Consider the following 69,807-nt stretch of genomic DNA (forward strand, 5'->3'; position numbering starts at 1 on the left):
CTGTGATTTCCTGATTTATTGTGCCTGTTTGTTTATCATCTGTCTCCCCGACCAGGACCCAAGTGCTCGGGGAATTTGTTACTTGGTTTGCTTTCAGATGCCAGGTGCCTAGACTTATGCCTGGCCCACAGTAGGTGCTCAAGAACTCTTAGCTGAGTAAGTGGGAGGGGGCCTCTCAAAGGACTGGAGACCCCAGGGGACTCCCCCCAGGCTTTGCACAGTGAGGGCTCCCCATCGACCCCGGTCCCTTTGGGGGATCCAGGGCTACCCACCAGGGGCCAGACCAGGCCAGCTGTGCACCTGTCCCATGCAGACACCTGTGAGGCCTCTCCCTGAGGTAGCCTCATGGGTGCTCTTGTGTGTGAGGGTGTCAGTGCGGGCAGGCGGCTCCCCTGCAGGGCGGCATGCATATAGGGTTTAGAGCCTGGAGGGTAATGTGGGGCCCCCCTGCCCTTGCCAGGGGTAGGAGTGCCATGGTCAAGGACTGAGCAACCCCTCCTTCGTGGGGACACGAACCCAGGCTCTCTCTCACGCCCCACCCTTGTTTCAGTGGTCTGTCCCGGCACTGGAGAATTAGCCAAGTAGAAGCCCCCCTGCCACCTTCCCCCCAAGTCCAAAATTTGGGGAAGATAAAAATTGCAATAAATACATGCCCAGGCTAAAAATAGCCAGGGCCTCTCCCTCAGAGGCTAAAAATACCCGGTAGGCCAGGCAGCCAGGTGGGTGCTCCTGTCCAGGATCGGGGACATGGTGCAGACAGGTGAGGGGCCCAGGGCAGGGTCTCCCAGCTGTGGCGTTCCTGACGTTGGGGCCGTGTCATTCTTGGCAGGGGGAGTGACCTGTGCATCATAGGACTTTTTAGCATCCCTAGCCTCAACCCTCTAGATACCAGGACCCTGCCCCCCACCCCCCGCCAGTTGTGACACCTAAAAATGTCTCCAGACAGCCTGGGAAAAGGAGCAAAATTGTGCGCCCTCCCAGGTGAATAGCACTGCTCTAGATCAGGGGTTGGTAGAGTCCCTCTGTGAAGACCCAGACAACAAGTATTGGAGGCTTTGGCGGGCTTACTAGTCTTCTTCTCCCTCTTCTTCTTAACCCTTTGAAAGTGGCAAAACCATTTTTAGTCCATTGGCTGCGGGCAGTGTCCAGGCCATAGGTGCCCCACTCCCACCCTGGAGCACCACCCCGCTCCCGCCCCATTGCCCCTGGTGGTGGAGGTCAGGGCATCCTTGGATGCACCCCCATCGGCAGAGGGACAGCCCCACTGGGGGCATGTCTGGTGCTGTCTGTCCCTTTCACCTCCCTGCCCTCACCTCCTCCCACTCCCCTGTGCTCGCTCCCTCACTGGTTCTCAAACATGCAGGCCCTGGCCAGCCCCAGGGCCTTTGCAGAAGTCTTCTCCTCCCTGGGCACCTCTGTGGCTCCTCCCTCAGCTTCCCAGAGCTTTGCTGATGTGTCCAGCCTTTCCCCATCACCGTATTTAAGATTGCATGACACACCCCCACACACATACACACACACACACAACGCTAGTACCTCACGGGATTGACCTCTTTAGTGTTTGTTCTTTGTGTCTGGCTCGTGCATGGCTGTCTCTCCAGCACCTAGATCAGCACCTGGTACACAGTATGTGCTCTAAAAGAGACGCGTAGGATTGCTGGATATCACTTCTAAGCCCCATAACCACTGCTGGGAGACTTTCAACCCGTTTCCCTGGGGAAGAGACAGAATGCAGGGGAGGGAGGTGGGGGCCGTGTCACACAGCCTACAGTGGGCACAGCTGGGATTTGAACCTAGGGCCCTGAGACCCAGGGCCTCTTTCCTCTTGCCCTGCGGAGCACCGTTTCCCCATCCCTCTGGTCTCTGCCCCTTCACTGCTAGTCTGGTGGTAGCAGAGGGCCCCAGAGCCTTCTTCCATGCACTCTGCCTCAGGCCCTGGCTCCCATGACTGTTTTCAGCACTGCTCTGCATGCCTGGAGTGAGTGCGAGGCTTGTGGCCAGTCAGGGAACACCTTGGGGTGGAAATGGACCACAGGCCACCATGGTACCAACCCACTGTGGCGAGAAGCATCAGAGAGGTGCCCGGTTGGCCTGCAAGTCAGGGAGAGCTTCCTGGTGGAGGGGGCTTCCCAGCTAAGATCTGGAGGGGAAAGAGGGATAAAGTGGAGTAGAGGGAGAGTTTGTGAGAGGGAGGGGCCTGCCCTGAGGTCAGAAAGAAGGGGGTGGCTCGCGGGGGAAGGAAAGACATTTCCTGGCCAGGTGGGGAGAGAGGACGCCGGTCTTGGGGGCCGAAGGACTGTTTGTGGGTTTGCGTTTCTACTTGTCCATGGGGCTGGGGAGGCCTGTGAAGGGATCAAGGCCCATGAGACATGGCTGGAATGTTTAGCATGCGCTCCCTCTGGCTTGCTTTGTAGGAGAGAACTTCAGAGGGCGGGTGGGTGGGGCAGGGGAGGGTAGTGGAGAGGCCAGTGTGGGTAGGAGGCCGCCACAGCTGTCAAGGTGAAGGCCCAGGTGGAGGCCTTGAGACATTAGAGATGGACCCGTGTGGGGCTTTCAAGACAGAGTTGACATGATTTAGTAGATGATCGGTTGAAAGGGGAGGGTGAGGGGGAAACTGCAGGTTTCTGGTTCTGACAGCAGTGTGGAGCTGGAGAAACAAAGAGGGAGGGGGTGGGGAACACCCTCTGCTCTCAGCAACACCCCTCCTCACATACACAGTCTGATCTCCCCTTGCCAGCAGGAGTCTGTGAGTACCCGAGTCAGGGCACGTCTTGTCCCCACTCAGAACCTCCACGGCTCCCACCTCACTCCCACAGGCCCTGCTCGCCCTGCCCTGTAAACCCGCCCTCACCTCTTCCCTCTCTCCCCTCACTCACTGGGCCAAAGCCACACTCCAGCACATTCCTGCCTCAGGGCCTTTGCATATGCTGTTCCCACTGCCTGGATACCCTTTCTCCAGTACCTAGATGGCTCCCCTCCTTGAGACCTTTGCTAAAATGTTACCCGCTTGACCAGGTGTTCCCTGACCACCCCATCTACATTTGCACCCACGCATACCCCCTCCACTCTCTCTCTCCCCTACAAGCCTATTTTCCTCCAAAGCACTTGTGACCAGGTGGGAGCTAGGTAACTATCCACTGAATGGACAACCTCTTCTATGGGTCTGTTTCATCTTTGTTCATTAAACAAATTAACAAGAACCCTCTCCTTGCCCAGGGCTGGGCATGCAACAGAGAGCCAGGCCAACCCACGATGGAACTTTCCCTGGTGGGATAGACTTTCAACTGCAGAGCCCAAGTCCCATTAGGGGAGTAAAATGTGGAGCCCCAGTGTGCCGCTAGTGTGGGTACAGGAGGGACCAACACAGTCCTGGCAGGCAGAGCCTTTTGGAGGAAGAAGGGACAGAGGGCAGGAGTCCTCTGGGTATGTGAGAGAGAGATGTGGAGGGTGAGGTTAGGCCAGAGCAGAGAAGGTGATGAGAAGGTAGCAGGAGACCAGGGCCTGAAATGCCATGTTGAGGCCTCTGAGGCAATAGGGAGCCATGGAGGACTGTAGGCAGGGAGGGACGTGACTGGGTTTTCATTTTGCAAAGATCACTCTGGCTGCAGGGTAGAGATCGGAAGTGGTGGGAGTAGCAGATAGATGGGGGAGACCAGGGAGGAGGCATCCAGGGAGAAGGGGAGGTTTTGATGGTCCCACCCCCTGCAGTCCAGCGCCACTTGGCAGCCAGAGTGACCTTTTTAAAATTTACAAGACAGGGGCTTCCCTGGTGGCGCATTGGTTGAGAGTCCGCCTGCCGATGCAGGGGACGTGGGTTCGTGCCCCGGTCCGGGAGGATCCCACATGCCGCGGAGCAGCTGGGCCCGTGAGCCATGGCCGCTGAGCCTGCGCATCCAGAGCCTGTGCTCCGCAGCGGGAGAGGCCACAACTGTGAGAGGCCCGCGTACCGCAAAAAAAAAAAAAAAAAAAAAAAAAAAAATTTACAAGACAGACAAACCCCACCCTGTGGCGCCAACATCTAGTGGGAGAGAGATAATAAGCAAATAAGTAAAACGCGTGGCTGGCATGCTAGCGATGAGTGCCATGTAGAAATAAAGCCAGAGCAGGATGCAAGAGTGCTGGAGCCAACAGGGCCTCCCAGAGCCAGCAGCGTTTGTGTAAAGACCTGAAGGAAGCAGGGGAGAAGCTATATGCAGCTATCTGGGGAGGAGGGACCGGCCAGTGCAAAGGCCCTGAGAGGGGACTGTGCCTGGTGTTAGTGAGTGAGGGGGAAAGTGTAAAGAGGTGAGGGTAGGGAGGGGACAGGGCAGAGTGTGCAGGGGCTTGTGGTCCGAGGAAGGGCTTTGGCTTTTGCTCTGAGTGCGGTGGGAGCCATGGACGGTTCTGAGCAGAGGAGGGATGTGCCCAGACTCGGGTGCTCACAGGCGCCCTCTGGTGGCTCTATGTGGAACAGACTGGGCAGCAAGGGTGGAGAGCTGGGAGAGACAGGGGAGGAGGCGACAGGGCTGGACCAGGGAGGGGACCAAGGAGTCAGGAGAAAGTGAGCAGATTCTGAAGAAGGAGACGAAAGGAGCTGCTGTAGGGATGAGAGGAGAAGAGGAGTCTGTATGGTTCTTGAGCGCCTGGGAGGACTGGGCTGCCCTCTGCTGAGATACGGGTAGATGAGGGGGTGGAGCTGAGGGTTTGGTGGGGACCCTGCCCTCCCTGAGCCCACAGCCCACTTCCTGAAGGAGGTTATGTGCAGACACTCTCTGGGCACTTGCTCCGTCTCTGTGAGGGAAGTCTGTTAGTCCCAGAGTAGGGATAGGGAAATGGGCTCAGAGAGGCCAAGAGCCTGGCCCAAGATCACACAGCAGATTGACACCCAGGAGTCAAGTCCTTGGACCTATCCCAGGGCCTGCTAGTTACCCACTCTGCCATGCCCGAGGGTTTCCTGGAGGAGGTGGGCCTGTGGAGCTGGGCTCTCGGGCTGCTGGGTTTGGGGAAGACTCAAGGCTGCTGGGGATGGAGCAAGAGGCAGGAAGCTTGTGTTGAGGGGCCCGGAACCCTGCTGTTGGTGCGCGCGCCGCCCCCCCGCGCCCCCGCATTCAGACTCCCACCCACTCAAGCACTGCGCGTTGCCATGGCAACCTCACTCGAGGGCAAGCTAGCAGCGCCTCCCGTCCTCCAGCAGCTTGTTCTCCTCCTATCACCCACCCTCCCCTGCCCCATCCCAGGGCACCTGAGGACAGAGCCTGGGCCGTGTCACCCAGCTCTGGGACCCCTCTGCACCCTCCCCTTGACTTGAAACTGATGTGGGGCTCAGGCAAACCCGGAGGCAGGTGTGGGACCAGTGGGTGGTCCACGTGACCTGGGGGTCCGACACACCTGGGGCTCAGAGGGTGGTGGGCCCTGTTTCCCATGGGTTAAATTGGGGTCACTCACGCCCTCTGAGGCTCGAGGTGGGGACAGACACAGGTGGGGGCTCACCTGACCCCTGTGTGCATGTCCACTTGTGAGGATGCTTACACAGATGCAGTGGGGGCCTAGAGGAGGGAGCTTTCGAGGGCCCCCAGTTCTCCCCGTGCTCAGCCTGGGGTTCAAAGACCCCTTGCCAGTCACGTGCCCCGGGATCTCACTTTCCTCTTGTGTAAAATGTGGGTATACACCCCCCACCCCCTTACTAAGTTCTTCTGAGGATTAAAGGAGATACAGGCATGCAGTGCTCAGAATGGGGCACAGAGGTGTCAGCCACTGCCCCTGGCATCGTGGGTGGTTCTGGCAAACTGGAGATCCCAGCTGGGTCCCCACACCTTGTAGTTGAAAGGCTCCCCTGAAGTTGTGTGGTTCAGGGCCCTGCCCCCATCTCTGCCTCAACTCCCCCACCATGTGCCCTGACACCCTGTGCGAGTTTGCTAGGGCTGCTGTGACAACATACCCCAGACTGGGCTCTGACAACAGAAATTTATTATCTCCCAGTTCTAGAGGCCCAGAGTCCAAGATCAAACTGTCAGCAGGGTTGGTTTCTTCCTCTCCCCTGGCTTTTGGTGGTTTGCCAGCAATCCCTGGCTTGTAGAAGCATCACCCCAATCTCTGCCTCTGTCTTCACGTGACGTTCTCCTTGGTGGGGGGTGGGGGGTGTCTGTGTCCAAATATCTCCTTTTTATAAGGACACCAGTCTGATTGAATTAGGGTCCACCCTAATGACCTCATTCATTTTAACTTGACTACCTCTTTATCTCCAAAGAAGATCCCATTCTGAGGTGCTAGGGGATAGGATGCCAGTGTATCTTTTTAGGGGGGGAACACAATTCCATTCATCCCAAGGCCTCAGGGGTAGTCAGGCCTGGGCCTCCCAGGTGGTTCCCACCTATCCACGTCTGACCTCACTGCCTCGCTTAGGTGAGCACCAGGCAGCAGGCAAAACTCCCCAGGGCCGAGTGGGCATGCAGTCAGGCCAGGACGAGAGGGAACAGAAGCTGCAGTACCTAGTTCCCCCTGCTGCAGCCCTGAGGTGTGGACAGTTCTGGGGGTGCCTGGGGCTTCCTGGAGGAGCTGCTCTAGGGAAGGGGCTTCAGGGAGCAGCAGGCAGCCCATGGGGAACACTTTCTGTGCCCCTGAGGCAATGGTGCCCAGCCTGTGTGGGCCAGGCCTGGGTCCCAGGTCACAGGGCAGATGCCCCGTCCAGCTGCCCCCACCACCATCCTTGTGTTCATCTGGTCAATATTTGTTTGAGGACCTACTGCACGTCTAGGCACCAAGGGACGGCCTCCGGAGCTTCCATTCTCCGGGGGCTACAAAGGAAATCCATGGGCGGACAAGTCAAATCACACAGCAGTGACGTGATTGGTGGAGATGGTGATGACAGTTTGGCCCAGGACACTCTGTACTCACTCTACACCAGGCATGGCCCTGTGTGTTTCACGGGTATGAATTCATCTTGTCGTGCAGCTACCCTATGAGGTAGCCCCATTTTACCGAGAGGAAGATGGAGACGTGGGAGGTTATGGGATGGTGGGGACGGGACAGACGGGCACTGAACGCAAGGTGCTATGGTGTGGGGTGGCGGAGGCCCACCCACATCTCTGAGGAGGGGACATGAGCTGAGATCGAAGGGACACAGGCCAAGACTGCACGGTGGGAAGCAGCGTGGCTGGAGCAGCGGGAAAGGGGCAAGAGCCAGGTGTGCGCGACCTCGTGGGATGTGCAGTGGGAACCTTGGCAGGGGTTTAAGCAGGGGAACAGTGTGTCGAGATTTTTTATTTTTTATTTTTATTTTTTTGCCGTGCCGAGCGGCTCGTGGGATCTTAGTTCCTCGAACCCGGGCCCTCAGCAGTGAAAGCACTGAGTCCTAACCACTGGACCACCAGGGCATTCCCGATGTCTTTAAAAAGTCCCTCTGTGGAAACAACCTAAGTGTCCATCAATGATGAATGGATAGGGAATTGCCTGGCGGGCCAGGTTAGGACTGCTTGCTTTCACTGCCGAGGGCATGGGTTCAATCCCTGGTCAGGAAACTAAGATCCCGCAAGCTGCCCGGCGTGGCCAAAACAAAAACCAAAAACTTTGACATCTACACACTACTACATATAAAATAGATAACTAATAAGGACCCTGTATGACACAGGGAACTCTACCCAATACTCTGTAATGGCCCATATGGGAAAAGAATCTAAAAAAGAGTGGATACAGGTATAAATGATTCACTTTGCTGTACACCTGAAATTAACACAACATTGTAAATCAACTATACTCCAATAAAAAATTTTTAGGACTTCCCTGGTGGTGCAGTGGTTAAGAATCCACCTGCCAATGCAGGGGACACGGGTCCGATCCCTGGTCCAGGAAGTTCCCACATTGCCGTGGAGCAACTAAGCCTGTGCACCACAGCTACTGAAGCCCATGGCACCTGGAGCCCATGCTCTATAACAAGAGAAGCCACCGCAGTGAGAAGCACGTGCACTGGAACTAGAGAAAGCCTGTGCGCAGCAACGAAGACCCAACGCAGCCCCCCCAAATTTTTTTTTTAACTTTTTTTTTTTAAATGATGAATGGGTAAACAAAATGTGGTCCGGCTGTACAGTGGAATATTACTCAGCCAGAAAGAGGAATAACTGACACAGGCTACAACACAAGTGAACCTCAAAAACATTTTGCTGAGTGAAAGAAGTCACACACAGAAGGCCACAGGTTGTATTGGGATTAGCCAAAAAGTCCATTCGGATTTTTCCGTAACTTCTTATGGAAAAACCCAACTGAACTTTTTGGCCAACATGATATGACTCCGTGCATATGAGATGCCCAGAACAGGCAAATGCGTAGAGACAGAAAGCAGATGAGTGGTCGCCAGGGCCTGAGGGGAGAGGGGAGAGGGAGTTCTTGATTAACAGGAACCAAGTTTCCGTTTGGGGTGATACAAACGTTTTGGAAATAGATCGCAGTGGTTGTGGCACAGCATTGAGAATGCAGTTAATGTCACTGAATTCTATACTTAAAAATGGTTAAGTGACAAGTTTTATGTAGTGGCGGGTGAGGGGAGGCGGGGGGAGCCTGGGCTGCGGGAATGAGAGGGGCTGGAGGGCTGCTGGGAAGAGGTCAGGGCCGTTTGGTGGAGATGGTGATGCCCAGGTCTGCAGGGGGGCTGCCGAGGATGGACAGGTGGACGCTGGGGTGTTCTGGAGATGCAGACCCAGGACTTACTCCTGAACTGGCTGTGGGGGTGAGGGAAAGAGGAACCCAAGATTTTGACTCCTAGGGTTTTGGCCCAAGGACCTGGGGTGGGGGGAACCAGGCACTGAATTGGGGGACTGTGTCCAGTGTGGTCAGACTCCAGATGCCTTGGAGACCCAGATGGAGGTGTAGACATGAGGAGAGAAGTAGGGCTGGGACTCAGTTGTGGCAGTCGTCACGGTACAGATGGTGTCTAAAACCATGAGGCTGGTTGGATCCCTGAGGCAGGGTGTGGATGGGCAAGAGGCCTGGGGTCCTGGGGTCCCGGGGTGCAGCCCGGGAGGAGGAGAGGAGCCGCCTGCTTCAGATGGATGCTCCCCGTGCCCTGACTCGCGCCGTGCTGTGACAGCACCCTCTGATGGGTCCCTGGCCGGTCTACTGTGTATGTAGACTGTTGTCCTTACCAGAACCCTGCAGATTCGAGGTTTCGAGGGAACTGGGGGCATGAGTGGGGAGGACCCGCTCAGGGTCACGGGGCATGAAATGGCAGGGTCGGGCTCCAGACCCACATTGGCCAGCTGCCTCTCTAGCATTAACCAGACGCTAACCAGTTTAACTCCCTAAGGGAGAGTCAGGGAGGGGAGCATCCATCAGCCTAGGGTCAGTCCCCCCCCAACCCCGCATCTGACCATGGCTGGAAGATGGGGTGCAGGAGAAATGAAGCGGTGAAGAATGCCCCCCGCCACCATGTAAAATTGTAAAGTGCTATGAAATGAACCAAAGCCCATCAAAGGCCGTATCTGGACAGGGTTGCAGGATAAGAGACAGTTGTGGGCTGAGGAAGTAGAGGGGGGAGTTTCCTGAAGGCTGGGCGCTGGGCAGGGTGCAGAGAGCTGCTGCGGGTCAGGGGCGGGGAACAGGGCTGCAAGGCTGCCCTGTGAAACTACCTTCCCATTTCCCATGAGACGAGACAGGCCTGGAGGGAGGGATGTCCTGCCCTATGAGCGAGCTGCCCTAATCTTTCTTGAGAACCCGTGCTGAGTCCCTGCCCTCAAGTTGCCCATGGTCCTAGTGGGGAAGGTAATTTATACAAGAATGTAATTTCAGGTGCCGTGAATTTAAAATGGGGCTAAGGAATTCCCTGGCGGTCCAGTGGTTAGGACTCCGTGCTTCCATTGCAGGGGGTAAGGATTCGATCCCTGGTTGGGGAACTAAGATCCTGCATGCGACGTAGCCAAAAAACAAACAAACAAAAATGGAGCTGAAGGATGGCAAACGAGGGGGCGGGAGTGGTTAGGGTGGTCAGGGTAGGTCACTCTTCTGGGGTGACCTTGAGGTTGAGCCCTGAATGGTGAAAAGCTCCAGCAGGCGTGTGGGGATGCTGGGAGAGCATTCCAGGCAGAGGAGCAGCCCAGGCAAGGGCTCGGGCTGGAAGGAAGCTGGAGCTTCTAGGAACGGGAAGTGGGTAGGCTAGAGAGCATGGTGTTGCTGGGTCACCAGTGGCCTCTAGGCCCTGATGAGGAACAGAGACCCCAGGGGAGGGCAGAGTGGGAGGTTAATACTTGATTTACATCATTAAATGGTCCCTTAGCACTGAGTGGAGGGCATGCGTGGAGGCAGGGAGGCTGGGAGGAGGAGGAAGCCAGGACAAGCATCCAGATGCAGCAGGATGGTGGCTTGGTCCTGGTGGTGGCACTGAGGGCCAGAAGTGGGCAGGTTGGTGAGATACTTCGGAGGCAGAGCCCGTGGGACTTGCTGATGGAGTTTATGAAGGGGAGGGGAGGGGAGGAGTCAGGAATTGAGGAGGATTCCTAGGTTTGGGTTCTGAGATTCATTCAACAGACATTCATTGCTGTGTGTCAGGCCTGTTCTAGAAGCAGGAGCAAAACAAAGCAATTCAATGATCCCTGCCCGTGCAGGGGCCCTTCCATAAAAGGGAGAAATAGTTACATTTGAACTAAGGCCCAAAGGGGGTGAGGGAGCAGAGGAAGAGGCCATGTGAATAAATGGTGGACAGAAGATACATGCAGAGGAAGTGACAAGTGCAAAGGCCCTGGGGCAGGAGCTGGTGTGATTGAGGAATAGCAGAAGTGGCTGGAGCAGAGGTGGGGACAGGGAGTTACCTGGACTGGCAGATAGGCTTTCATTTTGGGGGTGGGGGGAAACAGTAGTCAGGGTTCTTTTGAGAGATTCCAAACTGGAAATAAGGAATTTGGAAAGTATTGTCTGGTCGGTGGTGTCGAGACCATAGGACAGGCTGGGGTGACGGTGGGAGAGGACAGACCAGGGGTTTGCACACTGGAGGGCCGGTTAAAACACAGGTGCTGGGGAATTCCTTGTCGGTCCAGCGGTTAAGACTCTGTACTTCCACTTCAGGGGGCACGGGTTCGATCCCTGTTAGGGGAACTAAGGTCCCGCGTGCCGCGCCGGCACGGCCGAAAAACAAACAAACAAACAAAAAAGCATGGGGTGCTGACCCTCCTCAGAGAATGTGCATTTCTAGCAAGTTCCTGGCCAGGCTGGTGCCCCTGGGCTGGGGCCATATTGGAGAACCGGGGTGTAGATAAAGCAAAGGACTAAAAGTAAAGATCTGGGTGTCCAGTCTCGAGAGGATCCAGGGGAGACGGAGGCAGTGAGATGAGGAGAGGCCGTGAGGGAGAAGAAGTGGGTCAGAACCCGGCTCTGTGCCCTCAGAGCCGCTGTGCCTGAGGATGGGCAGACGGGGTGGGGTTGGGGAGAATTGCAGGGGTCGCCACACAACTTCCACCCCTCCTTCACCCTCCCTGGCCCCTCAGGAACTGCACTCACCCCTGACCCTGCCTGCTTGTCTCCAGCTTACCCTGAGGGTTCCCCCTGAGAGGAAAGAGGGGACTCAGTCATCCCTGGCTCCTGATCTGTGGCGCCAGCCAGCTGGATTCTAATTAGCTACCAGAGCCAGAGAAACGGGAAGCAGGGGATCAGGGGTGGGGACCTGGATTCCTGCCCAAGACCCAGAGGCTGCAAGCTGGGGCCTAGACGCCTGGGTCCCCCACCCTGGACGCTGTGCTGGGTGAGAAAGCTGGGGCGGGGGAGACAAACAGGCAGAGTCTTGATTTCGGGTCGGGGAAGAGGCTTCCAGAGGGCTTTCCTCCGTGATGGAGGGTCTGAGGCCTGCCTGGGTACAGGTGGGCCATTCATAGCTGTGACAGTCTGAAGCGTTGCCCCAGCCACCCGAGGGGGGCTGTCAGACCCCAGGAGGTGCTTCCAGGAGGTCCAAGATGCCCAGATGGGTGGGTCCACCTGTTGGGGTGGGAGTGGAGGGTGCAGTGTAAGCCAGAGGCCTTGGAGGGGGTCAGCCTCTGGCCCAAGGGTGCAGCTTCTGTCAGATACAGCTAACTCGAGCAGGTTACATCGCCCAGCCCCTCTTGGGGCTGCAGGATGGAAGCCCTCAGCCAGCAGCAGGAGGAGAGGGGACCGGCCCAAACACCCCTCCTACTAGGCCCGCTGGGGGTCGGCCGCTGCCCCCACCTCACTCTTCCTGTCCTCCCCAGACTGGTGGGCCAGGCCGTGGTACCCACCTGGTGATGCGGGGCGAGGCCGCCTGCACAGGCCACTGAGAGCCCCGAACGCGCCCCAGCCGCCACCATGGCCCGCCTGGCCGCCGTGCTCTGGAGTCTCTGCATCACTGCCGTCCTGGTCACCTCGGCCACCCAAGGTAGGTGCTGCTGGGGCTGGGGAGGGGCCTTGCCTCCAAAAGCCTGCTAGGAGGGCGGATAAAACAGTGAAATACCTCCCGACCACTCATTACAGTACCCGCTTCAGACCACTCAGAACCAGACCAGAGGAAGACTTGGTGATTATGCCCCCTAGCACCACCAAGGGGTCCCTGGATCGGCCCCTCACCTCCCAACCCAAAGCACCAGGGTCCATCCCACCAGGGGTCCTAGAGCCTGGGATTTGGGATGTGGCCTCGCAGGACCGGGACAGGCCTTCCTGGTGAGCTAATGCTCTTCTGTCTTGTGTGTGTCTCTCTCAGTGTGATTACATCTCCGAGGCTCTCGCTGGGAAGAAGGTTTAATTAAAGCATGCCCGCTGACGTTTATTTAAAAACAACTAATTACCCGGCTCGGCCCTATGCCGTTCCCGGGATCCTGCACACACCACAATTAGTGCCCCGAGCCTGCCTGCCCACCCTCACCGATTACTCAATTACAATCCCCACGGTGGGCCCAGGCAGGGGCAAGGGCAGGACGGGAAGAGAGGCAGCCAGAGGAGGCCCGCTAGCCTCGCCCTCGCCCTGGGTCTGCCCCCTGCCTGCCCCTCCCAGCCCTGTCTGGAGGGCACTCATGGTGGACCCTGCTCCCCAGTGCTCCCTCATACAGCCCCATTCTCCAGGGAGCCACAGAGGTGAAGGGGGCATTGTTCAGCCGTGCCACAGGGCCTTGGCACTGCTCCAGCCAGCCGGCACCCTCCCCTCCCCCAGCACCCGTGTTCTCTACCTATCCAGGTCCTGCCCCACAGCACCAGCTGGCCTGGGAGGGGCTGCTTCCACCCCCAGACCCATCCAAGCCAGCCCTCCACCCCCGGCCTCCTTCCCGGGCCCGGGAAGGGCTAAAATTAGCTGCGGAAGCAGATGATGCTAAAGGAACGCACGTAAAACTTGCCTGCGAGTGGGACTCAACTCACCCCAAAAAACTGCGAGGGCCTAGCTGTCAACCCTGTTGGGCTCCCAGGTGGCATTGGAGGCACTAGATTTTGAAAAATGGGCCCATTTGGCTCTGCTGCCATCATGCACTGGTGCCTTCTCTTCATCTACAAGTGACAGTCCCCACATTGGAGCCCAGGGCCACTCTGTGCATCCCCACTTCCCTCTGACACCCTGCAAGGCTTGGCTGGGACCAGTGTCCAAGAAGGTGGCTGCCCCAGCAGGCATGGACAGTACTGAGCCCACTCTGTCCAACAGAGACTAGCTGCCTTAATCATCTTAATGATAATAGTAATTAGTGGCTTGCCATCTCACTATGTACCATGTGCACTGCAACCCTCTGCATGGATATGTGAGATAGGCGTTATCAGCTCCTTACGGAAAGAAACGGGAGCACAGTGGTGGTCAGTGACTGGACGAGGCCAGCAGCCAGGGAGTGGCCAAGCCGGAATTTAAACCCCAGCCAGGGGCTTCCTTGGTGGCGCAGTGGTTAAGAATCCGCCTGCCAATGCAGGGGACAACGGGTTCGAGCCCTGGTCTGGGAAGATCCCACATGCCGCGGAGCAACTAAGCCCGTGTGCCACAACTACTGAGCCCGCGCTGTAGAGCCTGCGAGCCACAACTACTGAGCCCGTGTGCCACAGCTACTGAAGCCCACATGCCTAGAGCCCGTGCTCCACAACAAGAGAAGCCACCACAACGAGAAGCCTGCACACCACAACGAAGAGTAGCCCCCACTCACCGCAACTAGAGAAATCCCGTGCACAGCAACGAAGACCCAACACAGCCATAAATAAATAAATAAATAAATCTATACAAATAAATAAACAAACAAACAAACCCTGGCCATCTGGCTCCTGAGTCCCAGCTCTCAGTCTCCGAATGGCATGGGATGGAGACTGACGTGTGACAATGCAACCCCTCTGAGAGCAGGGCATGCCCATGGCAAGTTCTTTCATTGTCACGGCAACCCTGGGAGGTTTCCTAGGTGAAAGCAAGGAAGCCCCTCCCTGTGACGTCCTCACCGAGCACAGCACCATGCACGGCACCTCCTTCAAGAACATTTTCTAGCACAGAATCCTCCCAGTACAGCCCTGGGCTGTGGTGGCCCATTTTACAGATCCAGAAACTGAGGCCTGGTGAGGCTCCAGCAGTGGCTGTCCAAACTATAGTATACATCAGAATCACTGGTGGGTGTATCCATTCAAAGGCTCCTGGTTTCATCCCCGAGATTCTGATTCAGCAGGCCTAGGTCGGGGGGCCCAGATTCTACATTCTGAACATGATGTGGATGCTGCTGATTCTTGGGACACACCAGGAGAAGCCCTGGTCCAAAGGACACACCTGGCCTGTCAGCTGGGAAGTGGCAAAGCCAGACTCTGTGGTTTCTTCCAGAACATGAGCGCATTCCCTCTCGCACCGTCTCTGGACCTTGCATGGGGTGATGTGAAGTTAGGGAAGTGCACCACGCCACCCTTACCTCTGACACTAACTGCGAGTTTGGGGGTCCCCCAGACCACCCTCAGCTTTGATGATTTGCCTGAAGGATTCACAGAATTCAGAAACACCATCATACTCGTGGTTATAGTTTATTACAGCGAACAGATACAGATTAAAATCAGCCAAGAGGTGGGCTTCCCTGGTGGCACAGTGGTTGAGAGTCCGCCTGCCGATGCAGGGGGCACGGGTTCATGCCCCGGTCCAGGAGGATCCCACGTGCCGCAGAGCGGCTGGGCCCGTGAGCAACGGCTGCTGAGCCTGCACATCCGGAGCCTGTGCTCCGCAACGGGAGAGGCCACAACAGTGAGAGGCCCGTGTACCGCACACACACACACACAAAAATCAGCCAAGAGAAGCGGTGCATGGAGCAGCATCCAGGAAAGTTCCATGCACGGGGGTTCTGGTGGTCCACTCCCAGTGCAGTCATGGGCAGCAGGAACTCTCCTGGCAATGATAAGTGACAACACGCATGTTGTATAGCCAACCCAGGAAGCTCCCCTGAGCCTTGGTGTCCAGAGTCTTTACTGGGGCTCAGTCACGTAGACATGGCTGACCTCAGCCTCCAGCCCCTCCAGAGGTCAGCTGATACCGCATGACCCAAAGTGCCTACCTGAAACCACATTGTTAGTGTACTAGTTTGCTAGGGCTGCTGTGACAAAATACCACAGACTGGGAGACTTAAGCAATAGAAATGTATTCCCTCCCAGTTCTAGAGGCTAGACATCCAAGATCAAGGTGTCAGCAGGGTTGGTTCCTTCTGAAGGCCACAAGGGAAGGATCTGTTCCAGGCCCCTCTCCTTGGTTTGTAGATGGCCATCTTCTCCCTGTATCTCCACATCGTCTTCACTCTGTGTGTGCCTCTAGGTCCAAATTTCCTCTTTTTATAAGGACACCGTTCATATTGGATTAGGACCCAATAGGGCCCTATTAATGGCCCACCTTAATGACCTCATTTTAATCTGATTACCTCTGTAAAGAAGCTATTTCCAAATTCGACCACATTCTCAGGTACTGAGGGTTAGGGCTTGATTTCAGCATTTGAATTTGGGGAGGGGGAAGACCCAGTTCAACCCATAACAGTTAGCACAGGCTGCCTGGCATGGCTCAAGGCCCCCAGGTAAACAAAGACACTCTACTCAAGCAGGACACTTCAAGGGCTTAGAGGGCACCGCCCAGGAGCCAAGGCAAAGGCCAGACTCTCCTTGGGCCAGGTTAATGGCCTTACTACACAGGTGGGCACACTGAGAAGCCCATTTTACAGATGAATAAACCGAAGTTCATACAGTCCGCATCCCAATACAGTCTAGCTGGAGGTGGCGCCTCTTCGGCGGGGGTTTTCCCTCCCTTCCTGGGCCCTGGTGTGACTCCCTCCCCCTCCTCCCTGCAGGCCTGAGCCGGGCCGGGCTCCCGTTTGGGCTGATGCGCCGTGAGCTGGCATGTGAAGGCTACCCCATCGAGCTGCGGTGCCCGGGCAGCGACGTCATCATGGTGGAGAACGCCAACTATGGGCGCACAGATGACAAGATTTGCGACGCTGACCCTTTCCAGATGGAGAATGTGCAGTGCTATCTGCCAGACGCCTTCAAGATCATGTCCCAGAGGTGAGGGGCCCCACCCTGCGGGGCTCCTGGGAGATGGGGTGGCAGCAGTCCCTGGGGTCAGTAAGGTGCCTGTCCTCCATGCGCCCCCTGGCCAGCACATCCCGTTCACCTTTAGTCTTCCTTTTATGCATTCGACCCCTGTTTCCTGAGCAATTACTAGGGGCCGGGTCCCATGCAAACAGCAAATAAGACCCAGCCCATGCCCTGCCAGCCTGTCACCTCCCCAACCTGTACCCTCTGCCACAAGCCCGTTGCCTCCAGAAGCTCATCCCAAGATTAGTGGGGGCTTGGAGAGTAAAAACCATGGCAGGACAGAGTGAGATGTCATGGGAACTGACAGACAGCCCAGAGGTCTGGTCAGGCTTCCCTGAGGAGGTGATAGTTGAACACAGATGGCAGAAATGTACGTGCTTGTGAGTGTCTGAGAGAACGTGTGTGAGTGAGGGAGTGTGTAGACTGTTTATGTCTGTAAGTGTGTGAGTGTGGGGTGCATGTGTGCAAAGCTGCAGAAGCCTCTTTCACACTCACACCCGCACCACCTAGAGCTGGTCAGCTCTTCCTTCAAATTATACCCTGGGGCTTCCCTGGTGGCACGGTGGTTGAGAGTCCGCCTGCCGATGCAGGGGACACGGGTTCGTGCCCCGGTCCGGGAAGATCCCACATGCCACGGAGCAGCTGGGCCCGTGAGCCATGGCCGCTGGGCCTGCGTGTCCAGAGCCTGTGCTCCGCAATGGGAGAGGCCACAGCAGTGAGAGGCCCGCGTACCGCAAAATAAATAAATAAATAAATAAAATAAAAATTATACCCTGATGTGACCGCCACTTCCACCACCAAGCCCCCCAGGACTAGTACAGTATCTTCTGCCCCCCTCTCCTTGCCTGCTATAGTCTGTCCCCGCCCCCCCATAGCAGCCAGAGGGTGCTTGTGAGCACCTGAGCCAGGTCCTGCCCCTCCTCGGGTCACAGCTCTCCTTGGCTCCAACCTCACTCAGAGCAAAAGCCTAAGTCCTCCCCTGAGGCCCCCAAAGCCCTGCACGTTCTGCCCTGTCCTCTCCCGGCCCTCACCTCCTCCACACTCCTCCTCACTTGCTGGGCTTCAGTTACCTGGCCCACTCCTTACACCCATCAGGCATCTTCCACTAAGGGCTCCCTCAGGGCCTTTGCACTGGCTGTTCCCCCTGCCTGGAATGCTGTTCCCCAACACCCGCACGGCCCCTCCCTCTCCTTGCTCAGGGATTTTTTTTTTTTTTTTTTACCTAACTAACCTCTCAGCGAGGCCTGCCTGACCACCCTCTAAAATCACAGCAACCCGGCCCCCACCCCTGCCACTTCCCAGCCCCTTCCCTGTGTTCTCTCTCTCCTAGTCCTGACTTCCATCCACAGTCCCACTGGCTATTTTGCCTCTCTATCGTGTCTTTTTTATGTCTTCCCTCGCTAGGCTGTCAGCCCCACAGGGAAAGGGAGTTTTGTCTGTCACCACTGTGTCCACAGCCAGATACACCACAGGCGCTCACTGAATTTTTGCCAAATGCCTGAGAGAATGCAGGGTTCACTCCAGGATCCTGAGCATAAAACTGGAAAAGGGAAGGAGGCCTGGGGCCAGCTCTACAGCTCCTTGGGGATTCTAGAGTATGTCACTGGGTGGGGTCACTGAAAGCCTCCCGAGAGTTTTGGGCAGGGGACAGGCGTGATCAGGTGGGTGGGCCAGGCCAGAACCCCTTCATCCCCTCCCTCCCACTGTTTCTCTCTCAAACATCCATTCCGGGAATTCTCTGGCGGTCGGGTGGTTAGGACTCTGTTCTCTCACTGCTGAGGGTCTGGGTTCAATCCCTGGTCGGGAAACGAAGATCCCACAAGCTGCACAGAGCGGCAAAAGAAAAAAAAAAAAAAAAAAGGAAAAAATCAAACATCCATTCCCCTCCAGCAATCTTGTCCCTCTTCCCCGCTTCCCGTCTCCCGACACCCCTGCATGGACAGTCCCAGTCCAGCCTCTCTTTCCTCCTACCTCCTGCCTCCAAATTCTCCCTGCCCACTTCACTCAGCACCGGCCTCAGGGTCCGTGATGTTCTCTGCCATGTGCCCAAGTACCTAGCACAGCGACTGACCCAGTTCTGACGCTCGTGGGGTCTCAGTCCTAGATGGGGGGACACTGAGCAGGGTGGTCACTGGGGCTGAGGGATTGTGATGAGGCCACTGCTCCACTGTCTTCACACCTGGAGGCTCTTTATATTAGTTAGGGTCCAGCTCCACTACTCTGACGGAGACACCCCAGAATAAATATAGTGACCTGAACAAGATCAGAATTGGAAAGGCCCTCAGCACCCGCTTCTCTCTGTCTCAGCACTGCAACCCACCCACCCCCCCAGTCCTCCCCTCACCCCCACTCCCACCTCCTGGGCCAGAACTCAGTCACGGGCACTTCCAGCTGCACGGGAGGCTGGGACGTGCGGTCTCCAGCTGGAAGGCCAGCGTTTTTGTGTTTTTCTTTTTGTTTTCATCCTTAATGGAGGTGAAATCCACATAAGATAAAATTCCCATTTTAAAGTGAACAATTCAGTGGCATTAATTACATTCACAATATTGTGCAACCTCTGCCCCTGTCTAGTTCCAGAACATTTTCATCACCTCAAAAGGAAACTCTGTCGCCCTTAGCAGTCACTCCCCATTCCCTGCCCTCCCCCGAGTTCCTGGCAACCACTAATCTACTTTCTGTCTCTGAATTTGCCTGTTTTGGACATTTCATATAAATAGAACCGTGAAACACGTGGCTTCTGTGGCTGGCTTCTTTCACTGAACGTGATGTTTTCAAGGCTCGTCCACATTGGAGTGTGTATTAGAGCTTCCTTCCTTTTTATGGCTGAATAATATTCTACTGTATGGATGTACCATGTTTTGTTTATCCACTCATTTGTCGGTGGGTTGTCTCCACCTTTTGGTGATTGTGTAAATGATGCTGCTATGAACATTCGTATACAAGACTTTGTACAGGAATACACCTGCAGTGTTACAGCAAATGAAAGCACTTTGGGGAATATAACTAGTTCTTTGGGTCATAGGTAACTAAGTCTCTGTTTGACCTTATGAGGTCAGTGTTATATTTTTAAAGAAGGGGGTTGAGGTGGGTGGGTATAAGCAGATCCTCATTAGTTAAGCACTCATTGGTTAAGGGCAGGATTGAAGGGAAGACACGGGAGCCCCCTCTGCCCTGTCAGGAAGCACCCCCCCAAACCACTTTAACACACCCACAGTCAAGTCACTGTCCTGCCCAGCCAAGACTTGGCCTGCTCCAGGGAAACGGAGACCTTGACCGTGGGAACAGACAGCAAGAAACATCTTTTGTTGTCATTAAGTAGCCCTCCTGTTACATGGTAGCCAGCCTCCCGAGAAGTTGACAGGGACTCAGGTGTGTTCCCCATGGGGAACCAAGGATGGCTTCAGCGTGAGGTGAAGACTCCGCCCCTGTCCTGACTGCAGAGCCTCACAGCAGCACTGTCCAAAGGGTAGGACATGTCAAGAATGGTCTGAGGTGGACACAGGCAAGCACTGTGAGCATTTCATTAATAGCGTCTTTGCAAAGACACCACCTTGTGTGTATGGCTTCACATCTTACTCTTCTGTGAACAAAGGAGGGGCTTTATGGTCAATATAGGAAAAAAAACAACAACAAGGACATAATGGCACTGGTGACACTCAGGATGAAAGTGATGAAGCGTGGCTGGGGAAGCAGTTTATGGGGCCACCCCTCTGGCCCAGCCCTGAGCTTCATGCCGTGCCAGGGCTTAAAAATAGAAGAATCCTATCTGGTAGGAGAGAGCAGGCAGGAAACAGAAAACAATGCCCACACAAGGTCCCTGGCGTGGTCTCCACAATTCCTTCCCAATTTGGGGGTGTCCATTCCTCTCCTGATCCTGGCCCCACCCCACCCCCACCCCCCCGCAGTTCCAGGCCTGTCTTTTGCCAGCTCCCTGTCTCTCCTCTACAGGTGTAACAACCGCACCCAGTGCGTGGTGGTCGCTGGCTCCGACGCCTTTCCCGACCCCTGTCCCGGGACCTACAAGTACCTGGAGGTGCAGTACGACTGTGTCCCCTACAGTGAGTCATCTTGTTCCTCATGCGGACACGGGCCCTTCCCCCTTCCAGAAGCGAGTGAGGAGGAGACACCTTGAGCGCGGGCACACACACACACACACACACACACACACACACACACACGGCCAAGTCGGGGCCAGGCACACGGGGGACAGCTGGGCCTGCTCCCTCCCTCACACATTCTCTTCACCCAGACACCCTTGTCCACGCTGGTGCCTGCCCCATCCACACCCCCACGCTCACAGACTCTGTCCCCATCCACTGGGCACCTTCTCCAACTCTTGTTACCCTGGCCTGCTCACCCTGCTTCTTCGCATGCCCTTGGCTTATTTATACACTCCAAGGCCACACCCACATACTCCACTTGGCACACTTACATTCTCCTCTCCTCTCCCTGGACCTTGACCTTGCTGCCCTCTAATTCCTCCGCCTCCCTCCTCTTCTCTCACCCCTTCCCTTTGTGACCCCCTCTTACACACCTGCTCTTCCCTCTCACTCACCCCCCTTTCTCTGAGTTCCCTTTCCTTTCTCTTGTCCCCCTCACCCCTCACGTGCCCCCAGTCCTGCCCCTTCCCAGTCCTGGAAGCTGGACTCTGTACTCATACAGAGGCAGGCCACCCTCTGAGGCCTGGTGGCAGATCAGGGGTGAAGGGCTAGGGGCATCTTCCACAGATTCCTAACTCTTGGTTTGTTTGCCCGTTACCACAGTAGTACTTCCTGTCTGCAAAGGAAGTGCCACCATGTTGGACTGAGGGTGGCACCAGGAAGCCTGATCTGGGGAGCCAGCGGCCTGCCATTCTTGCACCTGGCCAAGGGGAGCAAACAATGACAGGGTCTCTCCTCCTCAGCACCCCACCCTTAACGTGTCCCTTCTTTCCAGCCCTTACTCTTCCCTCCCTTTCCCCCATCATCCATCCCCTCCCCTCCACCCCCAGCTTCATGTAGGCAACCTGGAGGTAGGGCCTCCGGGCAGAGGGGGGAGGAGGCAGGGCCACCAGGGTGTGTGAGTGTGGGGGGTAGGGGCGGGGGAGCAGGAGGCCCTGTGACTCTCCCTCCTCTCCCCTCCCACCCCAGCCTTCCCCTCCTCCCCCCAACCTTTGATTTCTCCTCGCAGGTGACTGCAGACGTGCTGGGGGAGACGGGACAGCTTATGTGCTTCCATAACCTTCTTCTTTTACTCCTCACCCTTTCCTTTCAGCGACCAAGGCCTCCAGCCACTGCCTGAGAGGGACGCCCATCTGATCCTTGAAGCCTCCCCACAGCACTGGGGACACTGCCCACCGCCATGGCTGGGGCAGCAGGGAAAGGGGGCAGGAGTTGGGGAGCGTAGCACAGTGGGGAAATCAGGCTGGGTTCGAGGCTCGGCCCCGGCCCTTGGGTTTTCCGGCTCTGAAACTTGAGCAAATGACTTAATTTCTTTGGGCCTCTGCAGAAGGAGGCGAAAGTCCAGGAGATCATGTGTGCAAAGCGCCTAAGCCAGGGCTGGCCACAGAGGCTTCTCCTGGTGACAGAGTGCTGGATGTAAACTCCTCCAGGGTAGAGGCCTCATCTTCACCCCCCAGCGCCCAGGCCCAAGCCTGGTTCAGGATGTGCTCAGTAATGGTTTGGGTGCCCTTTTGATCCAACTGAACCTATACCTTCCTCTTTAATGGCGGGAGGGGAATCAAACACCTTCCCTGAGGTGTTGCCCGGAGTACAGAGAACGTGGGTAAAAGCTCCTTGTGCACCCTCAGCCACAGGTGTGAAGGAAACGGTGCCTGCTTTTTTTTTTTTTTTTTTTTGCTGTACGTGGGCCTCTCACTGTTGTGGCCTCTCCCATTGCAGAGCACAGGCTCCGGATGCATAGGCTCAGCGGCCATGGCTCACGGGCCCAGCCGCTCCACGGCATGTGGGATCTTCCCAGACCGGGTCACGAACCCGTGTCCCCTGCATCGGCAGGCAGACTCTCAACCACTGTGCCACCAGGGAAGCCCCCCCAGTGCCTGCTTTTGATGGCCATGTGGCCTCAGCCGTGTTGCTTCACTTCACTGATCCTCTTTCCCCCTCTATAGACAGGGTTCTCGAAAGGCTGCCCGAGAGGTGCTTAGCACGGTTCCTGGCACATAGTAAGCGCTGGGCACGTGGTAGTTGTCGCTTTTCTTGTGACTCCTCATCATGATTTTTACCAATTATTATAATTGCTATTGGTAATCAAAAATAAAACTAACAACAGATGAGAAACCCAATTTCTCCTGAGGCAGGTAAGATAAAGGGCAGGAAAAAAAAAAAGAAAAAATCCCCTGATCCAAGTGGCATCCAAAGCAAGTGGATACCATGCAGGTAAAGGAGCAGGAAAAAAGTTAGAGGGTGTGGGGAGGGGAGGGGCTTAGAGACCTCCTGGAGCCAAACCTCCAAGTGTGGGTGGGAGGGCATGACCCTCAGAGATCAGGAGGGCTCAGGGGATGGGCAGCCCCCAGTCTGATGGGAGAGAGCTAGCCTGAGCCCTGGGAGAGGCAGGGGCACACACACATACACGCACTCGTAGTCACAGACATGAAGGATGTGTCTTGGGGGGCGGAGCTAACTCCCAGTCCCAGAAGAAGAGGGCTGGTGTTACAAGGGTGATGGAAGCCACGCCGCAGAACAGGGAAGCCAGGCACTCCCTTATCCCCCAAGGTTTCTCTGAGCACCTCCTGCGTACCAGGCCCTGGATGAGGCGCTGGGAAGGGAGCCAAACGCTACTCCTCCAGAGAGGTGGCAGGAGAGCGAGGCCCTGGTCAGAGGTTCCTAAGGGGTCAGGGACACAGAGCCTGGAGGGGGAGCGGCCTGGGCAGACATCTTGCCCTGGGCTTCAGAGGCTGGGGTGACCCCAGTGCTGGTCAGGGGTGGGTGCAGGGGCTACCGTGGGAAGGGAGCAGTGGGTGTGCGGGGCTCCCTGCCACACACACATACCGGACAGGCCCGACTAACACTGGATTTGCCTTGCAGCTGAGCACAGTCTAACCATGCCCCCTTCCTCCCCCAGGTGCCGCCTGCCCATCCCAACAGCGGGCTGGGGAGCTCCCGGCTCCTGGGCCCCCAGGGGGGAGCTGGGCAGAGAAACTGAGCCTCGGGCTTGCCCCGGGGGAGTGTGGGAGCGTGTCTGTGCCCCACCTGCTGTGCTGCCCCATCTGTGATGTCCCCCCACCCCAGCCTCTTCCCTCTCTGCCTCTGTCTCCCCCACCGGGCTCTTTGAGGCCCAGGGGGCTCTGCCTGTCTGCCTCTCCGTCATTCTGTGTCTGATGCTGCCACCCTCTCTCTGTGTTGGCTTGTTTGGGGTTCTGAGGATTTGGGGAAACTCAGCTGGACTCTTGCAAGGCCAGCACAGAAGGGGAAGGAGTCCAGTGTGTTCTCTCTCGTGGGGCTACCAGGCCCCAGGAGGCACTGAACCCCCTCCCCTGGGCCCCTGGTTCTAGCAGGAGGGCAACAGGCCGGGCTGAAGGGGATCTAAGTGGTTCCTTCACCACCCCCCACCATCCCTGCCTGGTGCCCCCCTAAGCGGAGCCGCCTCCCAGCTGGGGCTCCCCTCCCCAGTCCCCACTGCACTGAGGGTGCCCCTTCCCATCTGAGGGCTCTGTCCCCCTGCCTGCCTGTGCACCCCCCCTTCCCCCCCCCACCCCTCGTCTCTCTTGGTCTCTGTCCTCTCATGTGTCTCCCCTCCCTGTGACTGTCTCCCTGACACCCTCCCTGAAGGAAAGGACTTGGGGGCGGGGGCTGATGCTACCTTCGGGGTTGGGGAACCAGGAGTGAGGAAAGAAAGGAAAAGGGGGCGTGTTGCCAGAAAAGAAACGAAAGCAATTTAATCTTTTTTTTTTCTCTTTTTTTCTTGCACATTTTTTTTTTCAATTTGTTTTCTCTCTCTCTTCCGATGCTTAAAGTAGAAGTGGAGCAGAAAGGTAAACGCACTGTTACCAATGCTAACCCCTAACTCAGACTTTGTTTTACCTGTACCGTACTTATGTGACCCACCCTCCCCTCCGGCCCCTTCTTCTCCCCCCACCCCAAACTTGGTCCAGTCGCTATTCCCCACCCCGGTGTCCCCCTGGTGGGGCAAGCCCTGGTGCAGCCGGGTGACTCCACCCTCCAGACACCTGAGGAAGCTCCTCTCTGAGCCCGGGCAGGATCTTCCGTCTCTCTCTCTGCCTCTCTCTCTCTCTCTCTCTCTCTCCCTCCCTCCCCCCCGCCCAAGCCTCCCCCACCCCCGGCCCACCTTCCTAGTCCCTGGCCCTTGCGGGGCCGGGGGGGACCTGGCCTTCTCTCATACTTCTTTTGCCTCCTTCAGGAGAAGTGTGTAAGCATCCAGGGCGGGTGGGGAGGGAGGGACCCCCTTCCCTGGCTCCCGACCAGGGGTGGAGGGCACCGGGTGAGCCGTCTCTCTCCTCTCTTCCTCCTGCCCCCGCTTTTGTAACATGTGTCGGGGTTCAGGGGAGGCAGGGTGGAGGGGACACCTTTGTTTTCCTTTTGGGGAGCAGATTCCTCCTCTCTCTTTCTCTCTCTCTCTCTCTCTCTCTCTGGCTCCTGGCGGCTTAAGTTCCTTCTGGTTTGGCGTTTCCAAGGCCCAGAGCTGTTTTGGAGCATGGAGTACCAGTTTCCCCCAGTCCCAGCCCCTGTCCTCCACCAGCGGGGGGCCCAGCCCTGGGGAGGGGTATAAGCTGTCCCCAGCCCGGGGAGGGCAGCCTGCCAAATCGGGACGAGGGGGTGGGGGCGGGCCTCAAGGTTGGGGGAGTGAGGGGCGGGGGAGCACTTTACCTGGTTCTGAAATACTTGCGAAGCTGCAGTCAGGGTTTCTTCTGGGCTGTTGTGGTTAGAGGACCAGGGAGAGGGAGGCAGGGGAGGTACAGGCTGGGTCTGGGGACTTCCACGAGCACCATAATTTCTTGCGGGTGAAACCTTCAGCGGGGGGTGGGCAGAGCTCCATGGTGGGCAGAGCTGTCCGTTAGTGGAGTCTGGCAGGGCTGCCGCTGCAGGCCTGGGCTCTGGGGGATGGTCACTTCCTCCCCTGAAAGTTTTGGGAAATTTGAAGTTCTGAGGCAGGCAGCAGGGGGCACGGATGGAAGGCATGACCTTTCAGGATCACTTTTGCCTTGAAATTACGGTGGTCGGTGGAGCATCCCCTTTGAGGGAGGTGGGGTGGGGTCCCTCCGAGCTGCTCCCCTCCCCCTTGTCCCTTCCCCCATCTCACTGAGGCCTGGGCAACTAGCCCACCGCCCTGCCCCTCACTGCACCCCTCCACTCTCTCCCTTTCTCCTGGAGTCTCTCTCTCCCACCCAGCACCAGACACTCTTCTTGCAGGCCCGGTGGTGGTTTGGATACGGCAGCCTGGGATCTTTTCTCTTCAAAGGGCGGGTGGGAGGAGGCTGGAGGGCAGAGGAGGTACTGGGAGCTTGGTGCTGGGGAGGGGTCCTTGCTGGCAAAGGCCCCAGGCAGACCCTTCCTCATCTTCTCCCCCTTCCCCAGGGTAACCTCTAACCACGTTTTCCTCCGCCCTGCCCTGCCAGCCAGGCCAGGCTCTGAGACCTCCCACTGCCCACCCCCCCAACACACACACACAAACACACATCCGCTCAGTCGTCACAAAGCTGGCAGGGGACCTAGCTTGGGGAGAGGGGAGACCCAGGCACAGGGGAAAAGGGCAGAGGCCAGTGTACTGGACAGAAGGTGCAGGCCAACCCCTCAGGGCATTGGGGACAGGGAGGTGGTGGAGCCCCAAGCTCCCCTCCCCCTCCTAAAACAGGGCATGCTCCTGGCTGCTTTGTGCCTGGAGACCCTTGGGTCAAAATGTCACCCTGCTGCTGTGAAGGGAGGGCTGGATATCCGCACCCACCCATCTGAGCCTCCTGAAGAATGAGGCTGGAAGTGGGGGAATGAGAAGCGTCCAAGCCCCTCTAACCACTGGGGCCAAGCCCCCACGCCCCAAGCCGGCACCAAGTCCCAGCCCTCCCTGTCCCCTCGGGGCCAGCTGCTTTGGTGACAGACCAAGCAGGAGCAGAGAATTCACTACAAACTCTCACCCTGGCCTGTCCGTGGGTTCTGCTAGCAGGGAGGTGGGAGGGAGGCCCCCAGCCGTTCTGGATGGAGGGACATCACCTCTATAGAGGAGGAGGGGAGCCTGGCCACACCGTGAAAGTCCAGACGCCCCACCGGGTCAGTAAGGGGAGGCTAGGAGTAGGCGGCGCTGGGACGTGACCGGGCAAGGGTGGGCAGGCTATTGGTGGCCAACGAGATGCAGTTGAGGTTTTCCTCCTTTTCAGGGAATGGGGGGGTGGGGCGGGGCCCCCCACCTTTCTGACATCAGCGCTGCCTTGGTCCCTCCTCCCGAGCCGGGGATGGTTGCAGGTAAATCGGGGTCAGGGCAGGGGAGGTGGGGGGGCCTGCTGGGGGCGGGCTGGGTCTTTATCCTAGCACCTGGTTCCCTCCCTTGCCCCTTCTGAGCTGGACCTGGGACTGCCCCCCCAAGGGACCCTCAGTCGGGCCTGGGCCTTGGAGTGAATTCTCTGCTCACCCCCCTCTCTCCTCGCCAGCACTAACCCTTTCTTCCCAGGTGCTCTCCAGTGTGCCTCCCTTGGAGCCAGGACCTCGCCGAGCCCCCCCACCACCACCTTGTCTCTCTTCCCTCCACACAGCTCTCCTCCCCCCCACCCAGCTCTCCCGGGAGTCCTCTCCCTCCCCAAGTTCTCCCCCTCACCCCTGTGCACCAGTGTCAGTGTCTGCTGCTGAATAAGCCCCATGAGAGACCCTGCCGGCTGGGGGCAGGGCTGGGCACCCTCAGGAGGGGCTGGACTTTTCCGAATACCCTTCCTCAGCTACTGATTTCATGGGTACTGGGGGTGGGGGCTGCCACAGGCTGCATCAGGAACCTCGGGTGCCTCTCCCACCCTGGAATAGAAGTGCGCTCCTGACACCCACCCACAGTGGGTACGGAAACATCACTCTACCTTGCAGTTTTTGCAGGAGGAAGAAAATGGAGTTTAAAAAAAAAATCTGTGTCCTGGTGTGGTTGGTGAAGGATGGGACCCTTGACCCTAGCTCTTCCATAGGGGGCGCAGATGATGGCGAAGGGGCAGGGCCCTGAGTCCCTGGAACCTCAAAGCCACCAGTGGCTGCAGTGAGGAAATCTTTCCACTCCTGCTTAAGACACACGAGATCTTCTCTGGGATGCCTCTTGCCAAACCCCTTATCCCCAGCCTGTGGGGTCTCTAGCAGCCAGGGAAGGAAAGAGGGGCACTACCTCCCGCCACTAACCCTGCTCTTAATGGCCTCCAGGGTTGACATCTCCAGGGAGAGGGGCAGCTGGGCGGGGCAGGGGTCCCAGCCCGGAAACCCCCTTCCCATCACCAGCCCTACCAAGCAACCGTGACTGCAGCAGCAGGAGGGGACAGCCTGGCATCCCCCTGGCCGCGTGACCAACTTGCCTCTCTGTCTCCCCCTCCCTTGCCCCTGCTCCTCTCCCCATGTCCTCCCCGCCCACCCACCTGGCCCAGTCTTCGTGTGCCCAGGGACTCTGCAGAAGGTGCTGGACCCCACCTCGACACACGAATCGGAGCACCAGTCTGGCGCATGGTGCAAGGACCCACTGCAGGCGGGTGACCGCATCTACGTCATGCCCTGGATCCCCTACCGCACCGACACGCTGACCGAGTACGCCTCATGGGAGGACTACGTGGCGGCGCGCCACACCACCACCTACCGCCTGCCCAACCGTGTGGATGGCACGGGCTTCGTGGTCTACGATGGCGCCGTCTTCTACAACAAGGAGCGCACGCGCAACATCGTCAAGTACGACCTGCGCACGCGCATCAAGAGCGGGGAGACGGTCATCAACACGGCCAATTACCACGATACCTCGCCCTACCGCTGGGGGGGCAAGACCGACATCGACCTGGCCGTGGACGAGAATGGGCTGTGGGTCATCTACGCCACCGAGGGCAACAACGGGCGGCTGGTGGTGAGCCAGCTCAACCCCTACACGCTGCGCTTCGAGGGCACGTGGGAGACCGGCTACGACAAGCGGTCGGCGTCCAACGCCTTCATGGTGTGCGGCGTCCTCTACGTGCTGCGTTCCGTGTACGTGGATGACGACAGCGAGGCGGCCGGCAACCGCGTGGACTACGCCTTCAACACCAACGCCAACCGCGAGGAACCCGTCAGCCTGGCCTTCCCCAACCCCTACCAGTTCGTCTCTTCCGTTGACTATAACCCTCGTGACAACCAGCTGTATGTCTGGAACAACTATTTCGTGGTGCGCTATAGCCTGGAGTTCGGGCCACCCGACCCCAGTGCTGGTGAGGACAGCTCAAGTTCGCTCCCAAACGCCCCCTAGGTCCCAGGGTCGGGGGGGGGGTGCACTCTGTGACATCTTAGGGGACCTGGAGGTGGGTTCGGGGGAGCCCTGGAGGCAATGGCAGTGTGACATGGCAATGTGACAGAGGCTGTTCTAAGCACCCAATTAACTCCTCTGATCCTCGCAGCCTAGGAGACAGGGCGTATTATTGCCCCGTTTTACAGATGAGGAAACCCAAGCACTGAGTGAGTATGGGATTAGCTTGCTCATTTGAGGATTTGGACCAAGGACTCTGGGCTCTTAACCAAGCTGCACTATGTCTCCTAGAGGCCTGTGCATTTTGAGCCCTGGAATCCCTTCAACCAAAATCTTGGGTGGAAGCCCAGTATCAGTAAAACAGCAAAGCTGAGCTGCTGATGTTGGCCAGGATTGGGGGCCCCTCTAGTCTCATTCTGCCCCCTCAGCTGCCCTAAACCAGCTCTGAGCAGCTCCACAGCTCCAGGGAGTCCCATCTAATCCAAAAGGAGGAGCTGAGGCCCCCAGAGGGAAGGGACGTGGCCAGGTCAGAGAGACCAGAGTAAGAGTAGAATGAGGATGGGAGGTGGCTGTGTACAGCAGCCGCCAGACACCTCCTTCCTGGCCCGTCTTCTGTGGTTGCTCTCTCAGACTTCAAAGTACAAATGAGTGAATTTTTGCCACCTTCCAGTGCTTCAGGTGGTCCCAGGGGTACGAGGGACCTCTGTGGGCAGACGGGCCAGGGGAGCTCTCCCAGACCTAGTGGGGACCAGGATATCTTTCAGTAGGCCTGAAGCAGGGGGGTAACCCCGTCTCATCTCCCCTCTCCCTTCCAGGCCCAGCCACTTCGCCACCCCTCAGCACGACCACCACAGCCCGGCCCACACCCCTGACCAGCACAGCCTCGCCTGCGGCCACCACCCCACTCCGCCGGGCGCCCCTCACCACGCACCCCGTGGGTGCCATCAACCAGCTGGGACCTGACCTACCTCCAGCCACTGCCCCCGCCCCCAGCACCCGGCGGCCCCCCGCCCCCAATCTGCACGTGTCCCCGGAACTCTTCTGTGAACCTCGAGAGGTGCGGCGGGTCCAGTGGCCAGCCACCCAGCAGGGCATGCTGGTGGAGAGGCCCTGCCCCAAGGGGACTCGAGGTGAGTGCAGAGCCAAGGTTACCTCCACTGCAGCTGGCTTGGGGAATGGCCACTGCTGGGTCTGGCCAGGGAAGGGTCAGGGGACGTGCCCCTAACTCAGCTCAGCATAGATGCACTTACCTGTCCATCTCCCCTGGCAGAGTGTGGGTTTCATGCAGTGGTCACGCCTGATGTCTGCAGCTGTGTCCCCAGAGCCCAGCAGAGCTCCCAGGACACAGCAGCAGCTCAGTTAGTGCCCCACGCCTCGTCCCCCATCCCCTCCTGCAATACTAAGCACCCGCCACGTGCAAAGCGGTGGGTGGACCCTGCAGGGAGCCCACGGGAGGTAACTTGAGTCCTGGCTTCAGACTGAAATGGAACAGGCCTGGGAGCAGCTGGTGACAGGACACAGCAGCTGAAGTGCCAGAGAGGGTGGGGCTGGACCGCATGCTTTAGGGATCCCAAGGGGAGGGTCAGAAGAGGCTTCGTTTGGTGGGGGGGGCGCTACCAAGGCGAGCTTTGCTAGAAGGTTCCAACTGTGGTACCCAAAGACGGAAGAGGAGCCAAGAGGGAGGGTTTAGGGGAAGAAGGAGTGGCTTATGTCACCTCAGAGTGACACCTCTCTTGACTGTCCGGCCTGCTTCATGTCTGGTCTTCCATGTTCCCCTCACCTCTCTCCTCACCCACTCGTCCCCCTCTCTCTGTCATCTCCTTTCTCCCTGCTTTGGCCCATCCTTCTCTCCTTCCCTGTGGCTCCCTTCTCTGTTCCTGTGTGTCTGTCCCTACAGGAATTGCCTCCTTCCAGTGTCTACCAGCCCTGGGGCTCTGGAACCCCCGGGGCCCTGACCTCAGCAACTGCACCTCCCCCTGGGTCAACCAGGTGGCCCAGAAGGTACCAGCAGAAGCTGCCCCTCCCAGTCAGGCGCACGTGCTCACACAGCAGGCCCTGGGTGCCCGGGCACAGGGCACAGTGGGGGCAATGGAACAACTGGGGAGACAAGCAGGGGTCCACTCCCTGGCCTGCAGAGGGAGCAGAGATAGATGGGGAGGGAGAAGGCAGACAAGGAGAAGGGGCAGCAGAGAGAGGGATGAGAGGGGCTGAGCAGGCTGGGCGCGTGAAGAGGGAAGCCAAACGGTCCCTGACAGAGCCGGGGCATCCCACTCCCGCCTCACACAGATCAAGAGCGGGGAGAACGCAGCCAACATTGCCAGCGAGCTGGCCCGCCACACCCGGGGCTCCATCTATGCGGGTGATGTGTCCTCCTCTGTGAAGCTGATGGAGCAACTGCTGGACATCCTGGATGCCCAGCTGCAGGCCCTGCGGCCCATCGAGCGCGAGTCAGCTGGCAAGAACTACAACAAGGTAGGGCCTGGCGGCAGGGCCAGCAGGGCAGGGGGCACTGCCCTGGGAACTTAGGAGATAGCCAGCCTGTTACCGTGGAGCTGGGCTGCCACCCACGGTGACGAGAGAAGAAGGAAGGACAGACCCCAGGTCTACTGGGGCTCCCTCCTGAACTGCCCTGGACGGTCCTGGGGGTGTGGGCTCCCTTAGGAATGGCTCTTGCTCATGGCCTAGCCCCAGGTCAGTGGCAGAGGCAGAGTAGCAAGCTCCCTGGGGCCCAGACGTGAGTGTCGGGGTTAGAGGAGTGGGGCTGGGAGACCAGCCCTGAGAGCACCTCCGTCTCTTTCCCCAGATGCACAAGCGAGAGAGAACCTGTAAGGACTACATCAAGGTGAGGCTCAAGGGCTCCTGCTGGCCGAGGGGGTGGGGCAGCCCTTGTCGCTCCTGGGCAGGCCCCAGGTGGCGCTGGGAGTTTCGGAGCAGAGGGCGCAGAGCCCAGCCCGGGGAACTGGAGGATGTGGGGGATCACGGAGCTGCCCCCGCCCCGCTGCAGGCCGTGGTGGAGACGGTGGACAACCTGCTGCGGCCAGAGGCTCTTGAGTCCTGGAAGGACATGAATGCCACCGAGCAGGTGCACACGGCCACCATGCTCCTGGACGTCCTAGAGGAGGGCGCCTTCCTGCTGGCCGACAATGTCAGGGAGCCTGCCCGCTTCCTGGCCGCCAAGCCGAATGTGGGTGAGTGCTACAATCGTGCTAGGGCAAGTCCGGGTGCAAATCTTGAACAGTGGGGCCCACTCGGCCTGGAGACCATGGGGGATACCCTGGCCCTCGACCTTGGACCTCTTGCCACAGCCCGGGCCTCTGGACTGTGGACAGACCCCCAACCTTGTGTGCCCTGCCGTCCCCTGTCCCCACAGTCCTCGAGGTCACAGTCCTGAACACAGAGGGTCAAGTGCAAGAGCTGGTGTTCCCCCAGGAGTACCCGAGCGAGAACTCGATCCAGCTGTCCGCCAACACCATCAAGCAGAACAGCCGCAACGGTCAGTGTCCGAGCCCCGTGCCGGCACCTCTGCTCCTCTCGTGGAGGACGGCAGTGCTTAGCTTTTATCGGATTGAAGAATCTGAAAGGAGGTTGGGACCCATGGCAACACACAGAGATGTCCTTCATTCAAGCTAGTGTTAACATTTCAGGGATTCATGGAGACCCCCCTGCCTCAAAGCCCCACAGAACCAAGGACACTTTGCAGTTTGTAGGGCTCGCTCCTGTGCAATAGCAGTTCATCCTCATAGTTCAGGGAGGATTGTGCCATTTGAGATTAAGGTCCAGAGAGGTTAGGGATTCGCTCAAGGTTACACAGTAAGTGAGAGGTGGGCCAGGGACCCAGCCTGTGTATCCTGGCCCACTGCCCTGCCGTTGGAAACTGCCTATAACTGAGCAGTGGTCCCATAGAAGGGCTCCCAGAGCCCCACTTGCCTGGGCTGCAGCCTGCCTGGCTTCAGAGGTCCTGGCGGCCAGCGTGGTGGAGCTGCCCACCAGCCAGGGGCTGACAACACGCCCTGCTGCGCCTGTTCTCCCCAGGAGTGGTCAAAGTTGTCTTCATCCTCTACAACAACCTGGGCCTCTTCCTGTCCACCGAGAATGCCACGGTGAAGCTGGCAGGTGACGCGGGCGCGGGGGGCCTGGGGGGCGCCTCCCTGGTGGTGAACTCCCAGGTCATCGCAGCGTCCATCAACAAGGAGTCCAGCCGAGTTTTCCTCATGGACCCTGTCATCTTCACTGTGGCCCACCTGGAGGTGAGCCGAGGTGCCCCCTCCCTCCGTGAGGGTCCCAGCATCCCCCATGGTCCCTACCGTGTGTTCACCCACCCCAAGAGCAAGTTACAACCCCTCCCTGGGGCACCAGCCCCCACCTCAGCAGCTTGGGCCATTTTGTCCCCAGAGTTCTCAGACTGTCACCTGGAGCCCAAAGCCCTAGGCACTTGTCTCCCACTGTCGCTATCCCCATGGCTGGGTGTGTGGGCTGGAGTGGGACTCCCCGGATCTGACCCCGCGGTCACCACCACACAACAGGCCAAGAACCACTTCAACGCTAACTGCTCCTTCTGGAACTACTCGGAGCGATCCATGCTGGGCTACTGGTCAACCCAGGGCTGCCGCCTGGTGGAGTCCAACAAGACCCACACCACGTGTGCCTGCAGCCACCTCACCAACTTTGCCGTACTCATGGCTCACCGCGAGATCGTAAGCTGGCCAGCGCTCCACTCCTCCGGGCGGGCCCACTTTCTGGCCCGGCTTTGCATGGCATCATAGAAAGTGCTGCATGGGCGGTGCCGGGGAAGGCCAGCTTCGTGGGCATGGGGGGCCTGAGTCTTGCCCGGGGCACGAGGCCACACGTCTGGTTCTCTTTGGTCACGGTCCCACCTTCTCCCAAGGCACTCTGGAGAAGCACGTTGGTGTCACCTTTGTCATCTCTCCACGAGCCTTCCAGAGCATGAGGAAGTGAGCGTGCCGCCTGCAGAGGGGTGGGGGCCGGCAAGTTGGCCAGGGGGGCAGGAGGCCGGGTGGGCTGCACCAGTGGTGCTCATGGCCCACGGCCTTGCCCGTAGCTGGCACCTAAGCTGAGCCCTGGCCACGTGCAAGACCAGAGGCGCTAAGTACACCCCCTGCTCCTTCCCCCAGTACCAGGGCCGCATCAACGAGCTACTGCTGTCAGTCATCACCTGGGTGGGCATCGTCATCTCCCTGGTCTGCCTGGCAATCTGTATCTCCACTTTCTGCTTCCTACGGGGACTGCAGACTGACCGAAACACCATCCACAAGAACCTGTGCATCAACCTCTTCCTGGCCGAGCTGCTCTTCCTGGTTGGGATAGACAAGACTCAATATGAGGTGAGCAGGACTCCAAGGCAGGAGAGGATGGGGGGAGAGACGACACCGGCCGGCTGGGGCAGCCCCTCACCTCTGGTGTTCCCCGCTCTCTAGATTGCCTGCCCCATCTTCGCTGGCTTGCTGCACTACTTCTTCCTGGCTGCCTTCTCCTGGCTGTGCCTGGAGGGCGTGCACCTCTATCTGCTGCTGGTGGAGGTGTTTGAGAGCGAGTACTCCCGCACCAAATACTACTACCTGGGCGGGTACTGCTTCCCAGCCCTGGTGGTGGGCATCGCAGCCGCCATCGACTACCGCAGCTACGGCACCGAGAAGGCGTGAGTGCCCCCCTTCACCCCCCGAGTCTCTCCTCCTTGCTGGCTCCCTGCTCTGCAGCATCCCTTGGGCCAGGACCCTCAGGGCACTGGCCTCCCTTCTGAGCCCCGAGGCCGCAGCCAGCAGAGTCCCTGGGCTCCTGGAGTCAGAGGGAGGGAAGAGCCCGCCCCCCTCACCTCTCAATACCCCGGCCCTGCTTTCTTCACAGCTGCTGGCTCCGAGTGGACAATTATTTCATTTGGAGCTTCATTGGGCCCGTCTCCTTTGTTATCGTGGTAAGTTGGAAGGCAGCACCCCCAGGACTGAGTCTCTGTCCTTCATCCAGCCTAGCTCTGACCCCAAGGCCCCCATTCTCCCCAGGCCCTTGAAAAGCATCAGAACTGAGCAGCCAACTAAGAAAATGAGAGCAGAGTGGGCCTGTAGAGCTCCAGCACTGAGGTCCATCCTTCCAGGAGCTGTGATTTGAGCCCCTGCTCTGTGTCAGGCTGTGGGCCCTGCCCGCCGACCCCGGGAGCCACATTAACAGTTACACCAGTAGGCAGGCACCTGGGGGCAGGTGCACCAGCAGGGGGGACCCTGAAGAAGGGGGTTCGTGGCTGAGACTTGGCCGGGAGCTGACGCTAGGAGGCAGAGGGACCCTGGCCCAGCCCCGCCCCTTGTCCCGCCCCCAGGTGAACCTGGTGTTCCTCATGGTGACTCTACACAAGATGATCCGGAGCTCGTCCGTGCTCAAGCCCGACTCCAGTCGCCTCGACAACATTAAGTGAGCACCCCCTCGCCCCACCCATGCCCTGGGATTTTCCAGGCCTCTCCCAGCATTTCTTAAAAGGTGGTGTTCTCACCTCTGGTGTCACATACTGTGATCTTAAGGACAAAGATGGTGTTTTACTGTTTTCGTTATGTATCTATTTAATGAGTATTAGAAAACACGGTATTAGCACATCCAGCTGTGGCTTTAGGCACATAATTGTTAAGGGTGAGACTGAGTTCAAAAAGTGAGTGCAGGGAATTCCCTGGCGGTCCAGTGGTTAGGACTCCGCACTTTCACTGCCAAGGGCACAGGTTCAGTTCCTGGTCGGGGAACTGAAGATCCCACCAGCCATGCGACTCGGCAAAAAAAAAAAAAGAGTCCATTTCAAGGCAACTTAAAGACAGATAGGCAGCAAAAGATAGTTTAAAGGTCCGGAAATGTGGCCAGAAGGATGAAGGATGCAGGAGAATGACTGGCCATTCACAGAACCCTGACCCCTGACCTCTGCCTGCCCCTCAGGCTCAGCTTGGGTGAAAGTGTCACTGGGCAGGCCTGCTCATACCAGGGCAGTGTCCAGGCCCGCTCAAAGAGGGACACGCAGCAGGGCTCTGGGGGAGGCATCTCTGCTGGCGGGGACTTTGATGTCCCTGTTCCCTCTCCACCTCTCCCCAGATCCTGGGCCCTGGGGGCCATTGCGCTGCTCTTCCTGCTGGGCCTCACCTGGGCTTTCGGCCTCCTCTTCATCAATAAGGAGTCGGTGGTCATGGCCTATCTCTTTACCACCTTCAACGCCTTCCAGGGGGTCTTCATCTTCGTCTTTCACTGCGCCTTACAGAAGAAGGTGAGGTCCAGGGAAGGGACCAGGTGCCTGCCTTCTGTAGTGGGAGGGACCTGGGTCTGCCTGGAGGGAAGCACAGGCTCACAGGGAGGATTTAGGCAGGGGTGAAGAGGGTTCTGGAAAAGAGCAAGATACAGGGGCCTAGAGGAACAAGAAAGCGAGGCAGATTTGGGGAGTTGGGAGGGCACAGGGCAGGGACATGGTTGATGGACCCTCCCCAGGGTGTAGGGCACAAGTCAAGCATGTGGAGGGAGATGACTCTGGCTGCCACCCAGACAGAACATTTCCGACTTTAATATTCGTGGGATAAACTGTGAATTTTGTGGTGATAGGAAATTTATTTTTAAAATAAAGTGTGTTCAAGTCTGAATCTTAAAAAAAAAATTAAGGAGATAACAGAAGCAGAAGAATGTGGAGAAGGGTGTATGGGCAGTAGACTCAAGACTAAAGCCGGGGAAACTGAGCCAAGGCGTTTGTAGATTCATCCTGAAGGCAGTGGGGAGACCCGGTCAGACTGTTGTTGGTCTTAGGGGACAGTGAGGTGGGTAAGGCTAAGGAGGGGATGAAGGAGGCAGTGATCACAAGTCTTGGATGCAAGGTTGACTGTTCTGCTCAAAACTGTCCCATGGTCCTCATCGGACACACAGTGACATCCTTACAGAGGCCCCCAGGCCCATACGGTCCAACCTGGGCTTCCCCTTCTCTTCCCTTCCCTCCAGCCACGTTCTGTCTTCTGCTCCCTCAGACACCTAGACATGGACCCTCCCCAGGGCCTGTCCCCTGCCCCTCCCGATATCCACAGGGCCCACTGCCTTATTTCTTTTAGGTCTTTGCCGAAATGTCTCCTTAGTGAGGCCTCCCCTGATCTTTTTGGAATCGTGCCCCCAACCCCCACCGACAGCACTGCCTGACTCCCGGCCATAGTTCTCGGCAGCACCTCACACCATCAGACGCCCTACATACCGTACTGATGTTTCACCCGTGTTCAATCTCTGTCTGCTAGAAAATACCAGCTCTGAGAAGTAGGGCCTTGGGTCTGACTTGTGTCTGTCCTCGGGGCCTAAACCACGCCTGGCGTATAGAGGATGCTCATTAAAGATCTGTTGAGTGAATGAACGGATGAGAAATTATTGGTGGAGGTGGAGAAAGAAGGATGGGCCTGAGTGAGAAGAGAGCCTTCTTGGCTGGCTGTTGGGACACAGGAGACAGTGGGGCTTCTGATGCCCACCAGGAGCTTGGTTGCTGGACCCCCAAGGCGGGGGCACCTACTGCCTGTCCTCCTCACCCCACCAGGTGCATAAGGAGTATAGCAAGTGCCTGCGTCACTCCTACTGCTGCATTCGCTCCCCGCCCGGGGGCGCTCACGGCTCACTCAAGACCTCAGCTATGCGGAGCAACACCCGCTACTACACGGGGACCCAGGTATCCGGGCCGGGGGCTGGGGCGCCAGGCAGGGCTCCCTGGGGCTGAGTGTTGGAACCGAGAGCCCAAGAGGCAGGGCAGTCCTCTGCCCAGGTCCCTGGTGGTGCTCATCAGGCAAGTGGTCTCAGAAAGATCGTGGAGGGTGGGCGGCCCAAGGGCCCCCTCACGTCTGAGCTGTGTCCCCAGAGCCGAATCCGGAGGATGTGGAACGACACTGTGAGGAAACAGACGGAATCCTCTTTCATGGCGGGCGACATCAACAGCACACCCACCCTGAACCGAGGTGAGACTGGATCCCTCACCCCCAGCTTCAGTCCCTCAAGGTTCCCGAGCCCGGGTCTCCTGGCCGCCTTGTGACCTCTGACCTCCTGGGCAGGTACCATGGGGAACCATCTGCTGACCAACCCTGTGCTGCAGCCCCGTGGGGGCACCAGCCCCTACAACACTCTCATCGCCGAGTCGGTGGGCTTCAATCCTTCCTCACCCGCCGTCTTCAACTCCCCAGGTGAGAGCACTCTGGTGCCAGGAGAGGGTGACAGCCCAGGTCAGGTGGCATCCTTGTGCCTCCTGAACTGGAGCCGAGACTTGGCATCCTGAGCTCGCTCTCTCCTTCTCTCTTTTCCCTCCTGGCCGGCGCCTGCAGGGAGCTACCGGGAACCCAGTAAGTGTGACTGTTTCCTGGTAACATTTCCAAGGCCGGGAGGGGAACGTGACAGTGGCCTCCTCAAATGGCCTAACTTAGAGAGAAGAACTCGAGTGCCCCCCCACACACGCACACACACACAGACAATCTCTGGCTTGGCAGCTGGCTGGAGGGTGTTGCGTTAGGTGGGGAATGAAAGTGATGGGGGGGTCAGAGCGTTGGAAAGGGACCTGGTCACCCAGATCTCATACTGCTGAGACTCTAAGCCCCCAGCTGGGAGGGGACCCTGAGGGAACTGGTCCCCACACGTACCTCCACTAGTCTTCTGCTGAGCTGGTGTCCTCACTGCCAGTGAGGAAGAGAGGGAATACAAGACCCCTGTCCCCAGGGGCAGGGGTGAACCCAGGGAAAGCCAGGTGAAAGCAGGCACCCCCCTCCACATGGCCTGCGCCCCTCTCACTGCCCGGCTCTCCTTCTGAGCAGCTCCCTTCTGCCTGCAGAGCACCCCTTGGGAGGCCGAGAAGCCTGCGGCATGGACACGCTGCCCCTCAACGGCAACTTCAACAACAGTTACTCCTTGCGAAGTGGGGATTTCCCTCCAGGGGATGGGGCCCCTGAGCCACCTCGAGGCCGGAACCTGGCCGACGCTGCTGCCTTCGAGAAGATGATCATCTCAGAGCTGGTGCACAACAACCTTCGGGGTGGTGGCAGCGGAGCCAGGGGCCCTCCACCGCCTGAGCCCCCCGTGCCGCCAGTGCCAGGGGGCAGTGGCGAGGAAGAGGCAGGCGGGCCCGGGGTTGCTGACCGGGCAGAGATCGAACTTCTCTACAAGGCCCTGGAGGAGCCACTGCTGCTGCCCCGGGCCCAGTCGGTGCTGTACCAGAGCGATCTGGACGAGTCGGAGAGCTGCACAGCGGAGGATGGGGCCACCAGCCGGCCCCTCTCCTCCCCTCCGGGCCGGGACTCCCTCTACGCCAGCGGGGCCAACCTGCGGGACTCGCCCTCCTACCCGGACAGCAGCCCCGAGGGGCCCAGTGAGGCTCTGCCCCCACCCCCACCTGCACCCCCTGGCCCCCCCGAAATCTACTACACCTCGCGCCCGCCGGCCCTGGTGGCCCGGAACCCCCTGCAGGGCTACTACCAGGTGCGGCGGCCCAGCCACGAGGGCTACCTGGCGGCCCCAGGCCTCGAGGGGCCAGGGCCCGATGGGGATGGGCAGATGCAACTGGTTACCAGTCTCTGAGGGACCTCACGGACCAGGGGCTGGTGTCCCAGGCCGGGGACTGAACCCTGGGTAGGGCTCTGGTGGGAGAGGGAGGCTGATGGAGACTGGCTGTTGGGCCACTCTCTCCATGTGCCCCTTGGCCATGGGCCCTCCAGGCCCCTCGGGGGCTCTGCTCTGGGGGCCCAAGGTACAGGGTTCACAGACAGGGTTTCCCACCAGCCGTGTGCACCAGCTCAATTTGGGGCAAGTGCAGTGAGGAACCAGGAGGTCCCCAGGGGAGTGAGGAAGGAGAAATTGGAAGGGTGCAGCCCACTCTTGACTTCCCCCTCCCACCCCCTACTCATCCTACTCCCCGAAGGGAAGTGAGGGCTCTGGCTTCCCTGGGTCGAAGGCCCTGCTGGATGGAACCCATCAGCTGCACCTCTCTCTGCAGCCAGAGTGCTGCCAGCTGCACCGGGATGGAGCAGTGGGGACAGGACAGATGGACAGGTTCCTCTGCACTACAGTTCCCTGCTCCACGGAGACTGGGGCCTCTGGCCGGGGAGAAAGCCCCGGGGCAAGAGGAATGGGCGGTTGTGGCTGGTGGTTTAAAGGTGGAACTTTCTCCGAAGCTCCTTCTCTCTGCTCTTCGTCCCAGCCTTCCCAGCAAGCCTGCCCCCTCAGCCCTCCTTGAGTGCACCCAATGACCCCCTCCCTTGGGGCGACTCCTGATGAAGCACAACTCCCCGCAGGGCCCCCAGCCCACAGGGGTGGCCATATTTGAGCAGTTCCCAGTCCTGTGGGCTTGGCTATCTGGGGAGCAGATTTTGGGTCTGGATCTCCCTGGGGAGTGGGTCCTGGGCTTGGATCTTTCCCTAGGGGGCCCTCTTACCCCTTCCCTCTCTCCTCTTCCTCCGTCCCCATTGCTGTAAATATTTCAATGAAATGGAAAAGGAAGAAAAAAAAAAAAAAGACAAAAAAAGAAAGAAAATCTCATCACTTGAAGCCACCAGGAGCCTGCGGCCCGGCCAGCCCGGGATTTCTCCGGAGCAGAGCTGCGCCGCCGGGCCCTGGCAGCCAGGACTTCTCTGTGTACGTGCGCATCCCCAGCCGGGTGGGCGGGCCGCCAGAGCAGCTTTTTACAATCCAGAGACAGAAAACAAAATCTAGAAGCAACATCGAAACAAAGAACCCGTTTCCTTTCCGGCACCCGGCACCTGTTTCTGTTGCCTCCTTCCCTGATCCGCCTCTCCCTGGCATCAGTCAGCCCTCCTGGGGCGTGTACCTCACTGCCTGCCCCAGGACTTGGGGCCTGTCTCCCCGTCCCCTCCCCACTGGCCCACGGGAGGCACCCTCACACCCAAAGATGCTTTTGCCAAGGTGGCTGCACTGTCCCTTGGGAGTTCCTCCTTCTTGTACATTGCTTCTGGGACTCGGCCTGGGAGGAAGGGGCTGATTTCCCGCCTAGAGAGGTTGAGAGGGGAAGGAAAATGAGGGCAGCAGGGTTTGACAGATGACTGAGGAGGGAGGGCTGGAGGCGGTGAGGCGGTTCTCCTTCATGGGGTGGGGAGGCCAGAGGTGAGAGATTGCCTTCCCTACCCAACACACCCCCGCAGGGGAGGCAAAGCCAGGTACCAGGGTCTGGCTGGGGTCAGGACACCCATGTTCAGAGGGCTCAACCCCAAACCTGCAGATGCTGGAAGCTCCAGGCTTGGGATGTCTCCTGAGTACCTCTCCCGGTCCCCTCTCCAGTCTGTCACCCTGTCCTTCCCAGCAACACTCCCCCCCCCCAACTCTTGGGGGTAGCACAGTCCCACTGCCATACTAGCCCAGCCCTGTCATTTGCCATTTCCCCAGGGGTGGCCCTCCACCTCTGCTCTGACCCCTCATCTCTTTTGTCCCTCCCTCTTTTCTCACAAGTGCCATGAGTTTTCAAACATCTTCGGGTCTCAGCCTGCTGCTGCCATGAACTTTGGGTTAAGGGGGAGGAACTCCAGGGAGGAACTGGGGGAAAGGGACAGATAGGTGGCTGGAGGGACACTTTTTGCTGCTAGAAAGCCCCTCCCTTCTCCTGAGGAGCTAGGGCTGGCTTGTCCCCATCAGTTAGGGGAGAAGGGGACAGACCCAAAGATGGTGGTTTGTCCCACATGGGGGGACAGGTGTGGGGAGAAGGTAAAGGTGGGTCTCATCTGTTTTCTGGTAGGGAGTTTTAACCCATTTCACCAGACCATGGGTGAGTCTGGACGGGCAGGTGAAGTAAGGATAGGAACGGCCTTGCACGGATGGCTCTGTGAGGAGGGCAGGAGACAGCTCCGTGGCTTTCCTTGGCTTCGCTAGGCCAGGAACTCCTCTTTGGGGAGGGGTGGCTAGAGACCTGTGAAGAGATGGTGGGAGACAAGGGTAGATGGAAGAGTGGGCCCGGCCCAGGCATCAGCCCAGCTAGAGTCAGAGAATGCCTCTGACCAGCAAAGAGGTCTGGAAGAGAGGGTGGGGTGGGGGAGTTCCCAGGGGGACTGGGGGGCAAGCAAGGAGTCCTGCGTCCTCTCCCCTGCCCAGTCCTCCTTTTGTCTCTCCAGACTCCGACAGTCAAGGGGAGAGAGAGGGTACAGCGGGTCCCTTGGTTCCCATTCCAGCCAGAATCACCAAGGTGGATTCCCAGGCCTCAGAGTTGTGTGGCAGGGCCCCCTGGTAGGGCTGGAAACCACTGCAGTCCAGCGTAAAGCTACCCCGAGAGCCCAGGTGTCCCCCCACCCCAACCAGACCTGGTGCCTTGATGCCCCCACCCCAGCTGGGACGGTGTAAAGAAGGCAGGCTCTTGGTTTCCTCTCCTACTCCCTTTCTTGGGCTCCTGAATTCATTTGCTTTCAAATCTTGTTACTTTTCTCTGGGTTTGGTGGGGGTTTTTTGGCTTTGGTTTTGGTTTTCCTTGCCTTTTTCTCTGTGTCTCCACCTCTTTCCCTGTGTCTTTCTCACTGTCTCTGTGTTCCCCTTCTCTTACCCTCAATTTCTCTCTGTCCATTTGGGCCTCCTCCCATGCCCCCAGTCCCTCCTTGGTCTCCTTTTCGATATGCCAAACCAATTTTGGGTCGAGTGCATTTAACGAGAACAAAACAAAAGGCTCATAACAAGAACGTTTCAGAAAAAAAAAGTTTAAAAAATTGTTGAGTCAAAAAAAAATCAAACAATAAAGAAATTAAGATTTCTTGGAATGACAAGAGTGGCGTGACTCATTTGCGGGGGGAGGCAAGAAACAGGTGAGTGGATCTGCACGGAGCATCCCCATGAGGCTGTGACCGAGTGAGGAACCTGCACTGCCGCATTTAGAACGCACAGCAGAGGACTGGTGAGTCACGGAATCATTAATGTTTATAGAACTTGGTAGGTTCAAGGGCCTGCTAGGCAATGCAGGTGCAGTTTCTCTCTGAATCCTCATAAATGCTCTAGGCGGAGGTTTTTCGAGCTCCATTTTACAGATGGGGAAACTGAGGCTTATAGCACCTGGACGCACATCCAAGTCTCTGTGGGCCAGGCCACTGTGCCATGTTGCGCCTCAAGCCCTTCTCAGCCTGGACTTCCGTCCACAGGCTATGTTAGAGCATAGCACAGGAACTGTATGCTGTGCCTGTCTGATTCCAGCTGCTATTTCTAGACTCCCACACGTTACTGGAATGGTGCATTTTTGATCATGACAGCACAGTGGAATTACATCATGTGTATTTCACATTCTCACAGTGCTCAGAGAGAGAGGAATGACCAAGCAGTGCAAGCACCTCTCTCCATGCCCCTCTGCCCTCAACACTGGCGTCCAGGATGCCACACTCAGCCATTCCTCCTCCCCACTCCCCAGCTACTCCTTCCCAGTCTCCACACTGGTTCCTTCTCATCTCCTGACCTCTTAATGTTGGCGAGCCCAAGGGCTCAGCCTTGGACCTTAACCTACACTCACTCCCTGGAAGATCTCATCCCATTAAATGGTTTTTAAATACAGTTGACCCTTGAGCAACACAGGTTTGAATCACACAGGTCCACTTAGATGAGGATTTTTTTCAATAAGTATATTGGAAAAATTCTTGGAGATTTGCGACAATTGGAAAAAACTCGCAAATGAACTATGTAACCTAGAAATACCAAAAAAATTAAGATGCAAGTCATGAATGCACAGAATATATGTAGATACTAGTCTATTTTATCATTTACTACCATAAAATGCACACATATCTATTATAAAAAGTTAATCAAAACTTATGCACACACTGACAAACCGTACACAGCCCCATCGACTGCACTAGGCTACCATAAAGCAATCATATTGCTGCTTCTTCATTATCAGTGCATGAATCATTATACCTGTAAATAAAAATGAATTTCTTTTTCACATTTTCTTTTCATTTTTGATGCCTAGTGTTAGTAATATGTGTAATATCTACAGTATTTTTTATAAGACAATATTGATGTAGGTACTGACAGATGATTCATCTTGTAAATAGATGATGTACGCTTTCGGTATTGATAAATACAGTACCGTATTGTAAATGTATTTTCTCTTCCTTACGGTTTTCTTAATAACACTTTCTTTTCTATTGCTTACTTTCATGTAAGAAGACAGCATATAATACATACACAAAATATGTGTTAATTGACTGTTTATGATGTGGTTAAGGCTTCCACTCAACAGTAGGCTATTAGTAGTTAAGTTTGGGGGGAGTCAAAAGTTATACATGGGGCTTCCCTGGTGGCGCAGTGGTTGAGAGTCCGCCTGCCGATGCAGGGGACACGGGTTCGTGCCCCGATCCCGGAAGATCCCACATGCCGCGGAGCGGCTGGGCCCGCGAGCCATGGCCGCGGAGCCTGTGTGTCCGGAGCCTGTGCTCCGCAACGGGAGAGGCCACAGCAGTGAGAGGCCCGCGTACAGCAAAAAAAAAAAAAAAAAAAAAAAAAAAAAGTTATACATGGAGGGACTTCACTGGTGGTCCAAGTGGTTAAGAATCCATGCTTTCACTGCAGGGGGTACAGGGTCTGGGAACTAAGATCCCCGCATGTCACAGTGTAGCCAAAAAAAAAAGTTATACATAGATTTTTGATTGCCCAGGGGTCAGCACCCCTAACCCCTGCATTTTTCAAGTGCCAGCTGTACCATCTATTATGCTGATGACTTCCAAATGTAGAGCTCCAGCCTGAACTTCCATCTTGAGATCCAGATTCATTTACATCCAACTACCCACTCCACATCTCCCCCTGGGTGTCCGGTAGGATCTCAAACTTAAACCCAGTTCCACGCACATGTATACACACACCACTGTTCCAGTTCCTCCCATGGGCTTCCCCACCTTGATTAATGGCAAGTCCATCCTGAGACTCAAGATAAGACCGTTGGAGCCTCCCTTGAACTCACTCATTGTTTCATACCCCATATCTAATCTGACAGTAGATGCAGTGCCTCTGACTTTGAAATATCCAGAATTAACTAGTTCTCACTACTTTGGTTCAAGCCACCACTGTCTCTCACCAGGACCACTGTAACAGTCCCCTAACTAGCTCCCTTGTCCCTCTTCAGGCTTTTCTCAACACACAAAACAGAATGATCTCAGTAAGCATATTTTTGTCCCTCCTCTGCTCAAAACTCTCCAAAGGCCTCCTCTCTCACCCAGACGAAACTAACGTCAGCACAATGGCCCACAAGGCCCTACAGCGACAGATCTCATCCCTACGGCTCTCCTCCTTCCCTCCACTCCAGCCACACTGGGGTGGCTCACTGTCCACAAACATGCAGGCACCTTCCTGCCTGCCTCAGGGCCTTTACACTGGTTGTTCCTAGGGTTCACCTATTCTCCCTGCAGGGCTTATGAAAATAAGAGCTTCCCAGCAGGCCTTCCCAGGCTACTCCATTTAAATTGCAATTGGCCACTCCAGAACTTCCTAACCCCTGTCTTGCTTTGTCTCCCATAGTGCTCCCATCTCACAAACTGTCTTTTTTGCTTGTTTATTGTCTGCCTCCCCCAACCAGAAAATAACGTACAATGGTCTGTTTTTTCACTGCTGTTCCCTACTGTTTAGCACAGTGTCTGGCACACACTAGGTGCTCAATAAATATCTGTGAAAGGACACACAGCTGAATGGAGCACAGGACCCAGAGTAGGCCTGAGAGGAGAGTTAAGACCATTCCCGCAGCTGCTCTCAGTTCCCAGGCGCCTCTCACTGTGCGATGCTGCTGTTTACTTCAGCATGGCCCGGAAATCTAAGTTCAGCAATTTAGCTGGTGCCCAACCCTACCCTATGCTGAAGAGGAACTGGTTCTACTGGACTTACTGAGAGATGCTCTGTGAGCAAATTCAGGAGCTTTAAGCGTAAACTTAATTATTTATGATTTTGACCTCATGCTCTGACCTTGAAATTTAATCCTAGCATAAGATGAGATTCTACAACACAGCCAGTTCTTCCACCTTTTTGTCCTTTACTTTCCCGGCACTGTACACATCCGACTCCTCTACACACACGGTGAAACCTGCTGTGCGGGACAACCTGTGACCCTCAGCAGTTGTTAGTGGCACCTGTACACACTTGGGGCAACCATTAACATGTGCCCAGGAACAATAACATTTATGTTGATATTCATTTCACAGCTCTTTCCTACATTTCATCTTATTTAATTATCACAAGATATATATTATTATCCCCCTATATCAGATGAGGAAACTGAAGTTAGGGTGATTAAATGACTTACTCAAAAAAATAAGATTACTATGCAGTTCAAAGTGCCCACACCCTGTAGATGCTTTACATATGCTGTCCAGTTTAATCCTTTCAACCACCCAGTGAGGCAAGTTTTAGTTAGCTCCAATATACAACTGCAGAAGCTGAAGCCCAGAAAGGTTCAAGAACATACCCGTGTTCACTCAGCTAGTAAGAGAAAGATGGACCAGGCCTCCATCTTGGTCTTCCTGTCCCAGGGGCTGCATTGAGGCCTGTGTGCACCCAGCCGCAGTTGCCCAGGCCCCATCGCTGCCCACCAACCCCACTCGGCATTCACTAAGGGAAGATGACTATCTGGCTCCCCACATCAGAGATGCCCATTAATCATGCCACACCCTGATGGTCCCTATGTAGCTAGTATGTTAGAACTGTCCAGAGTGGACTCACGTGAGTTAAGCCAGAGGGAAGGTCTTAATGCAGAGCAACAGAGGATTCGCTTCAGATCCCCAAAGGCTTGAAAGCATTGGAGCCTCTGCCGTTAGGAAAACCTCCTCTCTCCCGTGAACTCTTGGGAAGGCCTAGGGGTGCCAGGCTGAGGCTCCTCCTTTATCCCTACAATATCCTCAGGCTTATTCTGCTTCTCTCTTACCCTTTCAAACATCTCAGTCATGGCAATGAGCTGTGATGACAGGACCCTCCCCCATTTATATCCCTTCTTACTTCACTGGGACTCACCTTGACCAAAACCCTTGCAAGCACTACTCTTTTCTGTCTGTCCTGCCCCACTGTCTTCCATCAACCTTTGCCTCTGTCCAAGTGATCCCAGCTTCTCACAACTGAAGCCCTCACTTTAAGCCAACCAGTCCTCTCCTGGGAATTGATCCTAAGGAACCATGCATGTGCATGAAGACAGCGACAAGAAAGTTCACTGTAGTAAGGCTTCTAAGAGTGAAACACAAGAGAGAATCTAAAATTTTAGCATAGAAAACTATTATATATATAATGCACATCCATAAACAGAATACCATGCAGCCATTCAAAATGATAATGCAGAAGAACACTAAAGGACGTGGAAATATATTCATAATAATACTAAGGGTAAAAACCTAGATATAAAAAACAAGGTAAAGTATGACCTTACTTTTGTTTTGATGGCATGTATATACAAAAAGTGTGTGTATACAAATATGAAACTGTGTATATATACAAGTGTATGTGTGTATGTGTATATGTGTGTATAAATATAAAACATATACAGGGACTTCCCTGGTGGCGCAGTGGTTAAGAATCCGCCTGCCAATGCAGGGACACAGGTTTGAGCCCTGCTGCAGGAAGATCCCACATGCCGCGGAGCGACTAAGCCTGTGCGCCACAACTACTGAGCCTGTGCTCTAGAGCCCGAGTGCCACAACTACTGAGCCCACGCGCCACAACTACTGAAGCCCGCGTGCCTAGAGCCCCTGCCTGGCAACAAGAGAACCCGCTGCAGTGAGAAGCTCACGCACCATCTCTCTGCAACTAGAGAAAGCCAGCGTGCAGCAACGAAGACCCAACGCAAGCAAAAAATAAATAAATAAACGTTTTAAAAAAAGAAAAAAATTTAATTGTTTTTAAAAAAAATAATAAAATATATGCAAAATATAAAGCTACACACCAGAATATTAACGGGGTAATTTTAACTTTCTCGCAACTCTGTATTTTAAAAATTGTTTGCATTAATATGTATTACTTTTGTAAGAGGAAAAAGTATTTGTGTGTCCCACTTTCTATGGAAGACCAAAGACCAAGACTAACCAGCACAAATGGAAGAAGAAAGAACAAGGTGGGGAACCAGCCTTACCAAGACTGGTTATAGTGTGGTCATATTTAAGTCAATGTGGTATTTGGCACAGGAAGAGACAAAAAGTCCAATGGAAAAGACCTGTGACTAGATGGAAACTTGCTCTAGGCAGAGATTACAAATCACTAGGAAAAGGATGGATTAATCCAGAGGATCTTATATTTTTTTGGTGTTGAGATCCCTTTACCCTTTTAAAAATTAATGAGGATAGGGAGGGGGATGACTGGGAGGAGCACAGAGGATTTTTAGGGCCGTGAAAATACTCTGTATGATACTGTATGATATGTAATGATGAATACATGTCATACATTTATCCAAACCCATAGAATGTGCACCAAGAGTGAACCTTAACATAAGCTGTGGATTTTAGGTGATAATGATGTGTCAATATAGGTTCATCAATTGTACACAAATTCACCACTTTGGTGGTGGATGTTAATGATGGGGGATACTATGCATGTGGGAGGGGAAGAGGTATATGAAAAATCTATGTCATGAACCTAAAACTGCTCTAAAAAAAATTAAATCTTTTTAAAAAAAATTAATGTGGGGCTTCCCTGGTGGCGCAGTGGTTGAGAGTCCGCCTGCCGATGCAGGGGACACAGGTTCGTGCCCCAGTCTGGGAAGATCCCACATGCCGCGGAGCGGCTGGGCCCGTGAGCCATGGCCGCTGAGCCTGCGCGTCCGGAGCCTGTGCTCCGCAACGGGAGAGGCCACAACAGTAAGAGGCCCGCGTACCGCAAAAAAAAAAAAAATTAATGGGGACCCTAATGAGCTGTTGTTTATGGGGATAGAGATTATTTATATTTACTGAATTGGAAAGTAAAACGGAGCAAAATTTTTAAATATTTAACTAAATTAAATTGGTTAATAAATCTATTAAATGTTAAAATAAATAACCTATTTTATTTTTTTTATTTTTTTATTTTATTTTATATTTTTTTTGCGGTACGCGGGCCTCCCACCGCTGTGGCCTCTCCCGCTGCGGAGCACAGGCTCCGGACGCGCAGGCTCAGCGGCCATGGCTCACGGGCCCAGCCGCTTCGCGGCATGTGGGGTCCTCCCGGACCGGGGCACGAACCCGTGTCCCCCGCATCGGCAGGCGGACTCCCAACCACTGTGCCACCAGGGAAGCCCTAAATAACCTATTTTATTAAAAAATAACTATATGTATATTTTAAAAACAAAGTAGTGCAAAGAATGGCACTGTTTTACATTTTTGTAAAACTCCTACTGTCTGGTGTAATGAAAGGCAGCTGTATTCTCACATCAGGCTTCTGCAATCAATCTGTTGCAATATGCTGTTTTGGTTGAAGTATGTGAAGAAAAGCCAGCCTCACAAAGATACATAGTTGGAAAAGGGAGGAGTGTCATAGCCTTTTCAGCTAATTGGGGATATTTTACTTTGTTACTATACCAAAACTCAACAAGTGGTGGTGTATTAAAGTTAGTTACGGCTTCCCTGGTGGCGCAGTGGTTGAGAGTCCACCTGCCGATGCAGGGGACACGGGCTCGTGCCCCAGTCCGGGAGGATTCCACATGCCGCGGAGCGGCTGGGCCCGTGAGCCATGGCCGCTGAGCCTGCGCGTCCGGAGCCTGTGCTCCGCAACGGGAGAGGCCACAACAGTGAGAGGCCCGCGTACCGCAAAATAAATAAATAAATAAATAAAGTTAGTTACAATGTTGAATATGAAACTGTATCAATAAACTTTTCATACTCTGTTACACTGAAACCCATTGGTCTATCTTACAAATTTTAATTGATCTTTTATGACTGATTTTGTAACATCATGCATTGGTCTTTAGGAAAATACTGATATGCTGAGTTATTACATTTCACTCTACAGTATTTTTTAAATATATCTGTTAATAATATCACCACTGATCTCATCAGGAAAACCTTTAAGTTTGAAAAGTTGTCAGGTTGATGGTGGTGAATAAAAGTTTCCTAAATGTCTAAGTTTTGCTTAAAAGCTCAAATATTATCATTGGCAACACACTGTTAATTTTCCTCCAAGTGACCACTCACTGCATTTGTTTCTGAGAAAATACACAGCATATATCCTAATCTGAATAATTAATAATTAGCAATTATTCAAGTAAAAATTGTGTTCATAAAAAGTCAGCAGTTCCACCTCCACTCAAACTACTGTACATTACCTCAACTACCATCATTCTCCAGCATGCAATAGAAGTGCTCTATGCAAGCGTCCCATTTCACCACCCAGAATATTAGAAAGACCTGCTGTAGGGCTAAGCTTTAACACAATTACTACTTTCCCTGCTTCTTCAAGGACATTCTTAAGTGAAAGCATTTTAACACTGAGCATGTGTGTGGTGGTGAGGAATACAATGACAACCACTACCACAATATGGTGACACTGCACTGTTTCCTGCTAAGGGGCCAGAAGTTTTACCCATTGTTTTGGTACCAATAGTGCAGACAACACAGCACAAATGAGAAAGGCAAATAATGCCTTAGAATTATTATGAAAATAGTTTATCTCATGGATTCCCTAAAAGGTTCTTGGGGATCCCCGGGGGATCACATTTTGAGAACCACTGGACTACTCAATAAATGGAGCTGGGACATGTGGTTATCCAAACGAAAAAAATTAAACCTACCTCACATCATAAACAAAAATAAATTCCAGATTGTTTTTTGTTAAGCTAAATATGAAAAGTAGACCTTCCAGAAGAAAATACAGTAGGATATCTTACTGATCGCAGCGTAAGATTTCTTAAGCAAGACACAAAAAAACACAAACTATAAGTAGATTCATAATTCTGATGACATTAATGATGATGATAATAATAATAATAAATTCTGAACATCAGAAGACACCATACAAATGAAAAGGCATGCCTCAGATGTAAGAACTCCTGCACTCAGTAAGATGAAGACAATCCAGCAGGAAAATGGGCAAAGATATGAACAGGCAATTCACGAAAGGCAAATGGTAAATAAACATTAAAAAAGCTCAATCTCACTATTAATCATGGTAATGCAAACTGAAACCAATAATTCACACCCATCATAAAGACAAACATGTAAGAGTCTGACAATAGCAAGTATGGATAAGGACACTGAGCAATAGCAACAATGCTGGTGGGAGTGAGAACTGGAACAACCATTTTGAAGAACAAACTGGCAATATCTAGTAAAGGTGAATATTCCCCAAACCCAGCAGTTCAACTCCTAGGTATGTAGCCTAGGGAAACTCCTGCATGTGTACACAAAGAGCCATGCACAACAATAAACATTACAGCACTGTTTGTAAGAGTAGAAAACCAGAAACAAGCTAAATATCAAGCAAGAGGTAGATGGGTAAGTACACTATCCAACAAAACTTTCTGTGATCACAGAAGTATTCTTTATCTAAGCTGTCTAATGCGGTAGCCACTAGCCACAGGTGTCTATTAAACATATGAAATGTGGCTAAGTGACTGGGGAATTGAATTTTTCATTTAATTTCGATTAACTGAAATATAAATAGCCACATGTGGCTAATGGTTACTACATCAGACAGCACAGCCATACACCAGTGAAAATAAACGACTAGAGCTATACACGTGTCACATATATACCTCTGAAAAGCATCACGTTCACGGCTTCCCTGATGGCACAGTGGTTAAGAATCCGCCTGTCAATGCAGAGGACACAGGTTCGAGCCCTGGTCCGGGAAGATCCCACATGCCGCAGAGCAACTAAGCCCGTGCGCCACAACTACCGAGCCTGCGTTCTAGAGCCCGCAAGTCACAACTACTGAAGCCCGCGCACCCTAGAGCCCGTGCTCCACAAGAGAAACCACCGCAGTGAGAAGCCCACGCACCGCAACGAACAGTAGCCCCCGCTCGCCGCAACTAGAGAAAGCCTGCGCACAGCAACGAAGACCCCAACACAGACAAAAATAAATAAATTTATTATTTTTTTAAAAGCATTATGTTTGACCCAAAAAAAGCAGCTTCAGAAGGCAGGGCTGGGGGACTTCACTGGTGGCACAGTGGTTAAGAATCCGCCTGCCAATGCTGGGGACACGGGTTTGATCCCTGGTCCGGGAAGATCCCACATGCTGCAGAGCAACTAAGCCTGTGCACCACAACTACTGAGCCTGCGCTCTAGAGCCCGTGCTCTGCAACAAGAGAAGCCACCGCAATGAGAAGCCCATACACTGCAACGAAGAGTAGCCTCCGCTTGCCACAACTAGAGAAAAAGCCTGCGTGCAGCAATGAAGACCCAAGGCAGCCACAATTAATTAATTAATTTTTTAAAAAAAATGAAGGTAGGGCTGGGACCAGAGTGAAGCAAGTTAGGTGTCTAGAATGAAAATTTTAGGAGGCACTCACCCTCAGAGTCATGCAGGTATAGGTTGGCACTTGTGTGACTTGGAGGGTGTGTCTCTTTAAATGTTGTGCCCTTGCTTTCCTCATCCTAGTTCCAGCCCTATCGGGATATATGTGGTATGATACTGTGTTGGGGGTCCCCAAGATCATCCCTGACTCACTAGGAGTATTCACAGGATTTAGCATATAGCCTACTCAGGGTATGATTTCTTTTTTGTTGTTGTTGTTTTGGTTTGGTTTCGTTTTTTGCTTTTGTGGGGTTTTTTTGGCCACACCATGTGGCATGTGGGATTTTAGTTCCCCGACCAGGGATTGAACCTGTGCCCCCTGAAGTGGAAGCTCAGAGACCTAACCACTGGCCCACCAGGGAATTTCCCAGGGTATGATTTCTTACAGTGAAAGGATACAAAGCAAAATCAGCCAAGGGAAAAGGTGCATGGGGCGAAGTCTGGAGGAAACCAGGCACAAGCTTCCAAGAGTCCTCTCCCAGTGGAGTTACAAAGGACGTGCTTAGTTCCTATAGCAAGGCTGTGACAACACGTGTGAAATGTTGTCCACCAGGAAAGCTCCTTAGAGATACAGTGCCCAGGGTATTGGGGGGGGGGGGGCAGCTGCTCAAGTACCAAACTTCCAGACTCCAGAAGAAAAGCAGGTGTTCGACAAAAATCACATTGTTTGTACAGTTTAGGCACCATGAGCCCCTTGTATTATTTAGGGAATGGTGTGAACCCTCCTGAAATCCAAGTTCCTAGACACCAGCCAAGGGGCAAGCTTGCAAACAGGCCTTTCTAAGGAGAGCAGTCTCAGGCCTGCTATAGTTGACTCTTTTGTATCAAGTTGTAGAACATGACATACAATACTATACATAGTTTAAAGGCACATATTAAAGATATACAAACGTGCACTGAAAAATAAACACCAAAACCAGGATTGTAGTTACATCTGAAAACAAGGGGAGAGGAACGGGTTTGAGGCAGGGGTATAAAAGACCTTTCAATTGCATCGCTAATGTTTTACTTCTTAAGCTGGGTAATGGGTAAAAACATATTTGTCATAGCATTTCTTATGCTTGTTTTTGAGTGTGAGTGCACCTGAAACACTACATAAGAAAAATGATGACTTATCTCCTAATTACTATGCGCTACTAACAGTTCATGTTTATGGTGTTTATGGAGTACTCTTCACATTCCAGGTACTATGCTAAGTCCTTTATATGGATTTACACTTTTTTTTTTTTTTTTTTTTTTTTTGCGGTACGCGGGCCCCTCACCACTGCGGCCTCTCCCGCCGCGGAGCACAGGCTCCGGACGCACAGGCCCAGCGGCCATGGCTCACGGGCCCAGCCGCTCCGCGGCACGTGGGATCTTCCCGGACCGGGGCACAAACCCGCGTTCCCCGCATCGGCAGGCAGACCCTCAACCACTGCGCCAACAGGGAAGCCCTGGATTTACACTTTTTAAAAAAATTTATTGAAGACTTCCTATGCTAAGCTCTGGCAATACACTGAGAGTTCAGCGTGAGACAGGTGAGATCTCTGTCCTCAGCCAGCTTTCAGTCTCCTGAGGGATGATGAAAGATAAGAAGCACAATTAGGGAGTTCCCTCGTGGTCTAGTGGTTAGCATCCGGCGCTTCCACTGCTGTGGCCCAGGTCCAATCCCTGGTAGCAGAACTGAGATCCCGCAAGCCGTGCGGCCAAAAAAACCCCACAAAATCAACATATCTACAGATTCTGGTAAGTGCTCCTAAGATAATAAATAAAGCAGGCTTTTGTAATTAATGACAGTCTACTTTAACTAGGGTGGTCCAAGAAGGCTTCTTTGGGAGACATCTGAGGTGAACCATAAATGATGAGAATGAGACAGCCACGCAATTATCTGAAGGAAGCACATTCCAGGCAGAGGGAACAGCACGTGCAAAACCCTGCAGCAGGAATACGTTTGGTGTGTTAAAAGACGGGAAATGAAGCCAGCAGGGCTTGAGAGTGGTCACAAGAGGGACACTGGTAGCTGAGGCTTGAGAGGTCAGCTGAAGCCAGTGTGCAGGGCCTCCTAAGCCAAAGTAAAGATCCTAAGTTTCATTCTAAGTATGATAAGCCTTTGAAGGTTTTAAGCACGGTAATGACATGATCTGGTTTACAACTGAAGATTATTCAGCCAGCTGTAGGGAGAAGGCATTATAGACAGGGCCATTTTCTTCATTAGCACCACAGACATAATGCTTACGGCTGATGAGCTTTTCAGAGGCTATGAAAAGGTTGGGGCTGGGGATACAGAAAAAAAAGTTCCACAATGCAAAAAGAAAACTATGAAGTTGTAATGAATAAATGTTTAATTAAATGTCTAGAAAACATATCATAACAACTTCATTCATCAAATTTTGTATTCATAAACAATCGAATTACATTTGGAAATAATTTGAAAATTAGATTTTCTCAAGTCACAAAAATTCCCAAGGATGCCCAGTGACTGCCAAGAAATCATAACCGATTGTAATGTGAATTTTCTTGCAGCCAAATCGTTTCAATGGGGGAAAAAAAATCCTTTCGATTAAAAAAAATTTTTTTTTTTTTTACTTAATGTGAGATAGAGATACAAAAAAAAATAATAAAAATAATGCCTAGCATCACGAGGCCACAGAAGAAGCTGGATAAGAAATGCTAGTGGCTTGCTCAACCCACCCCCACCTCTGGGAGGGGTGAAGGGCTGGAGATTGAGCTCAATCACCAGTGGTCAGTGATTTAATTAATCATGGCTAATGGAGCCCCCGTAACAACCCAAAAGGACAGGGTTCAGAGAGCTTCTGGGTTGGTGAACACGTGGAGAATGGGGAGAGAGAGCACACTCAAAGAGCATGGAAGTTCAGAGAGCGTGGAAGTTCCACACACACACCCCCTTTCCCCATACCTTGACCTCTACACCTCTTTCATCTGGTTCTTCCTGAGTTAGATCCTTCTATAATAAACCTGTAATCTAGTAAGTTTAAAAAAAAAAAAAAAAAAGCTAGTGGCTTGAAACAGTACTGTTCAGGCTTACATTCTGAGTCTGAACACTGTCCAGGGGACCCTTGGAAAGGTTTCTCCCAGGAGAGGACATCTCCCAGGAGAGGACATCAGAGACCTGAATAACAAGAAGGCACCAGTCATGGCAAGAGCTGGAAGAAGAGGTGGGGCTGCCATGTCAGATTTTTACGAAATTAAAAGAGGGTCAGTTTGGCTGGACTGAAGTTGGGGGCTGGGTGGCTAGTAAACGAAGCATGTAGAGTCTTGAAGACAATATTCTCATACTGAGAACAATAGAAAACCACTCACATTTTAAGTGGGGGGGTGACTGATCCAATTTGTTTCAGATCTGCACTGTCCAATACAGAAGCCACAGGGGATCACGAGCTCCTGCATGTGGCTAGTGCCGCTGTGAAACAGAACATTCCCGTGGCTTAACTTTCATCAATTAACATTTCAATTTAACACCGACAGAAGACTGAGCTCATGGGAAACTTTTAAGTATGCTGGGAACAGCTTGGGCATGTGAATCTACATTTCAACTGTAAATTTTATGAAACCTAAACTATTTCCGGTGAAAATGCTGCATCCGGAGCACAGATGTGGTATAATGTGTAAAACACACAGGATTTCAAAGCCTTAGTACTAAGTAACAAAATGTAAGATACCTCAGTTGTATTTTTTTATACAGATCACATGTTGAAATGATATTGTAGCTATATTAATTTTAGTATATTAAAATTAATTTAACTTTTTAAAACTTTTTTTTAACGTGGTTACTATAGAAAAGTGTAAAATTAGGTATGTTGCCGCTGGTGGAAGCACAGTGAGTGAGTGCGGAGGTCCCTCGAGTCTTCCAGACTGGGGGCCACGGTGCTCCAGCCTACGCCTGGAAGCGTGGAGAGAAGTTTCTAAATGTATTATGTAATCATAAGTCAGGACAGTCAATTTTCACGACCCCGTTCACTGGGCTGGGAAACGTGGCCTCGGGTAGTGAGTAGCAAAGGCCAGACTCGAACTCCCACTTACAGCGTCGTCCACATGAAACCTCCCCAGAGGCTCTCGAGGGTGTAAGAACTGGATTCGAACCAGGCCCGACTCCCGGTCCCGGGACTCAGCGCGCCGCGTACCGGCCCCAACCGTCTCCCCTCAAGGGTGAGTTAAACGTTCACAACGTTCTCCCAGGCCGCTGGGCCTGAGGAGCCAGGAGCCCCCTTCGAGAAACTTCCAGCAACGCTCACCAGCTGACAGACGCCAAAGGTACAAACGCTCCTCCTTCCTCTTCACACGCGGCTCCGCCGCGCTAGCAGCCGACTTCCGCTCCACTCCCACGAATCCCCGGCCGATTCTTCTCTCCTCCCGCCTCCCGCAGCCACCTCAGCCAATCACGTCTCATAGAATTTGCTTTATTCCCTCCCCACTCCTGCCTGCCAATCACCGCAGGTAAAGCACCGCCCTTCTTTCCCTCTTAAGCGAGCGCCGCGCGCCACCGCTCGGAGGTTGGCTGCGCTGTCCCCAGCTGGATGCGTCTCCCGGAAGGGCGGGGCTAAGCGCTGACCTCGCTGGTGCGGGGACCCTCAGGATTGGCCAAGAGGAGCCCTGCGCCATGACCCCGCCCAGCCCTCCCTAGACTTCCGAGTCGGAGACTCTGGGGATTGGTTCTCCGCGGACACCCAAAGAAGCTAAGAGACGGTTCCGCCTCCCTCCCGCATCCCGGAGAGGGAGCTCCACGGATTGGTCCCGGGAGTCTCGGCGCGCGCAGACCGACGCTCCAGGATTGGCTGAGGGGGAGCTCGCGCAGTCGTGGAGCGTTGACTGTGATTAGCCGGAGGGTGGGACCTGCTATTTGAAGGAGGCGCGCGGAGGAGATACGCACTTTAGATCGCGGTCGGAGGGAGCGGGAGCGGCTTTGGGCAACGCTACTCCGCTGACCCGATAGGACCCAGACGCGGGCTCGGCCCCAGCTCTGGCCTCGGCTGCGATCCGACGAGGCGATGGCTAAGGTGTCGGTGTTGAACGTGGCGGTGCTGGAGAATCCGAGCCCTTTCCACAGCCCCTTCCGGTTCGAGATCAGCTTCGAGTGCAATGAGGCCCTGGCAGACGGTGAGGCTGGGCCCGTGTGGAGACCCCCTCTCCCTTGGGCCAACCCCGACCTCCCCTTGGAGACAACCCCGAGGCCAACCCTGTGAAACACACCCCCCCTCCCCCAACCGAGATCTCCGGTGAACCAAACCCCCTCCCAGCGCCAACCTGCCCTTAGAGACTACCCCACCCCCACCCCCACGGTTACTCCCGTTCTCCCCTGTGGAGACCTCATCATTCCCCTCTTTCTCCTGTGGCGCTCCTCCTGGGCACCTGTGTTCTATGTAGAGACCTTCTCAGCCTCCGTTCTTTAACCTGCAGAGACACTCAGCCACCCCGTCTTCCCTGTAGCAAAAAACGCCCCACCTTCTGTTTCTGTACGGGTAGGCTGCCACTGCAGCCACCCAGTCCTCCCCACCAATCCCCTGTCCCCTGTGGTGAGACACTCCCACCTCACTCTTTTCCTATGGCGATCCTAACCTCCAGGCCCCTCGAATTTCCCCAACGGAAACCCCAGCCCCCTCCCAATTTCCCATATGGAAACCTCAGCCCCCTCCCCCATTTTCCCTGTGAAGATCCTCTCCCCCTGTGGCAAGACCTCACTCGTCCCCATCTCCCCATTTGTCTCCCCATAATCTCCTCCCCTACCTGCTGATACTTAACCCCAACCCCAGCTACTTCTGCTTGTTCTCTACCCCAAACCACATACCCTAGAACCTGGCTTCCCTCCTTAGTCTGGCCCCAACCCTCTACTCCACCTGGGGAGGCATGGCCTGGCTTCTGGCTCCAGTCTTTGAGGATAACCTGATCTCCCCAGCTCCTGTTCCTTCCGCCTCTCTGACTGTGGGCTTCAATGAACATACTCAAATCTGAGGGTTGGCATGGCCAGGCAAGCATTAGCTGGTTCCTTCTGTTTGCCTGCCAGACTCCTGCTGACCTACTGCAGCCATGCCCCCAACATTTTTGATGGTCTGACCTAGTCTGGGGGGGTGGGTGTTCCAGGCTGAGCCGTGAAGGTATCTGGCTTCAGACAATCATCTGGGAGGTCACAACATTTTGTGCATCTTTTCCAAGGTGCTTTCACAGATGTACTTACTCATCTGTGTAACAAAGGTGGACATGGCTCTCATCTCACAGATGAGAAGACGGGAGCCACAAAGAGTAAAAGACCTTTCAAGTAAAGGTCTATAAAAATCGAAAAATCTGAGGTCATTTCAGCTAGTCTTGGCACCGCTTTCAGGAGGAAGTACTCCATTAGATCGCTTCTCCACTTGGTGGTTAAAAGAAGAGAAGAGGCAGCGGCTGAGGAGGTGGAGATCTGTGAGGCCAGGGTGTGCTAAGCAGCACCTCTCAGTGGTAGGTGGGTGGTTTGCCTGCATATCGGCCCGTGGACTAGCCTGGGGTTGATACAGTTTTAATGTGTGTGTGCTTGGGCTGGGCCATTGGACCAGTCTCTCCCCAGTTTCTCTCCTTTTTAAATTAAGGGGTCTACTTGTGACTAACTGTAGAATAAGCCCAGTTAAATCCTTTCTGGAACAAGGCAGGGTGTAAATAAATAAATAAAGTGTAGAATGACCCTGTGGAATAAGATTTAATTTTAAAGCCAGGAGGAGATGTAAGGAGCTAATAGGTTAAGGGATTCACAGTTCCCAGATGGCAGGAGATCAGGTTTCAATCAGCCTGTTTGTGCTCCTTGCATTTAAAAATGGTTGCATGGTCATTATCTGTCTAGTACTTTCATTCCTACAAAGCTCCTGCTCTGTTACTTTACTAATCTGTTTATAGAATCAGAGCAGGAAAGGCTAAAGTCAACCTACAGGTTATTATTTTTTAATAGAAAGTAATGGAATGACTTCTCCAAGGTCACACAGCCGGTTTGTAGAATTATTAACCCTAGGTTTTGTCTCTGAGTTCTGTGTCCAGGGTTCTTTATCTTTGCTATAACCTGGGAAAGAAGGCATCCTATTTTAGAAGTGGAGCATAAACAGGACTCAGAGGAGGAAAAGGGAGGTGCTATTATTATTTATACCTGGACAATAAAGCTTTTGCTCAGAGAAATTCCAGTTGGAAAGCCAACTCTGGCCTAGAAATCTAGACTCTTTGGTTGTACCTGTTGAGCTGTCCTTCACTCTAACCTGCCAACTTCCTTTCTGCCTCTTCCCACAGAGCAGAGAGAATTTGTTTCCTGCCTCCCAGACAGATGGAATGGGCCTGGCTCTAGAAGTCTCTCAGATTCTGGAGGAATCTCAGTCTTGTTACCTGGTGACTTCAGACACTGGCAACTGAAGAGCTGAACACCCAATCCCCAGTCTGACCCATTTCTCAAGGGTTCTTTTGCTCTCTTTTCTCCTCAGCACCTGGAAATAGATGCTTCCAAGGCATGGGTCTACATTCAATACATTGGGTGTGTTTTTCCCTTGTTTAGTTGAGAAATGCAACAGGTACTACTTGAATAAGTCTTGGAGCCAGATGGCAGGAGATCTGCCACACCTAACACCCTGAGGTCAGGCCAAGGTTCATCTGTGTGATTACGAACAAAGGGAAAGTGATAAACAGAAAAAGCCCTACTAGATAAGTTGTTGTTTTTATAAATTTGTTTATTTATTTATTTTTGGCTGCCTTGGGTCTTCATTGCTGTGCCCGGGCTTTCTCTAGTTGCTGGGAACAGGGGCTACTCTTTGTTGTGGTGCGTGGGCTTCTCACTGCGGTGGCTTCTCTTGTTGCAGAGCACGGGCTCTAGGCGCACAGGCTTCAGTAGTTGTGGCTCGCAGGCTCTAGAGCGCAGGCTCAGTAGTTGTGGCGCACAGGCTTAGTTGCTCCACAGCATGTGGGGTCTTCCCGGACCAGGTCTCGAACCTGCATCCCCTGCATTGGCAGAAAGATTCTTAACCACTGCGCCACCAGGGAAGTCCTGTCGTCGTTTTTAAGGCAGGAAACAGATTCTCCAACTAGTTCAACTACGATATATTTTTTTTAACATGTCTTTCATCATATCATTGGTTTGGGTTTTGTTTTCATACATAGTAGAGTGGCATCTTGTGCAGTGGTTAGATTATAAAGTTAAGGCATAAAGACAAAATGTAATATAAGGAATTCCCTGGCAGTCCAGTGGTTAGGACTCTGCACTTCCACTGCAGGGGGCCCGGGTTCAATCTCTGGTCAGGGAACTAATCCCACAAGCACTTGGCATGGCCAAGAAGAAAAAAAAAAGTAATGTAGTCATTTTACCCTTGAAACTCAGAAGGTTAGGCACACAATGCTACATGTGTGTGACCGTGTCCCATATTCAGTAAGAGTGAGTTTGTGCTGTGTTGGTGATTGACGCCCCATATCTCATTCAAAAATGAAGTCACTTCAGTATGCTTCTCCTTAAGACACTTGAGCAGGTTTCAGGCAATTCCGATTTGTAGATCCTCATTTCAGTCATCTTCTATCTTCCATAGGTGATCTTATCAGCTCCTCTAACCCTTGAGTGAGTGAGTATTTCTCTGCAGTCCTTGGTTAATTCTCTGGTTTCTTTCTGGCCTGTGTGGAGGGAGCCATCGTGATCCATTTGCTTGTCCACCTGCATTTCTCTCTTCTGGTCAGCCAGCATGCTTTCTTGGTAAACAAAATCTTTGTTTAGGTTTTGCTGACGGTATTTTTTTTTTGGCTGCACCATGCAGCTTGTGGCATCTCAGTTCCCCAACCAGGGTTTGAACCCGGGCCACAGCAGTGAAAGCCCAGAATCCTAACCACTAGGACACCAGGGAACTCCCTTGCCGACAGTATTGAACGCTGAGAGCCCACGGCATACACCCCGGCCTGCTCTATTAAAATCTCCTTTCTGTCTCCCCCTGCAGCACATTAGTTAATACACACATGTGTGACTCCCCTGGTGATGGGGGAAAAGGCCAGAAGGAAAGATATCAAATGATAGAGCTATGTTAGAAAGGTGAGAACAGAGCTAGCTTGTTTTCTTTTCATCCAAAAACGTTATTTCTGGTTGTGTCACTACTGGTAACAAAAATAAATCAGTAAACTTAACTCCTCCCTGCAAATAATAAGAGACTGGAGTTTGACTGAACCCCAGTGAGCCCAATGGCCACCACCTCCTACAGATCTGTTAGGGTCCCTGAGTAGAAGGCCTGGGTGTCAGTTGCAAAAGGACAGGAGGCCAGTGTATCGAGAAAGGGCATGGAGCCCAGGTGACAAACCTCCATAGTCATGGCCCGGCATTGCTGTGCTTCCAAAGTTGGGTGCTCCTGTGGGACACGAGACCAAGGAACAGGGAAGCTTCTAAGACAGTTTGCTTCCTGTGAAAATCACAGCTTGTGAAACTTCCCCCGGCTGCTGGAGCCATAGGTTGTGTAATTTCAAAGAACCTAAAATAAGTTTCAGGTCTCCTGCCAGATTTCCGTGTAGTAGCATGACCTTGCCCCTGATACACTTGGACCTCCTGCAAGAGGCCGCAGTCACTGGGAATTTCCTGTGATTGATGGGCAGGGTCTCATTGAGCACTTTCCCTTTTATCTTGCCGGAACATACCCGGGAATGTGAGTCCCCTACTGGATGGGATGCAAGAAAATTGGGGTTCAGAGGATGGCCGTATGATGCCATATTTGTTGACTGAGTTGCTGTTGCCCTGATGTCTGTGAGCAGGCATGACTTGGTGCTGGATCTGGAGGACCTGGGGACTGGCTGGCTCCCCCAGCGACCTTATCTTCCCCTCCTGCCGGCTGGCTGTCCTACTGCATTGCAATCTGCTGCCCTGCCCCAGTTGTCGAGGGATCTACTCAGTTCGGTGGCACTGGTCCCTGTGTGTGAAAGAGGATGCTGCTTCCTATCCCGCCACCCAGTGGGCAGGGCCCTCAAATGGCCCAACTCCCTGCTGTTCCCTCCTCAGCACGCCTCCATGCCTCTGTCACGTGGCTCTTAATTCAACCTCTGCCATACGGTTCACCCTCAGGCTCTGAGAGGCCCAAGTTTACCCGGAGGTGCCGAGTCAAGGTCGCCTGGCAAAGCTAGGCCCACAGGAGAAACTTCCCCACCGGAAATAGAGCTTCGCTCCTGCCCCAGTGATTGGGACCGCAGTGCCTGGCACTTAGTGCCCAGTGGGTGTCAGGTGTCCTTGAGAATAAAAATCTCTCAATATATTAAGGACCTATCCAAAACTAACATGAGAAGGCCCTTTCCCAGCCTTCTTTCTGTCAAGCTGTTTCAGTTCTTAACACCCTGTATCCTTGCAGACCTGGAGTGGAAGATCATTTACGTTGGCTCAGCCGAGAGTGAGGAGTTCGATCAAATCCTAGACTCAGTGCTGGTCGGCCCTGTCCCAGCAGGGAGACACATGTTCGTCTTTCAGGTAAGAAAGACTAGGCCTTAGGCCTTGACACCTAGAAACATCCTCTTCTACCCAAAAGCACACAGAATGGTTCATTGGTCAAAGTTCAGGCTCAAATCCTGGCTCTGCTCTCAAGCACTGTCTGACCTCTCAAAGGTACTTCAGACTCCTCCACCGCTGTGTCATAACTGTTACCATGAGCCACTGATTTACAGTGGATTCTCATTACTCATGGGAGTTATGTTCTGTAAAGTTGCTGCAGACACTGAATTAGTGAATTAGTGAATACTAAATCCTTGCCCCTAGAGGAAATATAGTGTTATTTTCCTGCGAGTCACATTTTTATCAACCAGTCAATACATAATCTTGTTTTATGTTTTTCTGTTTAAGGACAACTTATTTTGTATTGTTGATTTATTCACATTGACCGCATGGCCCACATCACTATAACTCATGCCTGAACAAAGCTTATCTAACACGTTTTCTCTATGAGGTACATCCCTTCTTGCTTTTAGAAACAGGGCAGCACTCAGCACTACGCTTTGGGCCCCCCCCCCGCTTTTTTGTTTTTTTTTGCGGTACGCCGGCCTCTCACTGCTGTTGCCTCTCCTGTTGCGGAGCACAGGCTCCGGACACGCAGGCTCAGCGGCCATGGCTCACGGGCCCAGCCGCTCCGTGGCATGTGGGATCTTCCCGGACCGGGGCACGAACCCGTGTCCCCTGCATCGGCAGGCGGACTCCCAACCACCGCACCACCAGGGAAGCCCTGGGGCCCTTTTAAACAGCAAAATTACCAACAAAGATGCAGAAACCGTGGCCCTGAGACCAGAAAAAAGACACGTGTTTACAGTCTGAGACTGCCTGGTTCTACCTCAGCTGGGAACATGCACACTGAGCTACTCAAATTCCACCCCTGCTCTGTGCATGTCCTTAAATGACCGTGAAAGCCCCTGAATATTGATTTGGGGGTTACAAATACATTGTAGCAAGTAGTCGAATTGGCAAATACAGGATGCATGAATAATGAGGATCCACTGTAGCTGCTAAATAGCTCTCTAACCCAGCATCACAGGGGTTGTTGTCAGAAATGCAGGTTTCATGTGCTTCTTAGGCACACTAAAGTTTGAGAGCCTCTGCTCAAATCCATTCACTTACCTGATCTTGGCTATTCCGGCCCCAATCTAAGCAACCTCATCCCATCACCTAAGCCCGCACCCACCCATATCCAATCCACCTAACCTACCCCACAGCCAGGACCGGCTTCCTAGGCATGCGACCCATGCAGTCACACTGGGCCCCACTCTTGGTATGATGTTCTGCTGTCACTGGCTGAAACTTACTAATTTTTGAACATGAGGCCTTGTGTTTTCATTTGTTTGTTGCTTTTTTTTTTTTTTTTTTGCCTGTGTTGGGTCTTTGTTACTGCGTGCAGGCTTTCTCTAGTTGCGGCGAGCGGGGGCTACTCTTCGTTGTGGCGCGTGGGCTTCTCACTGCGGTGGCTTCTCTCGTTGCGGAGCACAGGCTCAGTAGTTGTGGCACACGGGCTTAGTTGCTCCGCAGCACGTGGGGTCTTCCTGAACCAGGGCTCAAACCCGTGTCCCCTGCATTGGCAGGCGGATTCTTAACCACCAGGGAAGTCCCTCGTGTTTTCATTTGTGTTGGTCTCATTTTGCACCAGTCATACAGCTGATCCTGTCCTTAACGACACACCCCACATCTGTCCACTCTCTCCCCTTCTCTACTGCCTGATCCAAGCCACTGTCCTCTCTGCAGGATGACCTCTGTAGCCTCCTGCCTAGTCTCCCTGCTCCCGCTTAGCCCTCTTCCTATCGCAGCTCCACTGGCCTCCAGGGTCGTCTTTTCAGACGGCAGGAGTGATGCCACACTTATCTCCTGCTAAACATTCTCGATCTTTCCCAAGCCCTTAACTGACGGGTACCTACCTGCTCACCTGTTCAGCCTCATTTTATACCGCTCTCCCCCTTGCCTACTATACTCCTCCTCAACACCATATACTTCTCCTTGATGGCACCTGTCACATTCGGCACTTTACAGGCATTTGTGCGATTGATTCTGTCTTCACCACTGGGTTGAAAACCCCTGAGAGCAGAGACCCATACTTTTGGCTCAGTAAACATACGTTGCTTGAGAATCGTATTACCTGTCAAGGTGTGACTGGCAATCAGTGCTAAGGCCCAGCCTGTGTTTCCCCTAGGCCGATGCCCCCAACCCATCCCTCATCCCTGAGACTGACGCCGTGGGTGTGACTGTGGTCCTCATCACCTGCACCTACCACGGACAGGAGTTCATCCGAGTGGGCTACTACGTCAACAATGAGTACCCTAACCCTGAGCTGCGGGAGAACCCGCCCCTAAAGCCAGACTTCTCTCAGGTGGGTCCTTTCTCCATGCTTCCTACTTCAGATAGTCTGGCTCCTTTTTTATTTTTATTTTTTTTGCGGTACGTGGGCCTCACTGTTGTGGCCTCTCCCGTTGCGGAGCACAGGCTCAGGACGCGCAGGCTCAGCGGCCATGGCTCACGGGCCCAGCCGCTCTGCGGCATGTGGGATCTTCGCGGACCAGGGCACGAACCTGTGTCCCTTGAATCGGCAGGTGGACTCTCAACCACTGCGCCACCAGGGAAGCCCAGGCTGGCTCCTTTGCACCTGGGGGTAGTTGAGTCGTTGGAATTGGGAGCCAAGGTCACTTCTTAAGGTTTTCAAGTAGTGCTCCGCTCTTGCAGCGCCGGGCTAGAACAGGAAAGAGAAAGGTCTTTGTTTCTCAGAATTTTGCCTTGCAGAATCAAGATTAGATAGGCCCTGGCCCTAAATCATGGTGCACAGGCACTCCCTGGAGTTCTACACATATTGTCGGTGGGGATGGAATAAACAAGGTCTGCTCTTCCTGGGCTTTTGGGGCAGGATCTCAGAGCGCCCTGCTGTGTGGGAGTAATGGGAGGGCATGCTAATGAGGGTTCACGTTCCTTTTCCTGCCCCAGCTCCAGCGGAACATCTTGGCCTCAAACCCCCGGGTGACCCGCTTCCACATCAACTGGGACAACAACACAGACAGGCTGGAGGCCATAGAGAACCATGACCCAGCCCTGGGCTGCGGCTTCCCCCTCAGCTGCACTCCCATCAAGGGCTTAGGTCTCCCTGGCTGCATCCCTGGGCTCCTCCCTGAGAACTCCATGGACTGCATCTAACTGTGGGACTCTAGGCCCTACCTGGGCCCAGCTGGGACTGCGGGCCAGTCTCCTGGCACATCTGGAGGGGGCAGCCGGGCCTACCAGAGAGTCTCAGGGAGGCCATGTGGAGGACTTTGGGGCCATCAACTATATCCAGGCCAGTCAAACTTGGCACCAAGGAAGGAAGGGGCTTCAGGTCTCTCTCTCCCAGCTCTGGCCCAGAGGATCATCTCACCTCTACTGCCCAGGCCTGAAAGAAGCAGGTACTTCAGTTCTTAATTCTTTCTCTCTTGTGTCCTTTCTCGCTTCCACACACATTATAAACTCCACCTGCGGGCCACTGTGCCATCGCACTCCAATAGTACCGTTGACCCAAAGCTCTTCCCACAGACCTCCCTGGCCTGCCTTGAGGATTTCTTGGTCTATGCCTGGCAAGGCTTCAGCCCTGTTGGGCCAAAGGCTCTGTCGTTCATCTTCCTTCCCAAACATCTGAGCAGACCCACCCAGCTTTCTGGAGTCACAGGCCAGGAGCCTCGGTAGAACGTGGACTCGGACACAATTTCTGTCCTTCTCCTAGGATGATTTTTAGGTCTTTTCAATCCAGTAGCCCTCTGGAAAACTCTGTTCCCAAAAGGGTGATCAGCAGGATGCTGAGAAAAGATGGTTGATGCTCCTCTCAGTCGCAGCCACCTTCCTGCTGCCTCCCAGCTGGATCTGGCTTTCCCTGGAGGCTGCCCTTGTGGGAAGATGGTATGTTGGAGGGGCCTTTTGTGGTCTGTCTCAATATCGGTATCAGGGCCCCTCTGCTTCTGGCTGCCTTGATCTGCCCTCTGCTAAGACCTCATGCTCTCAGAGGCCACAGTGCAGACAAGAGAAGCAGGAGGGACCCTGAAAACCTTCCCCCCTCCACCACGCTCCCCACCCTTGCCCGCATCCCCTCGTTGCTACATGGATGCTGTTGTGGTGGCAGTTTGTCTATTAAAGGGTTTTTATATTAAATATGTTTGGTTGGTCTAAAAATAAAAAGCACTTCGTCTAGACTGTTTCTGCTTTTGTCTTGGGTAGACTGAGGCAGTTTTGTCCATCTCTCCTCATGACTGGGCAGCCTCCTTCCCCAGCCAGTAGGTTGACTGCTCCTTGTCCGCTTGCTCAGCTTCTTACTCTTGCTTGTTATAGTTGTATTCCAGACTGAGGTCCAGGGAGGGGTTTTTCTTTGTCAAAACTTAAGCAACCCAGCTGTTCTGTAGATAGAGCATAACCAGTGATTTTTCAGACTTTGACCTTGACCCACAGAAATTAGTTAACATTGTGCTCCAAGGATACACACAGCAACACTTTTAGTAAATTTTACTTAGCCTTACTTTGTAACTCCACAGCCCCACGTGGAGTGGTTTGGCTGATGAGCCATTTCCCCACAATTCACAGAAAAACATAGACTCTTCGCTCCCTTAGACTATGGTGGACTTAGGAACACAGACAGCTGCTGGGTGGGGTGCAGGTTGTATACAAGTCCAGAGGCAGAGCAGTGAATTGGCTTGTAGACCTGAGACGAGCTAGCCTCCCCAAGCCAAGGAGAGCTGGCTCATCCAGTCTCCTGCCCATCGTGTCACTTCCTGTTTGGGCCTTCCTCTACTTCAGTGGTTCTCAACTGGGGGCAGTTTTGCCCCCCAGGGCACATTCAGCAATGTCTAGAGATGGTTTTAGTTGTCACAACTGCCGGAGGAGAGGGAAGTTCTACTGACGTGCCGTTGGTAGAGGGACTGGAGATACTGCTAAACACCCTATAGTGCACAAGACAAACCCCCAACCTCCACCCCAGCGTAGGATGATTTGGCCCTGAATGTTAGACATGTGGCAATGGGAAACTGACCGTCCTCAGGGTGTATTTAAAGGGCCCCCTGAAAAGGGGGGCATCTTGCACTCCTCTGCTCCAGGAGAAGATGTTCCTTGTGCATTGCCCAGACAGAGGGAATCCTCAGTCTGGCTGTGCCCCAGATTCCTCATCTGTAAAATGGGAGTGATGAGACTAGTACCTACGTGATAGGAGTGTGGTACGAAGTAATGTATTTAACAAGTGCCAGCTCTTACTACTGGCATGAGCCCAGCGTGGGCACCCAGGAAAGGGATGGCTACTGAGCGCCCCCCTCCTGGATCTCAGCATCCTCCTGAAGCTCGGGCTGTAGCTGAGGGAGACCCAGGAGGACCCCGGCATGGACCCTGGGCCTGCTGCTGCTGTCCTGCACCAGGCCTTATGAATGACGTCGGCTGGCGGCCCGGAGACCTGTGACCCAAGGCGCTCGCCGCGCCCCTCCCCCGCTGGCAGGTGGACAGCGGCTGCGCCGGGGTTGGGGTGGGGGAGCCGCGGCGCCAACCTTGGCTGGCCGGCAGCCGCTGCAGCACTGAGCGGGGGCGGGGGACTGCGGCGCGCACGGGCCCGGGCGAGCGCCCGCCTGGACCGCCTTCTGGGCCTCGGAGCGCGGCGCCGCCGCCCGCCAGCCTCCGCCGCCCCGCCGGGCGGGCCCGGGCAGCAGACTGCACCTCCGCCCCGCCCTCTCACCCCCGGATTGACACTGAACGTTCTGCCGGGGGCTTGCCGGACAGCGCGCCTCCGCCAATTGGCGGCCTCGCTGGGCGGACCCCAGGCCCTGTCGCGAGCGTCGGCCAATCAGGCGCGTAGGCCCGCCCAGCTGGGGCCTCGCAAGCGCGCGAGTGGCCAGGCGTCTTAGGGGCGAGTCATGGGGCCGAGAGCCTATGGCAGCACGGGAGGGTCACGGAGGACCAATGGGCGGCGACGCAGCACCGTCAGTCAGGGCGGCCTAGGCCAATGAGCTGCGGGCTGCGGGGGCGTCACGGACAGCAGCAGCGGACTTGGGCTGAGGTTCCCGGGCGGGCGGGCGCGGAGAGACGCGGGAAGCAGGGGCTGGGCGGGGGTCGCGGCGCCGCAGCCAGCGCAGCCAACCCGAGGGGCCGCCGCCGCCGCCGCCCAGCGCGCTCCGGGGCCGCGGGCCGCCTCCAGCACCCGCCGCGCCGCAGCTCCGGGACCGGCCCCGGCCGCCGCCGCCGCGATGGGCAACGCCGCCGCGGCCAAGAAGGGCAGCGAACAAGAGAGCGGTGAGTGCCCGGGCCGTGACCCCGATCCCGGCCCCGCGCTGCCAGCCCCCTCCCTATCCATCACTGCCTGGCCCCTCCCCCTACGCGCCCCCCCATTTCTCTCTGCTTACCCCCCAGCGCCCCTTCCCCTGCCTGTCCAAGGTTGGGGCCCAAGGCCCGCAGATGGCCCCGTAGGAGCCCCCTTGCCTAAGACCGCCCCCCACTGCAAAGACTGTGCTCCCCCCCAGCTGTCACTGCCAACCATGGCACGTATGACCGCTGGGGCCCCACATGGGGCCCTGTCACCACCCCACTGTCTCCTCTCCTGGTCCCCTCTCCCCAGATTCTAATCTCTCCACTTCCTCACTCACCTCTTACACAGATGTGACCCACTGCCAAACCCCGACCCAGACCTCTGCCAGTCTGGGAGTGCTATGGGGTATGCCTCCACCCCGCAGGGACCTTGGCCACTTGGTGACCACACCCCTCCCCCCCTCCAGCCCCCGCCATCTTTCTCCTGCCCTTCCCCTCTTCACCTTATCACAGCCCCCCTCCAAACCCACTCTGTCCCCTTTGAGCACTTCCCAGAGCCACCTCCAGCATTGTTTTTCTCTTCTGTGTCACTTGGCATGGGGGACAGGATCTTTCTGGGTCCCTCTGCCCCTCTCTCACTCTGTCCCTCTGCTTCTCTGCTTGTGCTTCCTCCTCCAAGCAAGCGTCTGTCCCTGGCTGGGGTAGCAGACTGTTTATGAACCTAGAGAACTACTTCTGTGCTTCAAAAGCCAAGTTTGAGCCGATCTTGCTGGAATTCATTGCATCCTCTTTTCGGGGTTGGGGCGGGGGGCGGGGGCAGTGTCAGCAGAGAGCCCCTTCCCATCTCCTGC

The 69,807-nt window shown here is 54.6% G+C and overlaps 3 protein-coding genes and 1 long non-coding RNA gene across 6 annotated transcripts in view; all 4 read left to right on the forward strand.

Moving 5' to 3' along the window:
* Positions 1–12,273: 12,273 nt before the first annotated feature.
* Positions 12,274–41,324, forward strand: ADGRL1 (adhesion G protein-coupled receptor L1; the record flags this gene model as incomplete). Of its 2 annotated transcripts, XM_079703109.1 has the most annotated exons (23): positions 12,274–12,343; positions 16,221–16,434; positions 20,416–20,525; positions 24,422–24,436; positions 28,022–28,822; positions 29,673–29,987; positions 30,755–30,858; positions 31,144–31,329; positions 31,661–31,699; positions 31,862–32,045; positions 32,228–32,350; positions 32,890–33,104; positions 33,381–33,551; positions 33,990–34,199; positions 34,293–34,513; positions 34,720–34,786; positions 35,183–35,274; positions 35,935–36,103; positions 37,394–37,522; positions 37,709–37,805; positions 37,899–38,027; positions 38,166–38,183; positions 38,666–41,324. In XM_079703109.1, 23 exons carry the CDS (start codon positions 12,274–12,276, stop codon positions 39,406–39,408), a joined length of 4,422 nt encoding a protein of 1,473 aa, XP_079559235.1. In that variant the 3' UTR covers positions 39,409–41,324. The 2 variants fall into 2 exon arrangements, with proteins under 2 accessions (XP_079559235.1, XP_079559234.1); XM_079703108.1 differs by lacking the exon at positions 24,422–24,436.
* Positions 41,325–57,236: 15,912 nt separating this feature from the next.
* On the forward strand, positions 57,237–65,851 carry ASF1B (anti-silencing function 1B histone chaperone; the record flags this gene model as incomplete). The annotated part of the gene is made up of 4 exons (XM_079703857.1): positions 57,237–57,345; positions 62,553–62,668; positions 64,863–65,039; positions 65,645–65,851. 4 exons carry the CDS (start codon positions 57,237–57,239, stop codon positions 65,849–65,851), a joined length of 609 nt encoding a protein of 202 aa, XP_079559983.1.
* Positions 65,852–65,930: 79 nt separating this feature from the next.
* LOC307051511 lies at positions 65,931–66,873 on the forward strand. The gene is made up of 2 exons (XR_013810828.1): positions 65,931–66,096; positions 66,468–66,873. It is a non-coding gene; the product is annotated as an uncharacterized lncRNA (long non-coding RNA).
* A 2,025-nt stretch (positions 66,874–68,898) lies between these two features.
* PRKACA (protein kinase cAMP-activated catalytic subunit alpha) overlaps positions 68,899–69,807 on the forward strand; it is a gene marked incomplete at both ends in the record, with an annotated part of 15,933 nt that continues 15,024 nt past the window's right edge. For both annotated transcript variants that reach the window (XM_079702515.1, XM_079702516.1), the window contains one exon: positions 68,899–68,944. In XM_079702515.1, the coding sequence (XP_079558641.1) occupies positions 68,899–68,944 (46 nt within the window). The remainder of the gene's footprint in view (positions 68,945–69,807) is intronic.

Source organism: Hyperoodon ampullatus, assembly GCF_949752795.1.
Source record: "Hyperoodon ampullatus genome assembly, chromosome: 4".
Lineage (NCBI taxonomy): Eukaryota > Metazoa > Chordata > Mammalia > Artiodactyla > Ziphiidae > Hyperoodon > Hyperoodon ampullatus.